The sequence below is a fragment of the Pituophis catenifer genome, unplaced genomic scaffold (assembly GCF_029215685.1).
Source record: "Pituophis catenifer annectens isolate HBS135680 unplaced genomic scaffold, rPitCat1.0.hap2 SCAF_8, whole genome shotgun sequence".
In the NCBI taxonomy this organism is placed as follows: Eukaryota; Metazoa; Chordata; class Lepidosauria; order Squamata; family Colubridae; genus Pituophis; species Pituophis catenifer.
Window position 1 is genome coordinate 5,152,045 of NW_027256888.1, and position 60,144 is coordinate 5,212,188.

Sequence of the window (60,144 nt, forward strand, 5' to 3'; positions counted from 1 at the left end):
AAAATAAATAATTAATTATTAATAAACAATAAACAATAAATAATAACAACGGAATAAGAGGTTAAAGTAACAGAGTGGGAAGGGACCCTGGAGGTCATCTAGTCCAACCCCCCTGCTCCCACAGGAGGCCTGTACTAGGGATTCGAACCGCCGACCTTTCTGATCGACAAGCTCAGTGTCTGGTTGCCTGGTTGCAAAAGCCAAATCCCATTTTTTTTCTTGCTTTTTTTTGGGGCGGCATCTGTTTGCAACATGTCCCCAGCCGAACCCTATTTTTTTCTTGCTTTTTTGGGGGGGGCGGGGGGCATCAGGTTGCAATCTGTCGCAGCCAAACCCCATTTTTTTCTTGCTTTTTTTGGGGGGGGCACCTGATTGCGACAGATCCTCAGCCAATTTTTTCTTGGTTTGGGGGAGGGGGGCATCTGGTAGCAACAGATCCCCAGCCGAACCCCATTTTTTTCTTGCTTTTTTGGGGGGGGGCGGGGGGCATCAGGTTGCAATCTATCGCAGCCAAACCCCATTTTTTTCTTGCTTTTTTGGGGGGGGCACCTGATTGCAACATGTCCTCAGCCAAACCCCATTTTTTCTTGCTTTTTTTGGAGGGGGCGCCTGATTGCAACATGTCCTCAGCCAAACCCCAATTTTTTCTTGTTTTTGGGGGGGCATCTGATTGCAACAGATTCCCCAGTCAAACCCCATTTTTTTCTTGCTTTTTGGGGGGCAGCATCTGTTTGCAACATGTCCCCAGACGAACCCCATTCTTTTCTTGGTTTTTTCTGGGGGGGGGGATGAATGTACGATGCTACACTACTGCTCAGTCCTTCTCCCTGCTTTGCTTTGCTGTGGACGATGGGTAGGGTTGTTTAAGACGGCCCAAAGACTCCTTCGTGGCTGCCCTAAAAGGAGATCGTAGGGGAGGGGGGGATCTTTAACAATAACAGAGTGGGAAGGGACCCTGGAGGTCATCTAGTCCAACCCCCTCCTCACGCAGGACACCTGTACTAGGGATTCGAACCACCAAACTGCTGACCTTTCTCATCGACAAGCTCAGTGTTTTAGCCACTGAGCCACCTAGTCAGGCTTTTTAATAAATAAATAAATAAATAAATAAATAAATAAATAAATAAATAAATAAATAAATAAATAAATAAACAAGCAAATAAATAAATAAAAGACTGACTAGCGGTTTCGATGGGGAGATCTCGACAATATCCTGACGCACAGATTTAGCCAACTGTCCTTTTTTTTTTTTACTACGGTAGTCCTCGACTTACAACAGCTCATTTAGTGACCGTTTGAAATTACAACGGCACTGAAAAAAGAGTGACTCTGGACTGATTTTCACACGCCCGTTGCCATTTATGACGGTTGCACTTTCCCAGGGTCTCGCAATCCCCTTTTGTGACCTCCCGACACGCAAAGTCCACGGAGAATCCAGATTCACTTAAGCAACCGTGTTAACTGACTTAACGACGGCAGTGATTCACTTAACAACTGTGGAAAGAAAGGTCATAAAAGCGGACCGAGCTCACTGAACAAATTTCTCACTTAGCAACATCAGTTCGGGGTTCAATTGTGGTCGTAAGTTGTTCTGACCCAGCTACGGACCCCAAAGAACGCAGCACCCACAAAGTCTGTATAAACCTTCGTTTACTAAATTAAATCAGTCTTTTTCAAACAAAGGCTGTTAATTAACTTTCTTAACACCCTACAAGAATCCAAAGAATAAATAATCGTAATTTTACTATGGTTGGCAGAAGCAATTTGCAGAGAACTAAGATCAAGACGCGAAGGAAAGTGAACGAAGTTGTTCCTGCAAATTGCTTCAGTCAGTGTTCCTCCTTAAATAGGCTAAGGGAGTGGCCAATTAGCCCCAAAGCCTTACTCTCGAGGAGACCTCCTCCTGAGGAGCCACTCCTGCCTTTTGGCAGCTCTGCGCGCCCGTGCATCGAGAAGAGGCTCCTCCTCTTCTTCCTCTTCACCCATGGAAGCTTCTGGAGGTTCTGAAGGCCCTGCTTCTGGCACCACATCTTCTCCAGCCTCCTCACTGTCCGACTCGAGTGCCAGCTGCACAGCCTGCTGGCGCAGCCCCACACCAGCCTCCTCGCCGTCGGAATCAGCTACTAGCTGCACAGGCCGCTGACGGGCCACAACGTAAGTTGAGGACTACCTGTCTTTTCACCGGCTTTCATTTTAGGAGGTAAATTTCAGTTAACGGAACCTTAGGTCTGCCCCCAAAACACAAGGACTTACCTATGGACTTCAACTCCCAGAATTCCCTAGCCAGCCAAGCATGGAGAATTCTGGGAGTTGAAGTCCACAGAATTCTCAAAGTTGCTATGGTTGGACACCTTTGCTCTAAGAGGCAGATCTCTTTTACTCGTGCAAACTGTTTATTTATTGGGTATGATGACCACACTGGCTAAAATCGCGAAATAACCTAAAGTTTATCTTACGTTAGGAAAGAGATGTATTAATTTCATCAGATATTAAATATATTGGTTGATATTCTTTTCCTAACGAAACGTCCCTATTACAAAGTCCATCTTTCTTGAGCCATAATTTCTGTAGGTCCCATGTGCCAGGTATAATATAGCCCATAATTAAACGTATATCTTGCAGCGAAGTTACCTTAATTATTACCTTGATTAATTGCCTTTCGAATAGATCACAGCATATTTTCCTAGTGGCTTCACTTCCTGAGGAATCAACAGCCTCTCTCCTTCCTTAATTTGATGCTTTTTAAACTATGGAAAAAAGAAAACAATAGCTGAGCCTAATAATAATAAACAGTAAGATGAAAAGCTAAATGAAAAAAGAGCCTGTAAGACCCTGTAGTACAGTGGACTAAAGCACTGTTATTAACATCTGCTGCTTGCAATTACTGCAAGTTCAAATCTCGCCAGGCTCAAGGTTGACTCAGCCTTCCATCTTTTCAAAGGTAGGTAAAATGAGGACCCAGTTTGTGGGGGCAATAAGCTGACTTTGTATAAATATATACAAAAGTATGAAGGCTATTGCTTAACGCATTGTAAGCCGCCCTGAGTCTCCGGAGAAGGGTGGCATATAAATTAAAGCAAACAAAAAAACAAAAAACCAGATAATCTCAAACGCCTCTTTGTATTCGTGTATTAGATATTTGCATAGTGCTTTCCATTATTGCAAAGTGGATTTAATACAAAACAATTAAAATATAACACAAACAATAAGTTTAACAGGCCGGTTGGAAAATAATATTTTCATTTTAAAGCGAAGCAAAGCCAAACAAGAATAGTCCATTCATAATAAATTATCTTGGTCATGTTATATTCAAAGCATTCATGATAACTCATAATGATATTCATAATAAGGAGGGTTTAGTCAAAGGAGACTAAAGAGGCATGGAAAAGACACTGAGGTGCATAGGTTGTGCGAACAACAGAAGGTTGTGTAACTATCACAAGGCTGGGGTGTTAAGAGGTACTCCTTGACTCTTCCAGATGCGCTTCCTTGTGCAAGATTTAGGAGGCTGTGCGAGCGTCCTACTTTTGAGTTGCACACTTGCAATTCCACATACCTTCACGGGCACACAACAGTATGACACAATACACAACTAGGCCATTGTGCTGTGCCTATTACACAGAAGATTAAGAGAGGACATTTAAAAAGATGCTGGAGACAAACAAGTGTGACGAAACAACATAGAAACTTTCCAAGTGGAACAACTTGCCTCCAGTCGTTGTAAATGCTCCAACAATGGAATTTTTTTAAAGAAGAGATCGGATAACCAATTGTCTGAAACAGTCTAGGGCCGTGATGGCGAATCTATGGCACGCGTGCCACAGGTGGCACACGGAGCCTTATCGGTGGGCACGCCAGTGTTGCTCTAGCTCAGCGCCGGCCAGCTGATTTTCAGGCCTTCCGGGCCCACCGGAAGTCAGGAAACAGGCTATTTCCGGCCTCCGGAGGGCTTCCAGGGGAGTGGGGAAGGCTGTTTTCGCCCTCCCCAGGTGCCTAGAAAGGCTCTGGAGCCTGGGGAGGGTGAAAAACGGGCCTTCCAGTCCAACCGGAAGTCGGCAAATGAGCAGTTTCTGGCCTCCACAGGGATGGGGAAGACTGTTTTTGCCCTCCTCAGGCTCCAAGAAAGCGTCTGGAGCCTGGGGAGGGTGAAAAACGGGCCTTCCAGCCCCACCGGAAATCGGGAAATGGGCCGTTTCTGGCCTCCACAGGGATGGGGAAGACTGTTTTTGCCCTCCTCAGGCTCCAAGAAAGCGTCTGGAGCCTGGGGAGGGCGAAAAACGGGCCTTCCAGTCCCATCGGAAGTCGGCAAATGGGCCGTTTCTGGCCTCCGGGGGGATAGGGAAGACTGTTTTTGCCCTCCCCAGGCTCCAAGAAAGCGTCTGGAGGGCGAAAAAACGGGTTTACTGGGTCCACCGTGCCATTGCGTGCCAAAAGCGGGGAAAGTGCCGGGGTGTCACGCGTGCATGCGTGGGGGGCGGGGTGCACTGAATTATGGGTGTGGGCATGCGACCCACCCCCCCGCGCTCTCCCCGCTTTTGGCACACGGCGGCAAAAAGGTTAGCCATCACTGGTCTAGGGTTTCCTTCCCTGAGCAGGGGGTTGGACTAGAAGACCTCCAAGGTCCCTTCCAACTCTGTTATTCCAGTAATTATCGTATTTATGTGATCATTGTGTCGCGATTTCTACGTATTAACTTTCAGGAGGAATGCAGGTGTATTAGGAGCGTCCCATGTTTCGAGCTACAACCACATGGAAGGTGATACAAAATAAGAGTGTTGGAAGGGACCTTGGAGGTCTTCTAGTCCAACCCCCTTCTCGAGCAGGAGCCGTTATACCACCCTAGGCAAGCGGCTGTCCAATCTCTTCTCCCACTGGATCGAGCGCTCACAACTTTTGGCAGCGAGTCGTTCCTCTGATTAATTGTTCTCCCTGTCAGGAAATTTCTCCTTCGTTCTAAGATCGTTTTTTTCCCCCCGTCTGTCACTTCTTGCTTATAGGGTTTCCTGCTTCAGCAGGAGGTCAGTCTAGAAGACCTCCCAGGTCCCTTTCAACTCTGTTATTCTGTTAGTCAACTCAGGCATTCTCAGTAATAGGTCATGGTGATGGTTGCTATTTTTTTTTCTTTTGATAATACCTGTCAGAGAGAGAGTGACAGAGACAGAGAGAGAGACAGAGAGAGGCAGAGAGATATGGAGGGACTCGGAGGGAAGGAGGGAGGGGGGAAGAGAGAGAGAGAAATATGGAGGGACTCAGAGGAAAGGAAGGAGGGAGGGAGGGAGAGAGAGGGAGGGGGGAGAGAAATATGGAGGGACTTGGGAGGGGGGAGAGAAAGAGGGAGGGGGAGAGGGAAATATGGAGGGACTCGGAGGGAAGGAGGGCGGGAGAGGGAAAGAAGAAGGGAGAGGGAGAGGGATAATGTAAATGAAGCGGGCTCTGATAGATGACCACTGGATAACTTTCTATTCACTCTATTCTAAAAAGCAATGCATCCGGTTGGAAAAAGTACAAACTCAGCCAAAACCCTTTTGGTACCTCTAGGAGGCCTCTAAGTTGTCAGAAGAAAGGAACATTCTAATGACATACAGCTTAAAGGTTGGTTAGGTCAAGGGGATCCACATGAGTTAAAAGTTGTCTATTGTCAGAAGATGATTTGAGTCTATGCTTCAGTAATCTACAAAAAGAATTATAACTGTTGGCAAAGAATAAAATGAAACAGTAATTAGGAAATGTCAATTAAAAATGACAAATGTATATGACCGTATGAATTGCTGAGTTAACAGAATCCTTTGTCTAGAAGGGTATAAAAACCATTGTACCTAATTTCTGTCTTTGTTCAACGCTTCATGTACAGAGCTTTGAACCTATTGCGCAATATACAAGTTGTCTCTGATTAACCCAAAAGTTGTGTTGGTCTTATTAAATCCACAACAGGGAGGGAAGAAAGAGAGAGCTGGAGGGACTCGGAGGGAAGGAGGGAGGGAGGGAAGGGGGAGAGAGAAATAATGGAGGGATTCGGAGGGAAGGAGGGCAGGAGAGGGAGGGAAGAAGGGAGAGGGAGGGGGAGAGAGAGGGAGGGGAGAGAGAGAGAGATGGAGGGACTCAGAGGGAAGGTGGGAGGGAGGGGAGAGAGAGAAATATGGAGGGACTCGGAGGGAAGGAGGGAGGGAGAGGGAGGGAGGGAAGGAGGGAGAGGGAGAGAGGGGGGAGAGAGATGGAGGGACTCGGAGGGAAGGAGGGAGGGAGGGGAGAGAGAGAAATATGGAGGGACTCGGAGGGAAGGAGGGAGGGAGAGGGAGGGAAGGAGGGAGGGAGAGGGAGGGAGGGGGAGAGAGAGATCTATATACTTAATCACTTTGGAACTGTGGGGTTAATTACATTTTTCAAGTCTTCAACTTTCTTTTTTTTCCTTTTTGCTACCAAAAACGTTTTCGTGGGGAAGAGTGCCCTCTGCTGGTGTGAAAATAACATTTCAGGCTCTGTGGATCCAGCTGCCATTATTTTCACACACCCTATCCTATTAATCTCAGCGCAACTTAAAACAATTTCCTAAATTACAAACTTAATTGGGTCCACTTATTTTTCCAAAGCACCGAAAGGCAAGACAAAAAAACAATGGATGGAAACTAACCAAGGAGAGAAGCAACCTGGAGTTCAGGAGAAACTTCCTAACAATGAGGACAATTAACCAGTGGAACAGCTTGCCACCAGAAGTTGTGGGAGCTCCAGCTGGAAAACTGGAGGTTTTTCAGAAGAGACTGGACAATCATTTGTCTGAAATGGTATAGGGCAGTGATGGCTAACCTTTTTGCCAACGCGTTCCAGGAGGGGGAGGGGGGGTCACATGCGCACGTGCCCACGCGCATGCGCATGCAACCCCACCCACCCCCGCTCCTGGCACATGATGGCCTGGTAGGCCCGTTTTTCTTTCTCACCTGGTTCCAGATCCTCTCTATGCATCTGGGAAGGGCGAAAACAGCCATTCCCACTCCCTTGGAGGCCCTACGGAGGCTGAAAGGGCCCGTTTCCCAACTCTCGGTGGGACAGGAAGTGACATTTTTTGCTGTCCCCAGCCTCCAGAACCTCTCTAGGAGTCTCTAGGAGCCTCTCTAGGAGTCTCTAGGAGCCTCTCTAGGAGTCTCTGGAGGCTGGGGACAGGAAAAAACATCACTTTCTGTCTCACCAGGAGTCGGGAAATGGGCCCTTTCAGCCTCCGTAGGGCCTCCAAGGGAGTGGGAAAGGCTGTTTTCGCCCTTCCCAGATTCATAGAGAGGATCTGGAGACAGGTAAGAAAGAAAAACAGGCCTTCCCCACCCCTCAAGGCCCTCCAGAGGCAGGAAACAGCCTGTTTCCCTACTTCTGGTAGGCCCAGAAGGCCCGAAAATCAGCTGGCCGACGGGCGCATGTGCCCCAGAGCTGAGCTTGAGTGCCCACTAATATGGCTCCACGTGCCACCTGTGGCACGCGTGCCATAGGTTCGCCATCACGGGTATAGGGTCTCCTGCTTGATCAGGGGGGTGGACTAGAAGACCTCCAAGGTCCCTTCCAACTTTATTCTGACTCCAAGTATTATTGGATCCCCATTGATGCCAGAGCTTATTGGAAGGAGAATATTACGAATTTTCCAATTCATTTGAATACGGCCTTGCTGTCAAAACCCATTAGCTCATCACCTGAAAAATTAACATTGGCGTAGAGGGACCAGCTGGCTTTTTTGGCATTTCAAAATAAATCACATCTCTTGTGCATAGCACAATATTAATCATTCAGGAAAATTGGCTGTTTGGTCACAGTTCTTGGAGAATGAAAACATTGGGCATTCCGATCAGTTTCACATATTTTTACCAGCGGTTCACCGTGCACCGAAAATATGTGTGTGCGCGCGCCTTCCACGCATGTGCTTTGCTCGTGCACGTGGCTTGCATGTATGCGCACAGCTTCGAAAATGTGGCTAAATAGGACGGCATAGCGCCGGGCAGGGGTGAAATGCTCCCGGTTCGGACCGGATCGCCCGATCCGGTAGCAATGGAGGCGGGTGGTTCGGAGAACTGGTAGCAAAAATCCCTGCTCCCCCTTCCCCATATTCCCAGCTGAGCCGCACAATCATCAGAGGCTTTTTTAAAATTATTTCTAAAAGCATTTTTTCTACCTCCTCTTCAGCCGAAAAAAATGCTTTTAAAAGTAAAAAAAAAAAAAAAGCCTCTGATGATCGCGCGGCTCAGCTGGGATCATCAAAGGCTTTTAAAAGCATTTTTTTCTAAATGCTTTTTCTAAATGCAACCTCTGAAGAGGTTGTTAAAAAAAATGCTTATAAAAGCCTCTGACGATCCAAGCTGAGTTGCCTGATCGGCAGAGGCTTTTCTTCTTTTAAATGCCTCTGACGATCCAAGCTGAGTTGCCTGATCGGCAGAGGCTTTTCTTCTTTTAAATGACTCTGACGATCCAAGCTGAGTTGCCTGATTGGCAGAGACTTTTTTTTCTTTTAAATGCCTCTGACGATCAGGCAACTCAGCTGGGATCATCAGAGCCTTTTGAAAGCATTTTTTTACAATTCTTTAGGATTTAGCAGAGGTATTGCTCTACAAGGCTTTTAACTGATTGCAGAGTTGTACCAGTCTACCCATTTATTTTTGCAGGCACTGGTCTACTCATTTGTTTTTGGAGGCACCGGTCTACCCATTTGTTTTTGGAGGCACAGGTCTACCCATTTGTTTTTGGAGGCACCGGTCTACTCATTTGTTTTTGCAGGCACTGGTCTACCCATTTGTTTTTGCAGGCACTGGTCTACCCATTTGTTTTTGCAGGCACTGGTCTACCCATTTGTTTTTGGAGGCACCGGTCTACTCATTTGTTTTTGGAGGCACTGGTCTACCCATTTGTTTTTGGAGGTACCGGTCTACCCATTTGTTTTTGGAGGCACCGGTCTACTCATTTGTTTTTGGAGGCACCGGTCTACTCATTTGTTTTTGCAGGCACCGGTCTACCCATTTGTTTTTGGAGGCACCGGTCTACCCATTTGTTTTTGGAGGTACCGGTCTACCCATTTGTTTTTGGAGGCACCGGTCTACTCATTTGTTTTTGGAGGCACCGGTCTACTCATTTGTTTTTGCAGGCACCGGTCTACCCATTTGTTTTTGGAGGCACCGGTCTACCCATTTGTTTTTTGAGCGCATTGGTCTACCACCACACTGCCTTTTAACATTGATCAGCTGTAGGGCGGCCCTTTGAAGCCCCGCGGCAAGAGTTTAAACAGTTTTTTCCTTCTAGCCGATCAGCTGGGACTCAGGAGGCAGCGAATAGATTGGGGGCGGGGCCAAATAAAAGGTAAGAATAACATTGGGTGGGGGGCGGGAGGGCCCAGCTCCCGAACAAAGAGAACCGGTTCGGTGACGTCATATCATCACCGCTATCGGTTCGGCCGAACCGGGCCGAACTGGGAGGAACTCACCACTGAACCAAATGTGAAAGAATTTATTTGTCCATCCCCCTTTTGCAATGGGGTGACACAGGAATTAAAAAAGAGGAACATCCCAATTCTGTGATTGGGATTTTAGCTCTGAAAAGCACTTGCTTGTTATAAATATGCATGCATTTATTCCGGATCAATATGCAGAAAAATGATTGCACGTAATTGCAAATAAGGAAAGAAGGAAGGAAGGAAGCTTTCTAGCCAGACTTTAGAGCTACGCTTTGAACAGCTGCTTGGTCTCCAAAAGTAGAGTGGGATGACATTTATGCAATGAAACCTCATCCTGTTTATTTCTGCAGTTCGTTGTGCTGTAAAGGCCAGGGTTGAGGTGCCTCACATCAGCCCGATCTACCTCACAGGATTGTTGTGGAGAAAAGAGCAGGAGGAACATTAAATGTCCCATTGCTGAAGGACATTTTTGGAAAAAACAGGCCGAAAAAAGCTTCAAAAAATGGACTGAAAAAAGCCTCAAGAATGACCCAAAAAAAGCCTAGAAAACTGGCCTTTAAAAAGCCCCCAAAACAGGCCAAAAAAAGCCTAGAAAATGGGCCAAAAAAAGCCTCGAAAACAGGCCGAAAAAAGCCTCAAAAACGGTCCAAAAAAGCCTCGAAAACGGGCCTTTAAGAAGCCCTCAAAACAGGCCGAAAAAAGCCTAAAAAAACGGGCTGAAAAAAGCCTCAAAAACACGCCAAAAAAGCCTCAAAAACGGTCCAAAAAAACCCCTCGAAAACGGGCCTTTAAAAAGTCCCCAAAACAGGCCGAAAAAAGCCTCAAAAAACGGGCCGAAAAAAGCCTCGAAAACAGGCCAAAAAAAGCCTCAAAAACGGTCCAAAAAAGAGCCTCGAAAACAGGCCTTTAAAAAGCCCCCAAAACAGGCCAAAAAAGCCTAGAAAATGGGCCAAAAAAGCCTCGAAAACAGGCCGAAAAAAGCCTCAAAAACGGTCCAAAAAAGCCTCGAAAACGGGCCTTTAAGAAGCCCTCAAAACAGGCCGAAAAAAGCCTAAAAAAACGGGCTGAAAAAAGCCTCAAAAACACGCCAAAAAAGCCTCAAAAACGGTCCAAAAAAACCCCTCGAAAACGGGCCTTTAAAAAGTCCCCAAAACAGGCCGAAAAAAGCCTCAAAAAACGGGCCGAAAAAAGCCTCGAAAACAGGCCAAAAAAAGCCTCAAAAACGGTCCAAAAAAGAGCCTCGAAAACAGGCCTTTAAAAAGCCCCCAAAACAGGCCAAAAAAGCCTAGAAAATGGGCCAAAAAAGCCTAGAAAATGGGAAGAAAAAAGGTGGAAAAGGCCCCCCAAAAGGGCTGAAAATATAGCCGAAAATGGGGCGCACAGAGGGCAACCCCCCCCCGCCTTGGTGCAGGAGGCCAACTAGGCCATGCCCACCATGGCCATGCCTACCTAGCAACTGGGCAGAGAACCCCTTGCTAAAATTTTTGAAGCCCACCCCTGCCTAAGAGCAAAATGAAACTGCTTCTCCCCTCTTATTTTGACCTCTCTGCTGTCTCCTGTCTCCTCCGGCCATTTCTGAATTCAGAGAAAAAACAAGTAAACAATGAAAATACGCTTCCTCTCCTCCTTTATCTTCCCAACCTCCAATTTAGAAGCCTTCTATAAACATCAAGTCGGTATCATAATTATAGGGACTCCCTTTGATAAATATTACTCCTGCAGCACAAGAAATCTTATTGCAAGGAAGAGAACCTTTTTAAAATCTAGATTTTTTGGGGGGGTGGATCATGTCATATGAGAGAGAAGACAGTCTAACAATTGTGGGTAGAGATATCCATCTGGTTCAGTTCCAAGCCAAGAGAAAGACACTGGAAACATGGAGGCTGATTGGAAAGATGGTTTAATGATGAACAGAACCATGGGTGGGATTCAGCTGGTTCGGACTGGTTTCCGGCGAACCGGATGCTAATTTTCTGGTTCGCCAAACCGGTAGCTGCAAGGACTGGCTGGGCCTGCCCACCCCACCCCTATCAGGAGTCTCCATGCGGCCAGTTTTGGATGCAAGGTAAGTGCAGAGCCCTGCACGGAGGCTCTGGGAGGGCAAAAAACAGGCCTCCTGGAAGTTCTGGAAAGGGGCCTGTTTCCAGCCTCCGGAGGGCCTCCGGAGCCCGGGGGAGGTCGTTTTCACTCTCCTGGAGGCTCAAAGAAACCTTCCAGAGCCTGGGGAGGGCGAAAAATGGGCCTACCAGAAGTACCGGAAGTCTAAAAATGGGCCTGTTTCCGGCCTCCGGAGGGTCTCCGGAGCCCAGGGGAGGCCATTTTCAGTCTCCCGGAGGCTGGAGTAAACCCTCTGGAGCATGGGGACAGTGAAAAATGGGCCTACCAGAAGTACCAGAAGTCCGAAAATGGGCCTGTTTCCAGCCTCTAGAGGGCCTCTGGAGCCCGGGGAAGACCATTTTTGCCCTCCCGGAGGCTCAAGGAAAACCTCCGGAGCCTGGGGAGGGTGAAAAACTGGCCTACCGGAAGTACCAGAAATCCAAAAATGGGCTCATTTCTTACCTCCGGAGCCCAGGGAAAGCCGTTTTTGCCCTCCCGGGGGCTCGAGGAAAACCTCTGGAACCTGGGCAGGGTGAAAAACGGGCCTACCGGAAGTACCAGAAGTCCGAAAATGGGGCCATTTCTGGGCTCCAGAGGACCTCCGGAGCTCGGGGAAGGCCGTTTTTGCCCTCCCGGAGGCTCGAGGAAAGCCTCCAGAGCCTGGGGAGGGTGAAAACGCCCCCCCCCACTGTGGTCCAAGAGGCTGAGGAGGCCATTAAAATTTTTCAATCCCACCCCTGAACAGAACCAACCAAACACATGGTTCTGGTGCAGCTGACCACATAGAATTGAGAGGGGGGAGTTATACCTTTTCTGAGCTTTGCGCTTGAGCTTCCTGTTCCTGTGCAAGAACATGTATTCTATTGCCTTTTGTAGGGGTTATGTAGGGGGTCATAGCTGGCTCTATAGGTTGTCTGAGCTCCCAGGATCGGTTGAAGTTTGAACTGCTGAGATGATGCCAAGAAGGGGCTTGTGTTCTGAAAGCAAGTTGGGCAATTCCTATTATGGCTTAATGGCTTTGTCCTGGTTTGGCTCTTGGGTGAGGGTATGTGTTTATGAATAGAGCTACCTAGATAATTGGCTTCTTTCAATAAGCTCTTTATCTCTTAAGTGCTGACATCTGCTGAGGGCTATTAAGAAAGATGGGATCTGCTTTCTGTCTGGAAAAATATGTTTCTCCTTTAGGGAAATAATAATATTCTGCTTTACTATTATTATTATTATTATTATTATTATTATTATTATTATTATTATTATTATTTCCCAAAATATTTCATTCTTCTAGGAGAGGGGTCGGTGCTCACTTTCTCCACAGGAACAGCGGTAATATTGAATATTTGCGGGTTTGAATATGCTGCCTAGGTCACCTGTGCAAAAATCAATCGCTTCGTAAATGTTATGGTGGATGTGCGAATGAAGAATATTTATTTATTTATTTATTTGTTTAAATTTCTATACCGCCCTTCTCCAATATAGGACTCAGGGCGGTGAACAGCCAAAGTAAAAACAAGACATACAAAATCTAAAAACTGTTTAAAATAATTAAATATTTTGGCCATAATTAAAACAATTCCAATTTAAAATCAGTTTAAAATTTGACTCAAGCCAGCCCAGCTAGTTGAAATAAATAGGTTTTCAGGGCCCGACGAAAAATCCGGAGGTCTGTTATTGTACGTATCTCTGGGGGGAGGTTGTTCCAGAGGGTGGGCGCCACCACAGAGAAGGCTCTCCCCCTGGGGGTCGCCAGCCGACATTGTCTGGCGGACGGCACCCTGAGGAGGCCCATTCTGTGGGACCATACTGGCCAGTGGGAGGCTATTGGCAGCAGAAGGCGGTCTCGTAAATACCCTGGCCCTGAGCCATGGAGCGCTTTAAAGGTGGTCACCAACACCTTGAAGCGCACCCGGAAGACCACCGGGAGCCAGTGCAGCTCGCGCAGGAGCGGTGTCACATGGGAGCGCCTCGTCGCCCCAATATGTCCAAATCCAGTTTACTTTCTCATACCATCATGGACAGCAAACCACAGTGGTTGCCAGGAAATCAATATCGACGTGTCCATGATGTTACAGGTACTCGACTTACAACAGTTCATTCAGTGACCGTTCGAAAGTCCCAAGGTCACTGAAAAAAGGGGTGGGTTTCACTCATGTTTACTACTGGTTCGCCGCGTGCGCGCATGTTCGCTTCACACATGCGCACCATTGGTGCATGCACCCGGCCTTCCACGCATGCGCTTGTTGTGGCCCATCAGCGGCCTCTGCATCTAGTAGCTGATTTCGACAGCGAGGAGGCTGGTGTGGTGATTCGCCACCAGCCTGTGCAGCTGGCACCCGAATCGGTGCCAGCTGCACAGAGGCGGGGATTCAGCCAGGGCCCTCAGAACCTCCAGAAGCTCCCATAAGTGAAGAGGATGAAGAGGAGGAGCCTCTTCTCGATGCATGGGCATCCAAAAGGCAGGAGTGGCTCCTCAGGAGGAGGTCTCCTCAAGAGTAAGGCTTGAGGCTAATTGGCCACTCCCTTAGCCTATTTAAGGAGGAATGCCGACTGAAGCAATTTGCAGGGAACAACTTCATTCACATACCTTCGTGTCTTGTCTTGCTTATCTTATCAGCGTCCTGAAAATTGCTTCTGGGCATTCTGCCAACCACAGTAAGCTTTCAGATTTATTCTTGGCGATTGTTAATGCAGTTAATTAACAGCCGTTGTCGTAAAAGACTGATTTATTTAGTAAAATAAGGTTTGAACGGACTTTGTGTGTGCTGCGTTCTTTGGGGTCTGTAGCTGGGGCAGAACAGTGCTTTGCTTGCTTGTGCACCTTCCGTGCATGCGCCCAGCCTTGAAAACATGCCTAAATAGGACAGCTTAGAGCTGGGGTGGGTAGGTGGGTGGGTGGGCAGGCCCGAACTAGTCCGAACCAGCTGAATACCACCTCCGCTTGTGTCTGTTTTTCACACTTACTATCGTTGCAGCAGCCACAGTCAGCAATTTAACTGCTGGTTCACCTGAAGCGGCTCAAACCGGCTGAATCCCACGACCTTTTTTTTTTTTTTGTAATTTTATTATAACATATATATGACTTTCACATAACATACAACATATACATATCTTATCTCTTTTAAGCATTGTTTCTTCGTGGTCTTCTTTCTGTTATTTTATCTTTCCTCCCATATGTCTTCATTTCTTCTTTCTTTCTTTCTTTCTTTCTTTCTTTCTTTCTTTCTTTCTTTCTTTCTTTCTTTCTTTCTTTCTTTCTTTCTTTCTCCCCATTGTCCCTTTTCCCCCCTCTTTGATTACAATATGTTTTTTAGCTTTAGCACACTTAACTTTATACATTTCTCTACAATTATTATATGCATATTTTAATTATATCCTTAATTTTATACAATTCTATATTCTTGTTATATAAAATTTTTCTTTTTTTTTTGTACTGCTTGTTTTTGTCCGTTTCTCTGCATTTTTATTCCGCCCCATACATTTCTTATGTATATACTTTATAGTTCTAATTTTTCCTCCTGGTAGTTATTCTTCTTTATTTCTCTCCTTAAGCCATTTATTCCATATTCTATAATAATCTGTCTCTTCTTTTTCTTTAATTTCTTTTGTTAATTTATCCATCTCAGCACATTGTAAAAATTTTTCTATCAATTCTTCCTCAGTTGGAGTTCTTTCCTGTTTCCCATTTTTTGCATATACTATTCGTGCTGCTGTTAATATGTGTACCATCAGATATTTCATTTCCTTGGAATATGGTCTTGTAAAAATTCCTAACAGGAATGTTTTGTGGTTTTCTTTCTATTGATTGATCTATGATTTGTTCTATCCACTTCTCAAGGCCTTTTATTCGTCCTCATTGCTCTTCTCTGCACTTTTTTTCCCTCCAAAGTCTCGACATCTTTTTTGGTAACGCGGCGACCAAAACTGAATGCAATCTTCTTCTGGTTCAAAACTATTGACAAAAATATTCTCTCCCCATGGAGAAGGCTTCTCTGCAGCTACAAATAGCCAGCTTCCCTTCAGCTGTTATTTATATAACCGAACCTTCCCTGCTGAAAAATTAAACTACGTCACATCTCTTCTTTCCATATGTTTGTTTTCCCAGGCCTGCAGCTGACAGTTTACATCACTCAGATCTGATAGAGTTTCCAGCCATGAAGGATTTTGGGGGTTTTTTTGGACAACTGTGGGGACCTCCTTGAAATCCATGCAGGGTGGAATGAATGGTGAAGCAGAAAGAGTGAGCGATAATATCTGACGATGCAAAGCTACAGCAGCAGACATATTGATTAGGGGTTGTGTCTCAAGCTGAGCTGTCCCTCGTGAGACTTCTGAATAAACAAAGCAGCAGAAGTTATGGAGATTCTCCGTCATTCACATCACGGTTGTCCCAAAGGTGCTTTTTCAAGAGGCAATTGGTTTTTCTTTGAAGACGTTTCGCTTCTCATCCGAGAAGCTTCTTCAGCTCTGACTTCAGCTCGGAGCTGAAGAAGCTTCTTGGATCAGAAGCGAAACGTCTTCAAAGAACAACCAAGAAAGCCTCTTGAAAAAGCACCTTTGGGAAAGCAGAAGAAGAAGAAGCAGAAGAGTTCAGAGAAGAGCAACGAAGATGAATAGAATAGAATAGAATAGAATAGAATAGAATAGAATAGAATAGAATAGAATAGAATAGAATAGAATAGAATAGAACTCTTTATTGGCCAAGTGTGATTGGACACACAAGGAATTTGTCTTTGGTGCATATGCTTCAGTATACATAAAAGAAAAGAGAAATTCGTCAAGAATCATAAGGTACAACACTTAATGATAGTCATAGGGAAACAGTCAATATAAATCGTAAGGATACCAGCAACAAGGTTACAGTCATACAGTCATAAGTGGAAGGAGATGGGTGGTGGGAATGATGAGAAGATTAATAGTATGCAGACTTAGTAAATAGTTTGACAGTGTTGAGGGAATTATTTGTTTAGCAGAGTGAGGGCGTTTGGGAAAAAACTGTCCTTATGTCTAGTTGTTCTGGTGTGCAGTGCTCTATAGCGTCATTTTGAGGGTAGGGGTTGAAACAGTTTATGTCCAGGATGTGAGGGGTCTGTAGATATTTTCCCAGCCCTCTTTTTGACTCTTGCAGTATACAGATGCTCAGTGGAAAGCAGGTTGGTAGCGATTGCTTTTTCTACCGTTCTAATTATCCTCTGACAGCTGAAAGAAGAAGGAGTCAAGCTCTTCTCCAAAGCCCCTGAAGGCAGGACAAGAAGCAATGGATGGAAACCCATCAAGGAGAGAAGCTACCTAGAACTAAGGAGAAATTTCCTGACGGTGAGAACAATTCATCAGTGGAACAACTTGCCTCCAGAAGTTGTGAATGCTCCAATACTGGAAGTTTTTAAGAAGATGTTTGGATAACCATTTGTCCGAAGGGATTGCTTTAGCTTCCGTGGTTTCGTTTTTTTCTTTGTCTTCCCTGGAGGCATGGAAATAAAGGTTTGTGTGTGTATGTGGGATGACTCTTCCTGCAGTGCTGTTTATACAAGTAAGGTGCTCAGTAGACAAGCTATGATTATACCTTCACTTATCTAGAACTTGTTCAGACAACAACCCCCATAATTCCTGATCTACATAAAAAAAACCTGGAATGCTGACATTCGCATCCAATGGGCATCAATCGTTGGGGAAGACGGGAGAACAGCCAGCAAACTACGAAATGTTTAAAGACGGTTTTAAATTGGTCTTCCGAAATCAAAAGAGGTTTATTTTGCTTTTTAAACGTCCTTCAATCTTAAGGTATTAATTTTCACTACCCCCTTCCACTTCGGATTAACGCATAAAGTAGAATATTTTGCACCACCCTCTCTCTCTCCGTTAGCTACATGAAGGACACCAAAATCGGGCTTGGTATATTGAAGAGAACAAAGAGAGGTAAAAACAAATTACTTTCCATTAGTGTACAGTAAGCAAAATTCTGCCTGAGGTCTTGAGGAACTCTGGGAGACTAGAAGGAACAGGAAAAAAAGGCCAATTATTGAATGATTCCATCATTTTCTAAAAGAGTTGGAATCCTTCGGGGTGTAACTGGAGAGGAAGATTTTAACAGGATATATTTTTCCCCGAAAAAAGAAGAAAGTCATAAAATCTGTGGGAAGCCACCGCCTCCCAGGAGAATGAAATATTTTGAGAAATATTTAAAAAAGGCAGAATATTATATTTCCCTAAAGGAGAAACATGTTTTTAAAGACAGAAAAGAGCCCCCAAGTCTTTCTTAATAGCCCCAGCAGGACTGGGCCAACATATCTAGAACCGAGACAGCGAACCTGTGGCACGGTGCCATATCTGTGGGCACACGAGCATTGCCCTACCTCAGTCCAGCACGCATGTACGTGCTGGCCAGGTGATTTTCAGGCCTTCCGGGCTTACCGGAAGTCAGGAAACGGGCTGTTTCCGGGCCTTCAGAGGGCCTCCGGGAAGGGGTGGGGAAGGCTGTTTTTGCCCTCCCCAGGCTCCTAGAAAGTCCCTGGAGCCTGGGGAGGGCAAAAAATGGGCCTACCAGGCCCACTGTGCCATCACGTGCCAAAAGCAGGGGGAGAGCAGGGGGTCACGCGTGCATCCATGGGGGGATGCGGCGCATTGAATTATGGGTGTGGGCACACGCGTGCGCAATCCCCCTACTCCGCCCGCTTTTGGCACGCGATGGCAAAAAGGTTAGCCACCACTGATCTAGAAGATAAAAGAGCTTCAGCTCCAGGATGATGGGATTAAGACATGGCCCTGCAGGACACAGTAGGACTATTTAGCAGAAGATACAGAGGTCCCTGCATTGCGCAATTTCCTAAGGACATTGCATCACCCGGCAAACTTCAACCAAACCTGGGAGCTCAGACAAACATGACCCCATAGGACTCTGACAACAGCCAATAGAATACACGTTCTTGCACAGGAACAGGAAGCTCAAGTTCAGAGCCCAAGAGAAGACATAAATACCCCTCACTCTCAACTCCATGTGTTGAGCTGCACCAGAGAACCATTAAACCATCTTTCCAATCACCCTCCATGTTTCCAGTTTCTTCCTCCCAGCTTGGAACTGAACCAGATGGGTATTTCTTCCAACAAAACAGATTGAAGAACAAAGCTAGCTGATGTTTAAAAATAGCACCGTTCTAATCTTTAAATCTTCATAACTTTCTACACAGTTAAATATGAATCTGCAGAGTTTTCCTTTTCTAGTAATATAAAGCCAGCCTCTTGTAAAAAACTCTCTTGACATTTTGCGGATTATGGGTTTGCGAGGCCACCAGAAACCCATAAAATTCTATTAAGAAAATGTACTGTTGGTTACATAAATCATATCCAGTTATTAGCTCAGTTAAACCAAAGTCCAGATATGTTCTATTTGGCAATAGTGCTTCTGTTACGACATGACCAAGACATCTTCGTTTGATTGACGTGAAGAATAATTTGTTAAATCTTCTTTTCAAGAATAGCAAGGCTCAGAATTCAGGCAGACCAAACCGAAGTCTGATCAACCAGATAGCTTTTCCAAAAATTCAAGGACTACCTATATCCGTGATGGTGAACCTAGGCATGTGTGCCACAGGTGGCATGTGGAGCCATATTGGTGGGCACTCGAGCGTTGTCCTAGCTGAGCTCCGGCGCGCATGTGCGCACTGACCAGCTGATTTTTGGGCCTTCCGAGCCCACTGGAAGTCAGAAAACAGGCTGTTTCTGGCCTCCAGAGGGCCTCCAGGAGGGTGGGGAAGGCCGTTTTTGCCCTTCCCAGGCTCCAAGAAAGCCTCTGGAGCATGGGAAGGGCGAAAAAACGGGCCTACCGGACCCACCATGCCATCACGTGCTAAAAGCAGGGGGAGTCACGCACGCATGCGTGGGGCGCATTGAATTATGGGTGTGGGCACGCACCCCCCCACCCCCACACACTTTTGGCATGCGATATATGGTCTTCACAATTTTCTGCAGGCAGGCAAGATTTGGGTAGTCCTCGACTCAGAACAGTCTATTTAGTGACCATTTGAAGTTACAACCGCATTGAAAAACACCTACATCCCCACAGTAGCATCCCCATTGTCCAGGTGATCAAAATTCAGATGCTTGGCAACTGACTCATATTTATGACGGTCTCAGTGTCCCAGGATCATGGGATCCCCTTTTGCAAACTTGGCTCTTTTATGACTCGGGGACATATTCAATTCCCAGAATTCCTGAGGCAGCATGGCTGGCTTAAGAATTCTGGGAGTTGAAGTCCACGAGTCATAAAAGGCCCACAGTTTCCCCACCCTTGCTCTACTGTCTAACAAGGCAAGGCAGTCAGGCTACTCTAATGAGCCAAAGAGTGCAAATATTTATTTTAAACAGCAAGCCAGGCCTGAGAACGCGAGATGACACATGCTTGTAAACGCGGCATTCAATATGTGTTCCCTGCTCTATTTTAAAGACATTTTGTTCGCTGGCATTCAGCCTGTTTAATTTTTATTATTATTTAAAGCTAGGAAGAAGACCCATATTGTATAGGCAAAAACTTGGTCTAACAGGTCACCTCAGGTGAAAATCCAGCTTCAGCATCTCGTTTCCTTTGCAAGAACTTCAGTTTTATGTTTCTGATACGAAAGGGGTCTGCCATGGGCTTGGCTCGAGCCAATTCATACAGAAGGATCGAGGGTTGTTGTCCCCCCCCCCATTTAATTAATCTTTTACTTTGTAGAAAGTTAGCACCCAGTCAGAGGTGAAATCCAGCAAGTTCTCACAGGTTCGGGAGAACTGGTAGCGGAAATTTTGAGTAGTTCCACCTCTGGCTGGCCCCAGAGTGGGGAGGGAATAAGAATTTTGCAGTATCATTTACCTGGAGTGGGGTGGGAATGGAGATTTTGCAGTATCCTTCCCGTGCCATGCCCACCAAGCCACGCCCACCAAACCCACCAAGCCACGCCCACAGAACCGGTAGTAAAAAAATTTGGATTTCACCACTGCACCCACTCCTCCTAGAAGAGTGAAATATTTTAGGAAATATTTAAAAGGCAGGATATTATATTTCCCCTAAAAGAGAAATAGAAATCTTAAGGGAGACAGAAACCCAGAGCCCCCAGCAGATACCGTATTTTTCGGAGTATAAGACGCTCCGGAGTATAAGATACACGTTAGTTTTGGGGGGAGGAAAACAAGAAAAAAAATAAATTCTGCCTCTGCCTACCAGCATCCATCAATATTCATCTGGCTAGCGTCCTTGTAGCAAACAGCCTGGTCAGCTTCAGCACATTACTACAGCCTGATTTTCCACAAACAGCTGACTGGCGGTTGGATCAGCCTCCTGGAAAACCGCCAATCAGCTGTTCCAGGCTGTGGGGATCGCCAGAGCCCATCGTTGCCTCCACACATCGCATTTTTGGCCTCATGGAACTGGCTGAAAATGCGATGCACGGAGGCCAAAAACGGGGCGTGTGGAGGCCGAAAATGTGACGCGCGGAAGCCGAAAATGGCTGAAGGGTGGGGGCCGGTGGGTGGGCAGGGCTTCGGCAACATTAGGTGTATAAGACGCACCACAATTTTCACCCATTTTTAGAGGGGGGAGTGTGTCTTATACTTTGAAATGTACGGCATTTGGTGCTCATTGAGAAGGACTGGGCCAGCTTATCTACAAAACAAAAGACCTTCACCTTCCAGGGTGATGGGATTAAGACATGACCCTCCAGAACATAATAGGATCATCTAGCAACAGGGCTCACTGCATTGCAAAATCATCTGGGGAAATTGCATCCCCCTCCGAGCTTCAACCAAACTTGATTCAGACAAACATGACCCCACGTGGCCCCATAGGAGTCTGACTAACAGCCAACAGAATACATGTCCTTGCCACAGGAACAGGAAGCTCAAGGGCAAGGCCCAAGAGAGGGTATAAATAACCCTCACTCTCCACTCCTACGTGGTCAGCTCAGCTCCCCAGAATCACATCTGCTTGCTGGTTCTGCTTCACCATTAAACCATCTTTCCAATCAGCCGCCATGTTTCCAGTGTCTTTCTCCCCACTTGGAACTGAACCAGACGGTTATCTCTTCCAACAACTTCTACCTGAATCTAAAATTCATGTATCAAAAACATGTGGCAGAACTTGAATTACAAGTTTCAAGTTTAATAAAGTCGAATAATTTTAATAAAGGGCGACTCCCCCTTCAAACGCAGGCTAGATCCGCAGATGGCATACAGATATTAACAAAGTTGGAAGGGACCTTGTAGGTCATCTAGTCCAGCCCCCTGCCTAAGCAGGAGACCCTACACCACTTCTGACAGATGGCACTCCAGTCTCTTCTTGAAAGCCTCCAGTGATGAAGCTCCCACAACTTCTGAAGGCAACTTCTGTTCCATTGGTTGATTGTTCTCACTGTCCGAAAATTTCTCCTTACTTCCAGGTTAAATCTCTCCTTGTTCAGTTTCCATCCATTATTCCTTGTCTGGCCTATAGGTGCTTTAGAAAATAGCTTGACCCCCTCCTCTCTGTGGCAGCCCCTCAAATATTGGAAGACTGCTCTCATGTCTCCCCTGGTCCTTCTCTTCACTAGACTAGCCATGTCCTGTTCCTGCAACCGTTCATCGTATGTTTTAGCCTCCAGTCCCCTAATCATCTTTATTGCTCTTCTCTGCACTTTTTCTAGAGTCTCAACATCTTTTTTACAGTGTGGTGACCAAAACTGGATGCAGTACTCTTGGTGTGGTCTTACTAAGGCTTTATAGAGTGATATTAGGACCTTCCTTGATCTTGATAGTATCCCTCTGTTCATGCAATTTAGGATTGCATTGGCTTTTTTGGCTGCTGCTGCGCACTGCTGGCTCATATTTAGCTGGTTATCCACGAAGACGCCAAGATCCCTCTCGCCGTTCCTGCTATTAAGCCTGGTTTCACCCAGTCTATATATGTACTTTGGGTTTTTCTTGCCTAAGTGTAAGACTTTACTTTTCTCTACATTGAATTTCATTTTGTTAGAGAAAAATAAACGCACCCAGATGGGCCTGCCTTTCAAAACCACTATATTATGTTTAGGAAAAATATCCAGAAGATGGAAGGAATGGGTAAACACACACAAAATAAACAAACCTCTTCTTGTTTAGGTTAGTGGCAATCGCTGTTGGAAAAGCCTACTTATTGTAGGGGCCATGTTTACTTTTGACCTCGTGAAACGTTGCTTCTTCTGAGAATTCTGGATCTTCACGCATGCATTCCGGACGCATTCAATCCAGTGGTGAAATCCAAATTTTTTTACCACCGGTTCTGTGGGTGTGGCTTGGTGGGCGTAGTGTGGCTTGGTAGGCGTGGCAGGGGAACGATACAACAAAATCTCCATTCTCACTCCACTCCGGGGAAGGATATTGCAAAATCTCCATTCCCACCCCACTTTGGGGCCAGCCAGAGGTGGTATTTGCCGGTTCTCCGCACTACTCAAAATTTCCGCTACCGGTTCTCCAGAACCTGTCAGAACCTGCTGGATTTCATCCCTGGTTCAATCCATGCCATCGAATTGCTGCTATTTTGAGGATTCCTTACAGGAAGCAAACTTTTGAAACATCACTGTTGGAAGATGCCAAGATCTGACCTATTTCTGATCAAACTGCCTAGCTCGTGTCCACGCAGTCGTAAACTTACCCGTTCTCCCGGCTGCGGCCTTCTTTATGCCTTTCAAAGGATTAATAAGTTAATAATTCACAAATATGTATACAACGATTTCCAAGCTCAGTCTGCTTATTGGATCAAAAGCTGAGAGTCACTGGTGGAATTATCTGAAGGGCACAGAAAAATGAACGTGATGAGTTCAGGGACAATGATCTGGGAGAGGAATGAATTGAATTTATTGGAAATCCGTGTGAATTTCCAAGTTCTCACAAAGCCTGATTTATTGGGATGAAGGAAAACACCTTCAAATATACCTCCAGCACTGATGACGTTACCTAGTTGGGCCGTAAAATGTCTGTAGGAAAACAACTATTTCAAGAGAGCACGAAAAATCCCATCGTTCAAGAATCTCTGTGGTTTAAGAAACAGAAATCCATTCTGAATTAACATGTTTCTCCGAAAATAAGACCTGTTTTATATTTTTTTTAACCCCGAATAGGTTGTAAAAAAAATGCTTTTAAAAGGAAAAAAAAAAAAAAGGCTCTAACAATCAGGCAGCTCAGCTGAGATCGTCCGAGCCTTTTTTTTTACCTTTTAAAAGCATTTTTTTAAATGAAGCAGGCATTGGCAGGGGACAGGGATTTTTGCTACCGGTTCTCTGAACCACCTGCTGCCATCGCTACCGGATCGGCCGATTCGGTCTGAACCGGGAGCATTTCACCTCTGGCTATGTTGCTTCCTGTGATATTTTACGGAAGTGATAACCGGACTCTGAAGAAATAAGATAGAAAAACACGTTGACGTTTTTAAACTTTGGAAGAAACTCTGAAAAATATATCATGGACAGCCAGGAAAACAAACAGACGGATCGCAGACCAATTCAATCCAATCTTCTCATTCGAGGCACAAACAAACAGATTCAAGTTGTCATATTCTGCACAAATTAAGCAAAGATTTAGTTCCCTTGAAAAAGTCTACAATGGTGAGAAGATGGAAGGAAAGAGAGAAGCCAATGATACTGTGGATGGACTCAACTGGCCAGATCTTTGGAAGATTTCCAAAGGACCAGATGGTCCTGGAAATAAATCCATTGATGTGGTTGCTAACAGTCAACATTGAACTGATGGCTCATAATCAATAAGAAAGCAATAAGGTTGTATCCAGTCTAGTACCCTAGCATGATTTTTCAGGATGCTCGTAATATAAGCCCTACCCCAAAAATAAGCCCCAGTTAAGATCGTCAGCGAGACAGATGCATTTAATACCACATTTTCCCGAAAATAGGACCTAGTGTGTCTTTTGGAGCAAAAATTAATATAAGACCTTGTCTTATTTTCAGAGAAACATGGTAACAATTTGTTTAGTGATCGTTCGACAGCACTGAAAAGTGACTTATGACCATTTTTCACACTTATGACGTGATCCAAATTCAGTTTGGCATCTGGCGTGTATTTATGATGGTTCCAGTGCCTCGGGGTCATGCAATCCCCTTTTGCGACCATCTGAAGAGCAAAGCCAATGGGGAAAGCCCCATTCTCGTAACAACTACGGTGGTTCGCTTAACAACAGTGGCAAGGAAGGCCATAAAATGGGGCAAAACTCACTTAACAACCATCTTACTTAGCAACGGAAATTCTCAAACACACACAAATATATATAGACTAGTATAGATCTATTTCAAGCTTTTTAGCTTTCATCAGCTAGCCATACCCTTACTTGGATTCGAACTTGGGCTGCCTGCATGTTAGGCAGTTGAGCCACAAGTTCTCCTCCCTTCATCAGCTTGATATATATATATATCCCCGCCCCGCGCGTCCTGTTTTTGCCAAAAACAGGCCCGTTTTCTGGAAAAATGGGAAATGCAGAGGGTTTGGGAGGCCTGCAGAGTGCTCCTGGGGGCTGGGGAGGGCAAAAATGTGACACGTGGCAGATTTGGGAGGTCAAAAATGGGCACTTTTTCACAAAAACGGGACGCGCAGAGGGTTTCGGAGGCCTGCAGACTGCTCCTGGAGGCTGGGGAGGGCAAAAACCGGACGTGCGGAGGCCAAAAACTATTTTTTTTTCCTTGTTTTCGTCTTCAAAATCTTGGTGCGTCTTATACTCCGGTGCGTCTTATAGTCCGAAAAATACGATATATACAAGATATAGGGGAAAAAAAAAATGAACTGCCTGGGTACGAGAGCATCTCCAAAGCCAATTTGAAATTGCTTTAAATGCATATATTGTGCCCGAGACTATCCAACTATTTCCTTATCAGGTAGACAGAGCTTAATTATATGGTCTCCCAGAACACATAATGGATGGTGTTACAGCACAAATAATCTTTTTCCTTCCTGTCCCCTTCAGCTATAATTTGTGGTTTCTAATTTTTTCAGAACAGCCTTCACTAGCAAATGCCGACTGCGTATCCCCACAAATAAAGGGATTGCTGAAGTGAGTTTAGGAATATATACACTTCAATGCAGATCAGAACTGGAGGCTGTTAAAATATATTGGCCAGATCCATTTCTAGTTCCAGAGCTCTGATATAGTAGCTTCTAGGATCCAGTAAGAAAAGAAAATTCCGGAAATCAGAGTTTAGAATAATTATCAGAATGAACCCAAGCAAGCTAGAACCCTCATAGGACTTCTACAGTAGTGGCTAAAATTGTGGAAACCTTTTGAGAAAAGTGTATTTTCTAAAACTAGCTAATAACACCACTTTTTTTTTTTTTTTTTTTTGGAGTAGTACCATAAAATTACATAACAATGGAAAGATCGTTTAATCAAGAATGTCATGCAATAACTTTTAGGAAGGATTTGCTGTTAGAATAGCAGTTACAGTATAAAGAAGAAAAGTGAAACACGTAGAAAAAACGAGATGTACAGAAATGATCACCCTAGAAAAAACGAGATATGCAAAAATGATCCCCGTGTCAGTTAATCCTTCGTTGGGTAACCATGAATGACGGCCTTATGACGTCTTCCCATGGAGTGAACCAAGTCTTTGAGTTCTGCAGCTGTTATCATGGGAAACCAAGATTGAATGATGGCTTCTATTAACTGGGGTTTATTGCTGGATTGTTTCTGACTAGCAAGTTTCTTTAGTCGGCTCCATAGATTTTCAATGGGGTTGAGATCTGGGCTAATTCCCAGGCCATTCCAGCAGTGGAGTAGGATTATCTTGAAACTCCAAATAAAAAAAAAAAGTGGTGTTATTAGCCATCAAACCTCAAAAATACACTTTTCCCAAAAGGTTTCCACAATTTTGGCCACCACTGTATGTAACCCATCATATTGTTTTTCTAGCTTTGAAGTTCCTTGATAATAAGTACCTCAGTAACTTTCAGAATCTTGTCTAGGGAACAGCCTTGACTTATCACGGTTCACTTAGTGACCATTTGAAGTTACAACGGTACTGAAAAAAGCGAGCTATGATGACCATTTTCACACGTCGTCCAAATTCAGCCGCTTGGCAACTGGCTCCTATTTATGACGGCTGCAGTGTCCCGGGTGATCAGGGGATCCATTTTTGCGACCTCCTGACAAGCCAAGTCAACAGGGAAGCCAGATTCACTTAACAACCGCTTGAACCCCTGCAGGGATTCACTTAGCGGTGGCCAGAAATGTCGTAAAATGGAGCAAAACTCCTTGGACCAATGTTTCACTTAGCAGCAGAAATTCTGGACTCACTTTGTGATCGTGAAATCAAGGACTACCTCTAACCAGGAAGAAGTCGGTTAATCAAGACCAGGAAGATATCTATCTATCTATCTATCTATCTATCTATCTATCTATCTATCTATCTATCTACCTACCTACCTACCTACCTACCTATCTATCTATCTATCTATCTACTCTCTCTCCCCCCCTCTCTCCCCCCCCTCTCTCTCCCGGTATCTATCTGTCTCTCTGTCTCTTTCTCCCTCTCTCTCTCTCCCTCTCTCTCTCTCTCTCCCGGTCTCTCTCCCGGTTTCTCTCTCCTGGTATCTCTCTCTCTCTCCCGGTATCTTATCTATCTATCTATCTATCTATCTATCTATCTATCTATCTATCTATCTATCTATCATCTATCTATTCTCTCTCCCCCTCTCTCCCCCCCCCTCCCGGTATCTATCTGTCTCTCTCTCTCTTTCTCCCTCTCTCTCTCTCCCTCTCTCTCTCTCCTGGTATCTCTCTCTCTCTCTCTCCCGGTATCTATCTGTCTGTCTGTCTGTCTGTCTACTCTCTCTCTCCCTCTCTATCCCCCCCCCCGTACCTATCTCTCTGTCTCTCTGTCTCTTTCTCCCCCCCTCTCTCTCCCTCTATCTATCTATCTATCTATCTATCTATCTATCTATCTATCTATCTATCTATCTATCTATCTATCTATCTATCTATCTATCTATCTATCATCTCCTCTCTCTTTCTCTCTCTCTCTCCTGGTATCTCTCTCTCTCTCTCTCTCTCTCCCCCAAGCCCCCCCAAAAGTGGCGTGAGAGAGCGCAGGGCTCCTCCACTCAAAACTTTCCCCCCCTCAAAGCCTCGCCCGTCAACCGGGCGCCCGCGGGCCTCCACCACCCTCCGTGGGCGGCGCGCCGAGCATGCTCAGTGGCGCTCAACCCGGGAAAAGGCTGGCCGGCTGGCGGGGCGGGGCGGGGCCGGTGGGAGGAGCCTGAGTGGGAGCCCGGGGATTGCAGCCCGAGGGGTCGAAAGGAGAGAAGGGATCCGGCTGCCGAGCGATGCCTCCCGCAGGGACGACCGCCGCGCCCGCTTACGACGCCGCTCGGCTGCTGACGACGCCCGTCCGGCCTCTCGGTGGGTGCTGGGGGGGGGCGTTGTTTTGGGTGAGGGGTCCGCAAAAAACGGGGGGGGCTTCCCCCCCAAAGCAGCCCCCAAATCCCTTTGCAAACTTTGCAAACTTTGCAAAATCGGTTCTTTGCAATGGACTCAAACAGGGGTGGGAGGTGGGGGGGGGATCAGGACCCCCCCAAATTTTATTCTCTCTCTCTCCTTCCACCGACCCGGAGGAGGGGGTCCACCCCCACCACCCCCAGTCTCCCCGAATTTTATTGCTCTCCCCCTTCCAAGCAGCCCAAAGGCGGCCCCAGCTCTTGGGAAGAGAAGGGGGGTGTAAGTTGGGGTGGGGGCACTCAGCCTTTTTTTTGGGGGGGGGGCGGTTTCTTGGACTTTTCTTGGCTAAAGGGGCCCGCCCGTTTTCTGATGGAGTCCTTTTTTTGGGGGGTGGGTGGGGGTTGATGCGTAATCGGGGCAGGATTAGTCTAAATGCCCTTGGAAATGTCCCGCGGTTCCTTTCCCTTTCCCTTCCTCTTTCTTTCTTTCTTTCCTTCCTTCCTTCCCTCCCTCCCTCCTCCTCCTCTCCTTCTCTCCCTTTTTCTTTATTCCTTCCCTTCCTCTTTTCTTTCTTTTCCCTTCCCTTCCTCTTTTCTTTCTTTTTTCCTTTCCCCTTCTCTTTCTCCTTCCTTCCCTTTTTCTTTTTTCCTTTCCTTTCCTCTCCTTTCTCCTTTCTCCTTTCCTTTCCTTCCCTTCCCTTCCTCTTTTCTTTCTTTCTTTCTTTCTTTCCTTCCTTCCTTCCTTCCTTCCTTCCTTCCTTCCTTCCTTCCTTCCTTCCTTCCTTCCTTCTTCCTTCCTTCCTTCCTCTTCTCATTCTCTCCCTTTTTCTTTATTCCTTCTCTTCCTCTTTTCTTTCTTTTCCCTTCCCTTCCTCTTTTCTTTCTTTCCTTTTTCCTTTTCTTTCTCCTTTTCCTTCTCTTTCCTTCCCTTTTTCTTTATTTATTTCTTTCCTTCTCTTCCCTTCCTCTTTTCTTTCTTTCTTTTTTCCTTTCCTTTCTCCTTCTCCTTCCATTCCTTTTTCTTTATTCCTTCCCTTCCCTTCCTCTTTTCTTTCTTTCTTCTTTCCTTTCCTTTCTCCTTCTCCTTCCTTCCCTTTATCTTTATTCCTTCCCTTCCCTTCCTCTTTTCTTTCTTTTTTCCTTTCTCCTTTTCCTTCTCCTTCCTTCCCTTTTTCTTTATTTCTTTCTTTCTCTTCTTCTTTTCTTTCTTTTTTCCTTCCCTTCCCTTCCCTTCCCTTCCCTTCCTCTTTTCTTTCTTTCTTTTTTCCTTTCCTTTCTCCTTCTCTTTCCTTCCCTTTTTCTTTATTTCTTTCCTTCCCTTCTTCTTTTCTTTCTTTTTTCCTTTCCTTCCCTTCCCTTCCCTTCCCTTCCCTTCCCTTCCCTTTCTTACTCTCCTCTCCTCCCCTCCGCTCTGCTTCTTTCCCCCCCTCTTTTCTTTTCTTTTCTTTTCTTTTCTTTTCTTTTCTTTTCTTTTCTTTTCTTTTCTTTTCTTTTCTTTTCTTTTCTTTTCTTTTCTTTTCTTTCCCCCCCCTTACATTAAGGGCAAAGCGAAAGTTTTGCAGCTGTTGGCCCTTCCCCACGATTAAGTAATAACTCTCTGGAGTTTATTTGAACATCCAGAGCTTGAGTTGTGAGATAGTCAAGCGTAGGATTGGCTGACTGCTTGGTACGCAGTCGTGTTAATGGCAAGAATTTTCAGCCGGGGCTCGCCCACTCCGCTACAGGCCTGCCTTTCAGTTAGGTGAAGTTGTGATTTCAAGACAGGTACAAATCTTTATCGGTCGGCTGCAAGTTGGTTTCATCCTGAAACGGGCCTTCTGGTTTCTGTTTTTCCAGTTCCAGTTCAAGAAAGAAAAAAAAAAACACACCATTTTTAACATGCCTTTACGATTTGTCCGATTCTACTGCCGATGTTTTGAGAGAGGGAGAAAAATACGGAATACAAAATGACAAAGTTGGAAGGGACCTTGGAGGTCTTCTAATCCAACCCCCTACTTAGGCAGGAGACCCTACACCCGTGACGGCAAACCTATGGCACGCGTGCCACGGAGCCATATCTGTGGGCACGCAAGCCATCGCCCTAGATCAGCTGCACCGTGCATGCGCGCGCCGGCCAGCTGATTTTCGGGCCTTCTGGTCTCATCGGAAGTCGGGAAATTGGCCATTTCTGGCCTCCGGAGAGCCTCAGGGTGGGTGGGGAAGGCCGTTTTCACCCTCCCCAGGCTCCTAGAAAGGCTCTGGAGCCTGGGGAGGGCGAAAAAACGGCCTTCCGGTCCCACCGGAAGTCAGGAAACGGGCTGTTTCCAGCCTCCAGAGAGCCTCCGGGGTGTATGTGTGGGGATTTCACCCTCCCCAGGCTCCTAGAAAGCCTCTGGAGCCTGGGGAGGGTGAAAAAACGGCCTTCTGGGCCCACCGGAAGTCGGGAAACAAGCTATTTCTGGCCTCCGGAGGGCCTCCAGGAGAGTGAGGAAGGCTGTTTTTTGCCCTCCCCAGGCTCCAAGAAAGCCTCTGGAGCCTGGGAAGGGTGAAAAATGGGCCTACTGGGCCTACCATACCATCTTGTGCCAAAAGCGGGGGGAGCCGGGGTGTTGCGCGAGCATGCGCGGGGGGGCAGGGTGCATTGAATTATGGGTGTGGGCACGTGTGTGCATGATCCCCTCCACCTCCCCCCGCTTTTGGCATGTGACGGCAAAAAGGTTAGCCATCACTGCCCTACACCATTTCAGACAAATGGTTATCCAATCTCTTCTTAAAAACCTCCAGTGTTGGAGCATTCACAACTTCTGGTGGCAAGTTGTTCCGCAGATTAATTGTTCTGTCAGGGAATTTCTCCTTAGTTCTAAGTTGCTTCTCTCCTTGATCAGTTTCCATCCGTTGCTTCTTGTCCTGCCCTCAGGTGCTTTGGAGAATAGCTTGACTCCCTCTTCTTTGGGGCAGCCCCTGAGATATTGGAAGACTATCATGTCAGCCCTAGTCCCTCTCTTTGTTAGACTGGATATACACATAGTCCTCGACTTACAACAGTCCATTTAGTTTGACCATTCAAAGTTACAATGGCGCTGAAAAAAGGGTGACTCGTGACCGTTTCTCATGCTTACGGACCGTTGCGGCGTCCCCAAGATCATGTGATCAAAATTGGCAACTGATTCACATTTATGACCATTGCCGTGTCCGGGGGTGGGGAGAGTCATGACATCCCCCTTGTGCCACCTTCAGTGAGGAAGGTCAGTGAAGAATCCAGATACACATCATCACCATGTTCCTAATGTCACAACTGCAGTGATTTTGCTGAACGAGTGTGGCGCTATACGAGGAAAGTCGTATAACGGAGCAAAACTCACTCGATTGTGGTCGTAAGTCGAGGACTATTTGCTCCCAATTCCTGCAACCGTTCGTCATATAATTTAGCCTCCGGACTTCTCATCATTTTTGTTACTCTTCTCTTCTGCGCTTGGATGAACATTTGTCCAATTTTCCCCTACTTTTTCGAGGGCATTTTGGTATCCGGATGGGGCATAGGCTACTACTGTGTTTCCCTGAAAATAAGACCCTGTCTTATATTTTTTTGAACCCCGAAATAAGCGCTTGGCCTTATTTTTGGGGAGGTCTTATTATTTTGGGGCGCATGGAAGAAACCTGAGGAAATGGCGGGGACCGGCTGTGCATGTGTTTAAATATTTTCGGGGAGGGCTTATTTTCAGGAGGGGCTTATTTTAGTGCATGCGCTCAAAAGCCCGATTGGGCTTATTATCAGGGGATGTCTTATTTTAGGGAAAACAGGGTACTTACAATGCTCTCCAGTTTATCCCTAGGAAGCTATAGTTTTAGTATAGGTAATGGGTATAGTGATAATAATAAATAGTAATAGCAATAGTATAGTAGTAATAATAATAAATAGTAATAGCAGTAGTAATAAACAGTAATAATATAGTATAGTTATAGTATAGTATATTAATAGCATAGTAATAGTAAATAGTAATAAATAGTAATAGTAATAGCAGTAGTAATAAACAGTAATAATATAGTATAGTTATAGTATAGTATATTAATAGTATAGTAATAGTAAATAGTAATAAATAGTAATAGTATAGCAATAGTATCGTATAGTAATAGTATAGTATAGTAGTATAAATAATAGGTATAGTAATAGTAATAGTAAATGGTACAGAAATAGTAATAAATAGTAATAGCATAGTATAGTAATAGTATAGTAATAATAATAGTAATAGTATAGTATATAGTATATTATAGTGATATAGGTATAGTATAGTTATATTAGTATAGTATAATATAATATATAATTAATATAATATATAATACTGTGTTTCCCCAAAAATAAGACCCTGTCTTATATTTTTTTGAACCCTGAAATAAGCGCTTGGCACGACAGTTTCCACAATTCCTGGAGAACGTCCTATCTAGATCCGTTCCAGTCGGGTTTCAGGCCTGGGCACAGCACGGAAACGGCATTGGTCGCGTTGGTTGATGATCTCTGGAGGGCTCGGGACAGGGGTTGCTCCTCTGTTCTGGTCCTATTAGATCTCTCAGCAGCTTTTGATACCATCGACCGTGGTATCATGCTGCACCGGCTGGAAGAGTTGGGGATGGGGGGCATCGTGTTACGGTGGTTCTCCTCCTTTCTCTCCGACTGGTCACAGTTTGTGTTGGCAGGGGGGCAGAGGTCGACCTCGAGGCCTCTCATCTGTGGAGTGCCGCAAGGGTCGGTCCTCTCGCCCCTTCTGTTCAACATTTATGTGAAGCCGCTGGGCGAGATCATCCGTGGCTTTGGGGTGAGATACCACCAGTACGCTGATGACACCCAGCTGTACATCTCCACCCCAGGCCACCCCAGCGATGCCCTTGAAGTGATGGCCCAGTGCCTGGAGGCTGTACGGATCTGGATGGGGAGGAACAGGCTCAAGCTCAACCCTTCCAAGACCAAGTGGCTGTGGTTCCTGGCATCCCGATATAGTCAGCTGACTCCATCGCTGACTATCGGGGGCGAGTCTTTGGCCCCTGTGGAGAGGGCGCGCAATCTGGGTGTCCTCCTGGATACACAGCTGTCCTTGGAGGAACATCTGACGGCTGTTGCCAGGGGGATCTTTTGTCAGGTTCACCTGATTCGCCAGTTGCGCCCCTTTCTTGATCGGGATTCCATGTGCACAGTCACTCATGCCCTTGTCACCTCTCGCCTGGACTACTGCAACGCTCTCTACATGGGGCTCCCCTTGAGGAGTACCCGGAGGCTCCAACTGGTCCAGAATGTGGCCGCGCGGGTAATTACGGGAGCTGCATGGCGCTCCCGCATAACACCGCTCCTGCGCGAGCTGCACTGGCTCCCAGTGGTCTTCCGGCTGTGCTTCAAGGTGTTGGTTACCACCTTTAAAGCGCTCCATGGCATAGGATCTAGTTATCTTCGAGACCACCTTCTGCCACCGACGACCTCCCATCGATCCATGCGCTCCCACAGAGAGGGCCTCTTCGGGGTGCCATCAGCCAAGCAATGCAGGCTGGTGACCCCCAGGGGGAGGGCCTTCTCTGTGGGGGCTCCCACCCTCTGGAATCAACTGCCCCCAGAGATAAGGATAATCCAAGACCTTCGTGCCTTCCGCCGTTCCCTTAAAACTTTCCTTTTTCAACAAGCCGGGCTGGCCTAACAAATCCTTTTAAATGATTTTAAATGATTTTAAATTCGTTTGTCTTTTTAAATTTTGGGCCAAATTGAGATATTTCCTTTTAATCTGTTCTTAATCTATGTATTATATATTTATGTGTTTTTACTTGGCTGTACACCGCCCTGAGTCCCTAGGGAGAAGGGTGGTATATAAATCTGAAGTAAAATAAAATAAATTAAAAAAAAATTGCCATGCGCTCAAAAGCCCAATTGGGCTTATTATCAGGGGATGTTTTATTTTGGGGAAAACAAGGTATATAATATATAATATATAATATATAATATATAATATATAATAAATATTAATTTGATTGCTTGAAATATACCCAGCAGAAATCTGCATGCACTGAAAACTCTTATTTGAATCTCATGGACAGTTAAACAGTTCCATCTCATGCAATAGCTTGTAACCACTGCTAATTAATCTACCTTTGTTTAGGAATTTTCTCCACCTAATTGCATCTCACGCGGTTGTTTGGGAGTTGCACAAAAGGAAGATTAAACGGTGGGTGGAAGGAATATGGTTTGTTGTTTTTAAATACAGCCTTGAAATGTTGGAAGTTATTTAAGCGAGTTCAGGGCGGTAGAAATAAGGTTGGAGATAGAAGGATTAACGAATTCTGCCAAAATTCCTCATTCTTCAAATTCTTCTACGTTGTGCATCACAATCTTGAATATAGTTTCATTACATTCATGGAAATATTTTTGGATCTCCCCATAAAGTGAGGTTCATAAAATGTCTATGACATTTGGGTATGCATTTGGAAGGATTGAAGGAAGGAAGTTTATTCTTTTGATTAATTTGGTTTAGAGAGATTTATTATTATTATTATTATTATTATTATTATTATTATTATTATTATTATTATTATTATTATTATTGGTTAATCTTTAGTGAGATTCACAGCCTTTGAGGCTGGTTAATAGCTCAGCAGCTCGAGTCCTAACCAAGGACCTAGGAACTGTTAAGGTATCGTCGGAGGATGTCAGCTGTTCCGAGTAAGGTGGTTTTTTGTAGAGTCAAAATGTTCAAGTCCGGCAAATTTAGAATTTCTAAATAGCGGGGTAGCCCTTTGGGTATTGCTCCAAGGGCTCCAATTACAATCGGGACAACACACAATTTCTTTTTCCACAGTCACTCAACTTCAATTTGCAAGTTCCGATACTACTACTACTACTACTACTACTACTACTACTACTACTACTACTACTACTACTTCTTCTTCTTCTTCTTCTTCTTCTTCTTCTTATTATTATTATTATTATTATTATTATTATTATTATTATTATTATTTCCCTTCCAACTCTGTTACTGTTAAAGTTGACTTCTGCATAGTTTGAGTTTTGTAGTTCGTTTAAAAAAATCCCTTTAGAGTTTTGTCACTTTTTAAAACAATCTTGGAAACGTCGTTTTGACGTACAAGAATTCATTTAATGACCGTTCAGAATCATAAGAGCGCTGGAAAAAGTGACTTACGACCATTTTTCAAACGACCGTTACAGGGGGTTGGACTAGATGACCTCCAAGGTCCCTTCCAGTACTATGATTCTATAATATTCTATGTCCGTGATGGCGAACTTATGGCACGGGTGCCACACGTGGCACATGGAGCCATATTGGTGGGCACGCGAGCTTAGCTCTGGCGCGCATGCACGCCCCGGCCAGCTGATTTTCAGGCCTTCTGGGCCCACCAGAAATAGGGAAACAGGCTGTTTCCTGCCTCTGGAGGAGTGGGGGTGGGGAAGGCCTGTTTTTTTGCTCTCCCCAAGCTCCAGAGCCTCTCCGGGGGGATCAGAAGTCAGCAAACGGGCCATTTTCGGCCTCCGTAGGGCCTCCGGGGTGGTGGGGAAGGCAGTTTTTCGCCCTCCCCAGAATCCTAGAGAGGCTCTGGAGCCTGGGGAGAGCAAAAAGCAGGCCTACCGGGTCCACCGTGCCATTAAGTGCCAAAAGTGGGGGGGACGTGGGGGGGGGTCACTCGCGCATGTGTGGAGGGTGGGGGGGCATATAATTATGCATGCATGCAACCCCCCCACTTCCCCTGCTTTTGGCCTAGGAAAAAATTACGACAATCCACCCACAAAAATGTTGCCAAGTAGTCAACACACACCCACATTCTCCAATATTGTTTTTTTTTTAAAAATGATATTGAGTCTGCATTTCCCCCCCTATTTACACAGGAAAGCAGGACAAAAATGATTAGTAAATCACATTTGCTAATATACACACAAAGTATAAAGAATATTACTGTCTTTTATTCAACTAGGGGGCATATGTATATGTGCTTGTTTTTTAAATGCATTTTTTAAAATTTTGTATTTATTATTTTTGTTGCTTGGTTCCTGTTACAATTTTTTGGGGAGTTTTGTGTTTTTAACTTTTTATTGAACAAAATATAAATTACACACAAAAGAAGAGAATATTACTGTATTTTATAACTTAAACCTTTGGTTTAAGGAAATTGACTAATGCTGGGTGGATGATGGATTCCGATGACACATTTTCTGATTCCCTTTGTAGGATATGGGTATTTGTTCATAACTCGCTTTTATTTTTTCCTACACAGGAAATAGTATACCATGTGACTCTTATTTAAAAGAGAACTTTTTTATTTACATGGTTTCATTTTCTTCCTCTTAATTTTGCTTCCTGGGTACGCTTTTCCCCAAAGAAAATTCACTTTGCATTTAAAAAGCATTTAAAAGAAAATATGTGTGTTACGAGGAGTTTTTGTGCTCTTCTGGAACTAAATAGTGGTATTAATGATGAAGTTGTGATTTTTTTATTTTGAAAAAAGTATAATCTGTTCTGTAGAATTTTGTTTGGATAATGTCTGGGAAATGAGACAAGGGGTAGCCAAGATTATTTATTCTTAAATTTTCAGACTAACATTAAATGCAATCTCTCATTATCCCAAAGGTGATTTTTCAAATGGCAACTGGACTTTTTTCCCCACTCTGAAGATGTTTCGCTTCTCATCCAAGAAGCTTCTTCACTTCTGAAGAAGAACTGAAGAAATTCTTCAGTCAGAACTGAAGAAGCTTCTTGGATGAGAAGCGAAATGTCTTCAAGGAAAAACAAAATCCCGTCGCCTTTTGAAAAACCACTTTTGGGACAACTATGACCTGGGTGACTGAGAATCTCCATGGACAATCTCACATTAGTTCAGATTTTTATTCTGAGTCAGATTCATGCATACATTCTGGAAATGCAGAAGACTATTTATAGCAGTCTGCCTTGTAAAAAGTTGGTGACTTTTATTTGTATTCGTGTATTGTTCTTTTTCCAAGCTAGGAAGAGGAATTTGAATTCAGCATGCCACACATAACTCTTGACAAAAGATGTGAGGAGGCATTCATTCTCTTTTAAAAATTACAATTCAGAACTTGACATAGACCAAACGAAGTTAAGATAACCAGGGAAACAATTTGCACTAATCGCCACTGAGCCACATTTTGCAGTTTAGGAAAAGTGAATTTTGGGAGTAATGTCCAGTTTCTTGGAAAAGAAAGAATGGCTAAGAATTGGACTAAATGGCCAAAACAATCACTTCAAGATGAAAAAGTGAATTACCCAAAGGAAGGATAAAGGGAAGGGGACAGAATTCAGATTCCGGAGGGTAGAAAACATGAATCTAAGACAGTCAGTTTGGTATAATGGTTAAGGAGCTGGCCTAGAAATAGGGAAACTGTGAGTTCTAGTCCTGCCTTAGGCATGAAAGTCAGCTGGGTGACTTTGGGCCAGTCACCAGGAGACTGTGAGTTCTAGTCCTCTCTTAGACATGAAAGTCAGTTGGGTGACTTTGAGCCAATCACCAGGAGACTGTGAGTTCTAGTCCTCTCTTAGACATGAAAGACAGCTGGGTGACCTTGGCCCAGTCACTAGGAGACTGTGAGTTCTAGTCCTGCCTTAGGTATGAAAACCGGGTGGGTGACTTTGGGCCAATCACCAGGAGACGATGAGTTCTAGTCCTGCCTTAGGCATGAAAGTCAGCTGGGTGACTTTGGGCCACTCACCAGGAGATTGTGAGTTCTAGTTCTACCTTAGGCATGAAAACCGGCTGGGTGACTTTGAGCCAATCACCAGGAGACTGTGAGTTCTAGTTCTACCTTAGACATGAAAACCGGCTGGGTGACTTTGAGCCAATCACCAGGAGACTGTGAGTTCTAGTCCTCTCTTAGACATGAAAGACAGCTGGGTGACCTTGGCCCAGTCACTAGGAGACTGTGAGTTCTAGTCCTGCCTTAGGCATGAAAGTTGGCTTGGTGACTTTGGGCCAATCACCAGGAGACTGTGAGTTCTTGTTCCTCCTTAGGCACTGGATGACTGGACCAGTCAACCCAAGTCATCCAACAAGGTTGTTGGGAGAATGAGGAAGCAGCATTAGTGTGCTCATCGCCTGGAGTTACTTATCAAGTAATAAAGATAGATAAAAATCAAATAAATAAGGGGTGGGAAGCTAGGGAGCGGTTTGAAGGAAGGGCCCTCGGAGTAGAGAAAAATGAACGCCTGTATTTTGGTAGCATTTAGGGGTGAGGTAGAAACGAATGGCTACAGCAGGTTTCTAAAGGGTGAAGGAGCTAGAAAAGGATAAAAAGATCCTTAAAAGATAAAACAAGATGAGAAATAACCACAGTTTTCCCTGAAAGCTATGAAAACAGGGAAATTTATGATTTAGTGACTAGTACAGCAAATGTAGACCCAGTACAGGTAGTCTTCAATTTACAACAGTTCATTTAGTGACCGTTTGAAGTTAGAAGGCCACTGGAAAAAGTGACTTACGACTGTTTTTCACACTTACTACCGTTGCAGCATTCCCTGTGGTCATGTGATCAAAATTCAGATGCTTGGTGTAACATCACCAAAATATCCATGTATATATACACCAATAATCAGAAAGTAAAAATAGAAACTATTTACAGATTCTTATATACAAATTTACATTTCCAATACTTATTGATTACCATAATTATACCATCATCTATAATTATAATCCAACATTATCCTTTGTCTCTCTCCCCTCGTTTCTGGATCCAATCATACCACATGTTCCAACTACTATAAAAATCTGAATCTCTTTTACCTTTGATCAGTTTTGTAAGTCTGTCAGACTCCGCACATTCCATGATTTTATAAATTATTTTTGAGTCCGTTGGTAAGTCCTCATTCTTCCATTCTTGTGCGAATGCCAATCTCCCTGCAGTGATTATGTGCAGAATCAGATACCATTTAGTCAATCCAATATTTACGGGTCTAACCCCCAACAAAAAGGTTTCAGGTTTCAGTTCCACTCTACAATGTGTAATTTCAAGCAACCATCGTCGTATTTTCATCCAATATTTAGCTGCCAGTGGACATGTCCACCATTGGTGGAAGTAGGTTCCATTGCTATGCCCACATTTCCAGCACTGTGGAAATGTGATAGAAAAACTATTATACATTTGTCTTTGTTTCTTTTTTTTTTGGAACTATAATAAAAAATATTTTAAATTGAACATACAATAATGGGGCAAGCCCAAGAGAAAATAAAGTTGGCTGTTCTTTAAAAAAAAAATAAAAAAATTCAGATGCTTGGCAACTGACTCCTACTTATGACGGTTACACCTGATCCCCTTTTGCGACCTCCTGACGAGCAAAGTCAACGGGGATAGCCAGATTCACTTAACAACCGTGTTGCTAATTTAATCACTGCAGTGATTCACTTAACAACGGTGGTAAAATGGGGGCAAAATCCACTTAACCAACGTTTCGCTCACCAACAGAAAAGTTGGGTTCAATGTTGGTCATAAGTCGAGGACTGCCTGTATGTAACTTCAGATCCAATCCGAAGAAAGGATGAGGTTGCATTTTGATTTTCAAGCTGAGCAGCGAATTGCATTGATCAATACTGTAAAGGAAGTAACTCTTTGATTTTTATTTTGTTTTTTTTTTAAATGGTTATCCTTTATCGTAATGACAAGGAAAAAGAAAATTCTTTGGCTGAATCTCCAAAAGAAACGGTCAGCTAACGGTCAGCTTAGGTTTCTATTGTACCATACAAGAAAGTCCTGTGGATTTCAAGAGGAAATCCATTTCCTGGATTTGTCCAGTTCTTGAATAGCAAATTCAGCAGAAACAGGAAGGCGAAAAATAATGCATTTTACTGTTCTGATGCAGGTTGAAAATTGATCTCATCTCTGGGAAGTCCAAAATCACAGCTTATTGGACATGATTGGAAAGACTCCCAACAAAATAGTTTTTGGGTTATTTTTGGCTTTGCAAGTTAGTCAGACGTCTTCCGGAGGAGAACTTGGTTTGAAATATTTTTCTTCCTTTCCTTTCCTTTCCTTTCCTTTCCTTTCCTTTCCTTTCCTTTCCTTTCCTTTCCTTTCCTTTCCTTTCCTTTCCTTTCCTTTCCTTTCCTTTCCTTTCCTAACCTATCCTATCCTATCCTATCCTATCCTATTTTTCCTTTCCATTCCTTTCCTTTCTTTTCCTATTTTCCCTTCCCTTCCTTTCCTTTTCTTTCCTATTTTCCCTTCCTTTCCTTTCCTTTCCTTTCCTATCCTATCCTTTCCTATCCTATCCTATTTTTCCTTTCCTTTCCTTTCCTTTCCTTTCCTTTCCTTTCCTTTCCCTTCCCTTCCCTTCCCTTCCCTTCCCTTCCTCTTTTCTTCCTTTCCTTTCCTTTCCTTTCCTTTCCTTCCCTTCCCTTCCCTTCCCTTCCCTTCCCTTCCCTTCCCTTCCCTTCCCTTCCCTTCCCTTCCCTTCCCTTCCTCTTTCCTTTCCTTTCCTTTCCTTTCCTTTCCTTCCCTTCCCTTCCCTTCCCTTCCCTTCCCTTCCCTTCCCTTCCCTTCCCTTTCCTTCCCTTCCCTTCCCTTTCCTTTCCTTTCCTTTCCTTTCCTTTCCTTTCCTTCCCTTCCCTTCCCTTCCCTTCCCTTCCCTTCCCTTCCCTTCCCTTCTCTTCCTCTTTTCTTCCTTCCCTTCACTTCCTATATTTCCTTTCCTATTTTTCCATTCCTTTCCTTCTCTTATCTTCCCTCCTCCTTCTCTCCTTCCTCTTCTCTCCCTCTTCCCTCCCCTTCTCTCTTCCCTCTCCTCTCCTGTTATGGAAGTGATCTGACATGTTTAATTACCTAAAGGAATCATTTGGGAGGAAATAAAGTGCAAAAGAACAATTTACTGGTGTCTGTAACGTCCCTAATTTAGTTCTTTCCTCTTGCTGGTTTATTTTTTTATTGGATTTTCAGTTTGTTGTTAGTAAAGATACTTTTTAAAACTTTTTTTGTTTGTTTTTTGTTTGTAAAAGCAATAGCAAACACCATTTGATACAGTGGTGGAACCTCTGTGGAAGATAGGCCTAAAATCTCCTGATTGTGTAGTGCCCCCTACTGGTCAGTAGCTAATAAAGTATCTATATTTTCATCTTATTTATTAGTGTATAGAGAGGAGGAAAAAAATCTTTTTTAAGGTCAGATCCTTGGTAAATCAAAGATATTCTTTCTACTCATTTAAAAGGTTTAAAATGATACCCCCCAAATACGGTGTAACAGCAAAAATGCAGTCTGATTTACTGACATAGAAATGGACTATAGAACAGACTTTAAATCTATAGAGATTGTTGCACCAGCACTCCTCGTCTTACAACAGTTCGTTTAGTGACCATTTGAAGTTACAGCAGCACTGAAAGAAGTGATTTACGACCGTTTTTCACACTTAATGACCATTGCGGCGTCCCCAGGGTCACATGATCGAAATTCAGAATCCGCTTGGCAACGGATTCATATTTATGACGGTTGCATTGTCTCGTGGGGTGAGTGTGTGTCCCATAATCCCCTTTGGCAAACTTCCAATGAGCCAAGTTCACAGGGAAGCTAGACTTAACGACTGCATTGCTAACCAAACAGCTGCTGCGATTCCCTTAACAACGGCAAGAAAGGTCGTAAAATTGGGGTGAAGCTCACTTAACAGGAATTCGGAGCTCTATTGCAGCTGTACGTCGAGGACTAGCTGTATTGGCCACCAAAGGATCTTTACAATGAAAGTATCTAAACACATAAGAACCTTGTCTGCAAAATGAAATTAATATGTGTGTGTGTGTATATTTGTATATTAATATGTGTGTATATATATATATTTTATATATATATTATTCTCTTTTCGTAGGTCTTTATGTGTATTTTTCTTTCAGCCAGGTTTTTCCTACATAAATCAAGATGTTTCTACAGCCATAGTTCAGTGGAATCTCATTCACTAGTTTCTAGGCTTTATCAGACATCAAAGCAGCATTTTGCTGTCTGTTGTGAGACTTAAGGGAGACTAAGATAGATCTATTTCTGACTAGTTTGTCTTCTTCAGTTAGCCACACCCTCATCTCATTCCTCCCTGTAACGGTCAAATATTTATTTTATTCACACACACACACGTGTATATATATGTGTGTGTGTGTGTGTGTATATATATATATATATATATATATATATATATATCTGTATATAAAATTTATATTTTGCTCGATAGAAAAACACTTCATATATATCGAGGCACTTGGTCTACCCCCAGCATGTGGGAGGGAGCATACTGCATCCCTTTCGCCTTTCAGCTCCAATCCAGGATCCCTCAGGCAGGCGCATTCACGACAAACCATTTTATACCAAATTTATATTTTGCTGATAAAGTAATAAAGGGAGACTAGTATAGATCTATTTCAAGCTATTTAGCTCTCATCAGCTAGCCATGCCCTTACTTGGATTCGAACTTGGGCTGTCTGCATGTTAGGCAGTTGAATTAACCTCTGAGCCACAAGTTCTCCTCCCTTCATCAGCTTGAGCCAGGGGAGAGATTAAGTGTTTTTCTCTCGAGACAACTGGTCTACCCCGGCATGTGGGAGGAACATACTGCATCCCTTTCGCCTTTCAGCTCCAATCCAGGATCCCTCAAGCGGTCGCATTCAGGACAAACCATTTTTATACCAAATTTATATTTCGCTGATATTTCTTTATCAGCAAAATATAAATTATACACACACACAAACACACACACACACACACACACACACACACACACACACACACACAGACACACACACAGTGGTGGGATTCAATTAATTTAACAAACGGTTCTCTGCCCTAATGACCAGCTCGGTGGGCGTGGCCATAGTGGGTGTGGCCATGGCCTGCAGCTTCCTGGGAGCCAAAACGGGCCTGGAGGGGGGGGCACGCCGCACCCTTTCACACCCGTTTTGGGCTTTGTAGGCCTCCCTGCACTTACCTGGGAACCAAAACGGGTTGCGTGGGGACTCAGGGGAGGGGTGGGGCCAGTCAGCAATTTAACAACCGTTTCGCCCAAACGGGCTGAATCCCACCACAAACATCAAGCCGCCTGGCTCTGAGAGGTAGGATGAGCCACCGTACATGCTCGTAGTTCTTTTATCAGAAAGGAAAGTTCTTGTTCTGTTCCCATCTCACACACGCACACAAACAGACCGACGGGGGTTAAATAAACTGGCAGACAACCAATTGTTCTGATAAGAGGCTTGGCAGCAACCCAGTAGCTGCTTACCAAGAACTTTACTCATAAACAAGATACACACAGTTCAAGAATTGTCCAGTCCGTAATTAAATCCAAGGCAGATAATGCTGTTTCCAAAGATGCAATGTGACTCGATAGTAGTTAGTTTTGTCCGTCACAGAGTCTGAATGGCCACCTCACCCCCTTTTATACCCTGTGGGGTGTGGTCCAGTGACTCAGCTTAATCTCTGGCACGCCTCTTCTTCTGTTGCGCGCGCTTATCTCTGCGACACTGCCGAGGATCCAGCCAAGACTCATCTCCCTCATTACTGTCCACCTGTGGCTGCGTGGACGTGCTTGGCCCCGGGCCTATCTCTTGCCCTTCGGTGGGCACCGAAGGCATTGCCAGAGAGGAGGGTCCTGGAGAGGGAGGCCTTGCCAACTCCTCTCCTTCACTCTCAGAGTCCTCTCCTGCCGATGACACGGGCTCAGGTAACGGAGCCACAACAGTTCTTTAGATGTTTGACCTGTTGCATTATCCAAGGGTAGATTTGACTGACGCGGTGGCCTCTTTCGCCTTCTGTTTCCCTAGGAGCCCCTGAAGCCTTGGCAAGCCCCAGTTTTGGAAGCGCAACCAATAAATCCGAAAACGGCTCTCCCAAAGATGGAGGAGGACACCTTGAATACATCGCTTATTTCCTGATTCCGGTATTCTTCCTCATGGGGCTGTTAGGGATTTTAATTTGCCACGTGCTAAAGAAAAAGGGCTATCGGTGTACGACCGAAGCAGAGGAAGAAGACGAACAGCTGGGGGAAAAGATAGGTAAGGAACAGCCGTTTTTTTTTTTTTAAAAGTTGTTTTTGTATTCATACAGGAACAGAGGAACGGTTTTGGGTTTTCCTGAGTTCTAGGTTGCTTCTGTCCTTGATTAGTTTCCATCCTTTGCTTCTTGTCCGGCCTTCTGGTGCTTTGGAGACTGGATTGACCCCCTCTTCTTTGTGGCAGCCCCTGAGATATTGGAACACATATTGTTTTCATGTCACTCCTAGTTCTTTCTTTCTTTCTTTCTTTCTTTCTTTCTTTCTTTCTTTCTTTCTTTCTTTCTTTCTTTCTTTCTTTCTCTCTCTCTCTCTCTCTCTCCCTCCCTCCCCCCCTCCCTCCCTTTCTTTCTTTCCTTCTGCCTGCCTGCCTGCTTGCTTTTCTTCTCCTTCCCTCCCTCCCTCTTTCTTTCTTTCCTTCCTTCCTTCCTTCCTTCCGCCTGCCTTCTCCCTCCCTTCCTCCCTTTCTTTCTTTCTCTCTCTCTCTCTCTCCCTCCCTCCCTTCCTTCTTCCTTCCTTCCTTTCTTTCTTTCCTTCTGCCTGCCTGCCTGCCTGCTTTTCTTCTCCTCCCCTCCCTCCCTCCCTCCCTCCCTCCCTTTCTTTCTTTCTTTCTTTCCTTCCTTCCTTCCTTCCTTCCTTCCGCCTGCCTTCTCCCTCCCCCCTTCCTCCCTCTTTCGTTCTTTTGTTCTTTCTTTCCTGCCTTCCTTCCTTCCTTCCTTCCTTCCTTCCTTCCTTCCTTCCTTCCTTCCTTCCTTCCTTCCTTCCTTCCCCCTGCCTGCCTGCCTGCCTTTCTTCTCCCTCCCTCCCTCCCTCCCTCTTTCTTTCTTTCTTTCTTTCTTTCTTCCATCCATCCATCCATCCATCCATCCATCCATCCATCCATTACCTACTTCCCTCAATCATTCATCTTATGGTGTAACCTCCAGCACCCTAATCATCTTTGATGCTCTTCTCTGCACTTTTTCCAAAGAACATAGAATTACAGAGTTGGAATCAACCCTGGAGGTCTTCTAATCCAAACTCCCTACTCAAGCAGGGAGACCCTAAACTATTTCATACAAATGGTTATCCAATATCTTCTTAAAAACTTCCAGTGTTGGAGCATTCACAACTTCTGGAGGCAAGTTGTTCCACTGATTAATTGTTCCAACTGTCAGGAAATTCCTCCTTAGTTCTAAGTTGCTTCTCTCCTTGATGAGTTTCCACCCGTTGCTTCTTGTCCTGCCTTCAGGGGCTTTGGAGAAGAGGTTGACCCCTCTTCTTTGGGGCAGCCCCTGAGATATTGGAAGACTGCTATCATGTCTCCCCTAGTCCTTCTTTTCATCAAACTAGACATACCTAGTTTCCCTCAGTCATTCATCTTACGGTTTAACTTCCGGACACTTATCATCTTTGTTGCTGTTTCTGTATTCTTTCAAAGAACATAGAACAGACAATAACAGAGTTGGAAGGGACCTTGGAAGTCTTCTAGTCCAACCCAGTGCTTAAGCAGGAAACCTTATACCATTTCAGACCGATGGTTATCCAATCTCTTCTTAAAAACTTCCAGTGTTGGAGCATCCACAATTTCTGGAGGCAAGTCATTCCATTGATTAATTGTTCTCACTGTCAGGAAATTTCTCCTTAGTTCTAAGTTGCTTCTCTCCTTGATTAGTTTCCACCCATTGCTTCTTGTCCTGCCCTCAGGGGCTTTGGAGAATAGGTTGAGCCTCTCTTCTTGATGGCAACCCCTTCAAATATTGGAAGACTGCTATCATGTCTCCTCTGGTCTTCCTCGTCCCTAGACTAGCCATGCCCAGTTCCTGCAACCATTCATCGTATGTTTTAGCCTCCAGTCCCCTAATCCTCCTGGTTGCTCTTCTCTGCACTCTTTCTAGAGTCTCAATATCTTTTTAATATCACGGTTGCCAAATAGGAGAAATAGGAAGAAATGATTCGTTTGCCTTTTATTTTTTTAGTTTTGCTTTTTTTTTTCAGCCATACCAATTTTCGATAACAATCAACCCCCCTCTCTCCCCTTCAAGCTGTTTTTCAGAGATAGCAATTTTAATCTTTGCTTCATATGCTATTTTGGAAAATGTAGTTTTATCGCTGCTTTCCAGGAACAAAAGTTACTTTTTGAGGTTTGTTTTTTGTTTTTGTTTTTTTTACTTTTAGAATTGAACGACAGCATCAATGAAAACAGCGACACGGTGGGACAGATAGTTGATTATATCATGAAAAACGAAGGTAAGGGACCTCCCCAAGTTTTTAGAAATGACTCTACAAATTTATTTGAGCTCTTTTAGTGTCTTGGGAAGGATTGTAGAGTGATTTATTTATTGGTTTGATTTATATGCCTTCTCCAGAGACTCAGGGAGGCTTACAATGCGTTAAGCAATAGCCTTCATCCTTTTGTATATACCTGCTTAGTAGGGCTTTCGGTGCCCCCCCCCCAAGCGGTGTTCTTTTTTATACAAAGTCAGCTTATTGCCCCCACAATCCGGGTCCTCATTTTACTTACCTCAAAAGGATGGAAGGCTAAGTCAATCTTGAGCCTGGTGAGATTCGAACTTGCAGTAATTGCAGGCAGCTGGTGTAACTTAACAGCACTTTAATCTGCTGCGCCACCAAGGCTCTGATGACATCCAGCATTTTCGTTCGCGACGTATAATTCATTATTGGGTTTTACAGACGAAGGAATGCCTGAATTTTGAAGCATTTGCTTCTGTACGGGTGCAAATTGCTTGTAACCAAAAGTACTTTTTGAAGAATCAAACCTTAATGGTGAACAGGTTTGTCATATTCCCCAACACATCATCCCTCGTGCGTGAGGGAAAGATTGGAAGATATTGGTCAGAATTCAGAATTTGTCAGAACCAAAGCGTCAGATGAAATCTACAGGAAACCATGACCCACGGACACACATCTTGGAAATAATTTCAACGTTTTCTGGGTGCAAGTACAGCATGGCTGGTCTTCAGCGACTCTTCTCTCAGCCCTCTGAAACTAAAAAAAAAGTCACTTAATTTGATGTCTCCCTGGCATCTTAAAACGGTTGAATTCAATAGAAGAATGTAGAACATAGAATAGCAGAGAGTATTTGTAGCTCAGGGTTGAACTGGGGAATTCTTGGTGCTCTCTGAGCTTGGTGGATTCTTGCAGGCGATTCGTGGCCCAACTCGGTAACATTATCAGTGCTAGAAGGGAGTTGGGTTTGCTTTCTGCGAGCAAGCCACTTGTATGTAAGCAGAGATCAAATCCCACCCCCTTCTCGCACTGATAATATTACCTAGTTGGGTCATGAAAGTTTGGAGATCCAGCAAAGGCCACCTCTGGCTGGCCCCAGAGTGGGGTGGGTGGGAATGGAGATGTTGTAATATCCTTCCCTCAGGAGTGGGGAGGGAATGGGGATTTTGCAGTATTTATTTATTTATTTATTGGTTCGATTTATTTGCCGCCCTTCTCCGGAAACTCAGGGCGGCTTACAATGCGTTAAGCAATAGCCTTCATACTTTTGTATATACCTGCTTAGTAGGGCTTTTGGGCCCCCCTAAGCAGTGTTCTTTTTTATACAAAGTCAGCTTATTTCCCCCACAATCTGGGTCCTCATTTTACCTACCTCGAAAGGATGGAAGGCTGAGTCAACCTTGAGCCTGGTGAGATTCGAACTTGCAGTAATTGCAGGCAGCTGGTGCTAGTTAACAGCACTTTAGTCTGCTGCGCCACCAAGGCTCTTATCCTTCCCTTGGAGTAGGGTGGGAATGGAGATTTTGCAGTATCCTTTCCCTGCCATGCCCACCAAGCCACACCACACCGCACCCACCAAGCCATGCCCACAGAACCAATAGTAAAAAAAATTTGAATTCCACCACTGGATCACATCCATTCCCGGAAGATTTTAAGCAATGCATGATTTTTCCAGTTATTAAAGCCTGCTTTAAAGAGAGTACACCTTTAAAATCTTCTGTTCTTAAAATACTATTTATTAAAAACTATTTGCAGGGCGTCCCGAGCCACTCCGCTTTCTCTTGAGTAGATGTGCAAAGCATCCTGAAAAACATATTTTCTACCAATTCTGTCTCATAAGTAAATGATTCAATTTAGCTCACAGTTTGTGGGTCTTCTCATTCACCCTTTTGCTCAACAGTGGAGTAAAGAATCCAGAACAAAAATATTAAATACGGTTTCTAACTTTTGCAGCCAACGCAGATGTGCTGAAAGCTATGGTGGCTGATAATCCTGTGTGTGATCCAGAAAGGTAAATCACCTCGTTACAAATGCTTTCTTTTTTCCTTAAACAGTCTCCAGTAAAGTGGAGCGAATAACTCCTGAATCTTTCCGCAAGGAAGGGACGATAGGAAAGCAAAAATAAAGGAACAGACTTTAAACATCAGGAAGAAAGTTATCCCTGTTAACTCAATCACCATTCAGTTCCTTGGAATTAATGAGTCTGATTGAAATGAGATGAGGGAGAAGGAGGAGAAGATAGGTAAGGATGAGGAAGGAAGAATTAGAAGGAGATAGATAAGGAGGATGAAGAAAGAGAAGGAGATAAATAAGGAGGAAGAAGGAAGAGAACTAGAAGAAGATACTGTATATAAGGATGAGGAAGGAAGAACTAGAAGATAGTTAAGGAGGACGAAGGAAGAACTAGAAGAAGATAGATAAGGAGGAGGAAGGAAGAGAACTAGAAGGAGATAGATAAGGAGGACGAAGGAAGAGACCTAGAAGAAGATAAGGACGAAGGAAGAGAACTAGAAGAAGATAGATAAAGATGAGGAAAGAAGAGAATTAAAAGAAGATAGATAAGGAGGACAAAGGAAGAGAACTAGAAGAGGATGGATAAGGAGGACGAAGGAGGAGAACTAGAAGATAGATAAGGATGAGGAAGGAAGAACTAGAAGAAGATAGATAAGGAGGACGAAAGAAAGATAAGGACGAAGGCAGCGAACTAGAAGAAGATAGATAAGGACGACAAAGAAAGACAACTAGAAGAGGATGGATAAGGAGGACGAAGGAGGAGAACTAGAAGATAGATAAGGATGAGGAAGGAAGAACTAGAAGAAGATAGATAAGGAGGACGAAAGAACGATAAGGACGAAGGAAGAGAACTAGAAGAAGATAGATAAGGAGGACAAAGAAAGACAACTAGAAGAGGATGGATAAGGCGGACGAAGGAGGAGAACTAGAAGATAGATAAGGATGAGGAAAGAAGAACTAGAAGATAGATAAGGAAGATGAAGGAAGAATTAGAAGGAAAGAGATAAGGAGAACGAAGGAAGAGAACTAGAAGGAGAGCGATGAGGACGAAGGAAGAGAACTAGAAGGTGAGAGATGGGGATGAAGAAAGAGAACTAGAAGAAGATAAGGATGAGGAAGGAAGAACTAGAAGAAGATAGGTAAGGAGGATGAAGGAAGAAATACGAAGGTAGATAAGGATGGGTATGGAGGAGGCGAAGAATAGAATCAGAAAGTTCACAGCAATTTCTTCTCAAAAGTAATGCTTGCACATTGGCTGTTAGTTTCACTTTGGGATCGAAGCATTCCAGATTAACATAAACTTTGTGGAACAAGGTCATTTAGGGGGAAAAAAGTGTGTTCGGAAATCATGTGACATCAATAGTGTGAGCTCAGGAGAAAAAAAAAAAGATAGTTGGAATTAATTCATCAACTGCCTGCCCTAAATGGCAATTTTTTTTTTCCTGCTCCAAAAATCAGCCCAACCACACCAGGCAGCCCAACGAGTCCAGGTTCTCCATCATCTCCTGGAGGTCCTTCGTCAAAACACACTTGCCGAGGACACCACTTGCACACCATTGGCGGGGTGGCCTCGACAGGCGCTTGTTCTCGTTGCAGCCATAAACGGTGGAATCTCTTCAGTCCAAATAAAAGGGGCAAAGAAGGCAAAAGACCCCGATTTGGACAGGTCACCGTACTCTCCGTGGGAAGGTAAGTTGGCTTTTTTTCATGAGAAGAAGGGGCCCAGTTGGCTTCCGTTTGCGAGCCGGGAATAGAGGAGAGGGGAGACAGTATGAGACTGTTGGGACTCAGACCGGATCAACTCAGGTAAAACACGGATGCATCAACTTACTTTGGTCTAGTGGTTAAGGCACCAGGCTGGAAACTGGGACATCCAAGTCATCCAACCACCTTTCAGGCCAATCACCAGGAGACTGTGAGTTCTAGTTCCACTTTAGGCATGAAAGCCAGCTGGGTGACTTTGGGCCAATCACCAGAAGATTGTGAGTTCTAGTTCTGCCTTTGGCATGAAAGCCAGCTGGGTGACTTTGGGCCAATCACCAGAAGATTGGGAGTTCTAGTTCCGCCTTAGGCATGAAATCCAGCTGGGTGACTTAAGGCCAGTCACTAGGAGACTGTGAGTTCTAGTTCCATCTTAGGCATGAAAGCCAGCTGGGTGACTTAAGGCCAATCACCAGGAGACTCTGAGTTCTAGTCCCAGTTTAACCACGAAAGGTGGCTAGGTGACCTTGGGTAGTCAGTCACTCTTTCTCAGACCAACTTATTTCATTTGTTGTGGAGAAAATAGGAGGCGGAAGGTATATTGAGTATGTTCACTGCCTTGAATTACTTCTTAAGCAACTTAGAACTAAGGAGGTATTTCCTGACAGTTAGAACAATTAATCAGTGGAACAACTTGCCGCCAGAAGTTGTGAATGCTCCAACACTGGAAGTTTTTAAGAAGATGTTGGACAACCATTTGTCTGAAATAATATAGGTGTCAGGTTTCGGTGTCATCTCAAATAAATTGCATTTCCAAACAAATAGTCTTTGATGAAATCTTTCATTTATTAAGCACGACAATCTGTCCCCGACTACGTCCTAGCCAACACTGACTTCCTGATCCCAAACCTTCCCTTTCTGTTCCCCAATTCTCTGCGTCTCATTGGCCATCTTCCAAATCACTCTCCCCATATCTACTACTTCAGCTCCCAGGAATGTCTCCCCTCCCATCCCATCTCCTAGGGGATATTATCTTCAGGGAAAATAAGTAGGTGAAAAGTCAAGCGTCCTCTTGCCAGCTGCCCCCTCTTCTCCTCCTCATGTCAGCACTGGAACGAATGTAGTTTGGAGTGTTGACAATAGGGCAGAGATGGCTAACCTTTTTGCCATTGCATGCCAAAAGCGGGGGTTGCGCGGGGGGGGTTGTGCGTGTGCATGCCCACACCCATAATTCTATGTGCCCCGCCCCCCTGTGCATGCGTGTGCGACCCCCGGGCACCCCCCCACTTTTGGCACTTGATGGCATGGTGGGCCTAGTAGGCCTGTTTTTTGCCCTCCCCAGGCTCCAGAGGCTTTCTAAGAGCCTGGGGAGGACGAAAACAGCCTTCCCCATCCCCCCCGGAGGCCGGAAATGTCCCATTTGCTGACTTACGGTAGGACAAGAAGGCCTGTTTTTTGCTCTCCCCAGGTTTCAGAGCCTTTCTAGGAGTCTGGGCAGGGCAAAAACGGCCTTTCCCCCACCCCAGAGTACCTCTGGAGGCCAGAAACAGCCTGACTTCCGGTGGGTCCAGAAGGCCTGAAAATCAGCTGGCCAGCGTGCGCATGCACGCCGGAGCTGAGCTCGCGGGCCCACCGATATGGTGGCATGCGTGCCACAGGTTTTCCATCACGGGTATAGGGCTTTGTGCCTGAGAAGGAGCTTGGATTAGAAGTCCCTTCCAACTCTGTTATTCTAAATTCTAAAGGTAATAATGGATGGATGGATGGATGGATGGATGGATGGATGGATGGATGGATGAATGGATGAAAAGAGAACAAGCCAAAATAGGCAAGGGGCAGGAATGATTGGATGATCTTTTCCAAGTTATCTTTCTGCTTTTGTATCGGTTGCCATTTTCCATAACATCAACCCTGCTAGATGGTCTCAACGTTCCTTTTAACGAATTGCCTTGTTCCAGATTTCGGGTTACCAAAGTGGAAGCTAAGACTCCTGCGAAGGACCGAAAACCCTTGGTGTCCATCGGTGACGTGCCTTCTACCCCACTGAAAGAAGGATCTAAAGAACAGTCAGCTTCCCTTCCTGTCACACCGGAATCGAAAGAGCCTCCGGAATCGACCCCGACCAAACAGGGAAAGGCCGTGAGATCGGATTCAGGATAGCAAATTTGGGGGCAGAAAATGATAGCAGGACATGTCAGGTCAGTAAGCTCCAGCCAAAACTGTCACAAGTTCTAGAAGCTCTTAAAGGTCAAAAAGATCTTGAGATTTTCTTCCCCCAAAGAAATATATTGCTCGTTAGCAATGAAATTCCGTAAAATAGCCCTTTATTTCGAGTTATTGCACAGGTAGTCCCGTACAAAACTAATGTTGTTAAGCGAGGCATTTCTTCAAATAACCTGGTTCCAAGCCATCAAGGGTTTGAAAGAGCATAACTAGCACCTTAATTTATCTCTGGAATACTTGGAATATGGCATCTAGTTTTGGTCGCCACGATGTAAAAAAGATGTTGAGACACTAGAAAGAGTGCAGAGAAGAGCAACAAAGATGATGAGGGGACTGGAGGGTAAAACATATGAAGAACGGTTGCTGGAATTGGGTGTGTCTAGTCTAATGAAAAGAAGGATTAGGGGTGACATGATAGCAGTCTTCCAATATCTCAGGGGCTGCCCCAAAGAAGAGGGAGTCAAGCTCTTCTCCAAAGTACCTGAGGGCAGGACAAGAAACAACGGATGGAAACTCATCAAGGAGAGAAGCAACTTAGAACTAAGGAGAAATTTCTTGACAGTTGGAAAAATTAACCAGTGGAACAACTTTCCTCCAGAAGTTGTGAATGCTCCAACACTGGAAGTTTTTAAGAAGATGTTGGATAACCATTTGTCTGAAGTGGTGTAGGGTTTCCTGCCTAAGTAGGGGGTTGGACTAGAAGACCTCCAAGGTCCCTTCCAACTCTGTTATTCTATTCTATTCTATTCTATTCTATTCTATTCTATTCTATTCTATTCTATTCTATTCTATTCTATTCTATTCTATTCTATTCTATTCTATTCTATATCTGGGATTGATCTATCTATCCTAACTATCTATCATCTATCTATATCATATTTATATATCTATCTCTCTATATTATCTATCTGTCTATTATCTATCATTTATCTATAACATATCATATCTATATCTATCATATCTAATATATCTATATCTATCTATCATCTATCATCTATAACATATCTATATCATCTATCTCTAATACCATATCTATATCTATCTATCTATCTGTCTATCATCTATCTCTATAACATTTCATATCTATATCTATCTATCCATCTATCATCTATCTATCTATATATCTATCATCTATCTGTAATATATCTATATCTATCATCTATCTATCATCTATCTCTATAACATATATCTATATCTATCATCTATATCTATATCATCTATCATCTATCTTTCTCTAATATATCTATATCTATCTATCTCTATATCATATCATGTCTGTCTGTCCGTCCGTCCGTCCGTCCACCCACCCACCCATCCACCCACCCACCCACCCACCCACCCACCCACCCACCCATCCATCCATCCATCCATCCATCCATCCATCCATCCATCCATCCATCCATCCATCCATCCATCCATCCATCCATCTATCTATCTATCTATCTATCTATCTATCTATCTATCTATCTATCCTCGCATAGAACTATTTTGTAGGATGACCAGAGATTGCCATCTTGACGCTTCTAACAATCGTATTTTTCTCCTTGTCTACAACAGGGTTAGAGAAAGCAAGAAAGTCCATTGGAAGGGAGCCCAAAAAAACCCTACTTCTCGAGGAGGTATTTGTGAATAGCCACACCGTGGGCAGCTTTCGCTAACGGAATCTCTGCACCGTTCGGCCCCCAGATATTTAACATATTGTTAATAACGGAATATCGAATGGCATTTAGTCATCTAAAGGCTGCCGGAATGTACTGCCTGCAGTTTTACATATCTATGTTTAAAAAATGCCTTTTTATTTTTTTCCCCCCTTTCCTGAACAAAGCAAGAACTTAATGAAAACTCTCTCTTGGAACCTGGGGAGGGGGGGGAATCCAAAAACTCTTCCCCACCCCCCCCAAGTGTCTCGTGTGTGTGTTGCACGGCATGAGGTTGAAGCAAATTGACCAAAGCAAATGAAAATCCGTGTAATCCCATCCCGCTCGTTTCTTGAGAATAGGGGAAGGGAAACGGTGAGCCGTGTTTTCGCCTTAATTTATTGCGGATGTCCCAATGGCTGCTAAATAACATCATCATCATCTTCATTTAAAGACCCCATAATCCCTTGCGGGGTGGAGTCTGGGCAACTGAATGGAGTTGAGTGTTTACTGGCCGGATGCCCTTCCTGTTTCCAATGAGGAGTTTTGTTCAGCAGATATATTCTCGACATACACAGAGGGAGAAATATCTGCCTCTACCTAGGATCGAATTCACAACCTCTTGATTGTGAAGCGAGAGTTCCACCTCTAGGCCACCGCACCACTCCAACAGCTGCTAAATAACGCACTGCCTTAATTACATTTATTCTGCGACTTTACTGTCATTGGTGGTTTGGTTCTCGAAGCCGAATTTAGCGTATTTCTCCAAGCTCGGTTTGAGTGTGCTTGATTGAATTTTTGTGGATGTGTCCGAGAAGTAGTTGGAGGCCAGGCGTGCAAATGTATTCTTAACTTTATGACTATGGCAATAAAACTGTGACAATAAAACTACAGGCAGTCCTCGACTTACGACGGCAATCGATCCCCATATTTCTGTTGCTGAGTGAGCAACAGTTCTTAAAACGAGTTTTGTTCCCCTCTACGACCTTTCTTGCCACGGTTGTTAAGCGAATCACTTCAGTTGTTAAATCAGTGGCACGGTTGTTAAGTGAATCTGGCTTGTCAGAAGGGCGCAAAAAGGGACCGTGTGACACACACACCCCCGACGCAACCGTCATAAGTGTGAGTTGGCTCCCTAGCGTCTGAATTTTTGATCATGTGACCATGAGGATACTGCCAGGGTCCTGATGTGAAGTCCCTTTTTTTTTCAATGCCGTCGTATCTTCAAACGGTTGCTAAATGAACTCTTGTAAGTCGAGGGCTACCTAATTCTGCTGAGTCAGCCATGCTCTTTTTCACGCTATCCTTGTCGCTCGCCCTTCTACTTGTTGGTGCCAATACATCTATGGCATTTGCTTAGGGGAAAGCATCTTCTGTTGATACTATTCTCTTCTGATATAAGTTATTTTTGCTACATAAGATCCGATCCCAAAATTTGGAAATGAAGGGTGGGATGGATGATCTCAAGTGAGTCTTTGCTCTAAATCAGAGGTGAGGAATTGTGGCCCCTTTATGACTGGTGGACTTCAACTCCCAGAATTCTTTAACCAGCATGGCTGGCTCAGGAATTCTGGGAGTTGAAGTCCACCAGTCATAAATAAGGGCCATGTTCCCATGTTGGCTCAGGAATTCTGGGAGTTGAAGTCCACCAGTCATAAATAAGGGCCATGTTCTCATGCCGGCTCAGGAATTCTGGGAGTTGAAGTCCACCAGTCATAAATAAGGTCCATGTTCCCATGCCGGCTCAGGAATTCTGGGAGTTGAAGTCCACCAGTCATAAATAAGGGCCATGTTCCCATGCCGGCTCAGGAATTCTGGGAGTTGAAGTCCACCAGTCATAAATAAGGGCCCTGTTCCCATGATGGCTCAGGAATTCTGGGAGTTGAAGTCCACCAGTCATAAATAAGGGCCATGTTCCCATGCCGGCTCAGGAATTCTGGGAGTTGAAGTCCACCAGTCATAAATAAGGCCCATGTTCCCATGTTGGCTCAGGAATTCTGGGAGTTGAAGTCCACCAGTCATAAATAAGGTCCATGTTCCCATGCTGGCTCAGGAATTCTGGGAGTTGTCCATAAGTCATAAAAGAGCCATAGTTCACCATCCCTGCTCTAAATCTTAGTCTCGTTAACCTGATGCTCAGTGGATTATTATTTAACTACGAATCCGTTCTTGAGGAAATAATCTGATTGCAAGTATCCTTCAGGTTTACAACGAGTTGTACTTAAAACCAGTTGCATTATCCTGGCTAAAAAACCTTTAAATCAATATTCACGTCTTCAGCGGTTGACCAAAACCTACTGGATTTGCACAAAAGCATCGATGCGCTTGAATAAGTTTTTTTCTCAGTTTGCAAAACACAATGCTGCCATTTTATCGATTTATCAGCTACCGAAGCGGAGAGGGACTCGCTTTTCACAGGAAATTGTAATTTAACTGTGAATTATATGTCTGTTAACTGTTTGGTTTGGCTGTGAGCATTTTGTACAATAAACTTGATTGTTCATTTTGAACAATAAAAGCAACAAAGCCCTTTTTAAAACAGCTGTGTGACGTCGTTTTCTTTCAACCTATCCTACCCTTTGCGTGTGCTACGTCATATTTTATTGTTTGTGAGGGAAAGTGCTTTCCAAGGGTAGTTGGTGTACCTTGTTTCCAAAGAATTAGATCTTTCCGTGCCTTTTAAATCGAACAATTAAAGGGAACAAAAAAATAGCATGGAAAGTCAGTTCTGTATGGAAGTACCGTGTTTCCCTGAAAATAAGACCCTGTCTTATATTTTTTTGAACCCTGGAATAAATGCTTGGCCTTATTTTCAGGGAGGTCTTATTATTTTGGGGCACGTGGAGCAAGATGGGGCTCCTCTTGCCATCTTACTTGATTTCCAGCTCTGCATTTAAATATTTTCCGGGAGGGCTTATTTTTTTGGGGGGGAGAGAGGCTTACTTTAGTGCATGCTCTCAAAAGCCCGATTGGGATTATTATCAGGGGATGTCTTATTTTCGGGGAAACAGGGTACGTAGTTCAGCCAATATGTTAAATGGAATTCCAGATGGCGGACTGGAAATGAGCATAGATTTTATTCTTGATTCAATAAATCTATACATATATATATCTGTGTGTGCGTGTATGTATGTATGTTCCAGCATAACTCTGGAACGCCTCGAGCAATTTCAACCAATCTTGGTACACAGATGATTTACTCTCTGGAAAGAAATACTGTGGGGGTAAGACACCCCTAACACACTTCTGTTGTTGTGTATGTGTTCTGTTAAGATATAGACTGTTGTGCCTTAAAATGGCTTCTACTGGACTGCCTTAAAATGGCTTCTACTGTACAACACAGTGGAGTTGCCATGGTAATGGCTTCACAGTACTCCACAAGGGGGCTCCCTCTGGTAAGGGGGAAAATACAACATTAGAAATTACGTTTGGTCTGGACATTTTCAACAAGGCTGTGATTATTCTTCAGGACAAATGGCCTACCTACACCACTACGAGACCGACATGACGTACTTCACGCAGATAACATACGAGGAAAGAACTACAACGTTGAACGGCCTAGTACATATATCGCGGACGAGAAGCCACTTCTAAATCAAGATCAGATCCACTAATTTAATTCTTGCCAAAATCAGGGCTCAGGGTGAAGTTGCTCTTCCTGTCTAATACAGGATTGAGATAAATAAATACCCGAGCAGTAATATATAATGATAGAGAATATTTGTAGCTCAGATTGAACTGTGGGGAATGTCTTGCTTGGTTTTGTGGCAAACGTTTCACTGCCAGACTACATAACATCATCAGTGCTAGAAGGGAGTGTATATCTGTTTATATATTAATATATAAATACTGGTATGTTAAACTATATTTAGTATATAATATGAGAGCAAACCCTACTCCCTTCTGGCACTGATGATGTTACCTGGTTGGGTAATGAAACATCTGTAAGAAAAATACCAAACTTGAGACCAACAAGGACCCCACAGTATATACAAAGCAAGGCATTCACTGGGGGAAAACCTTACTATGACCATAAATACGCAACACACTTAATACATCTTTCTCAAAAGATAGAATACGAGATCCAATAGAACTGGTTTTGAAATCAGCAAGGTTCAAAACGCATCCATTACTGGGGTAGTTCCATGGATACAGAAAAATATGGCATTGTCATTATTGTATCCAGTCAGTTAGCTCATCCATATCCATACATATATAAAACTTCTTTCTAATCTTGCTTGCTTCCTTCCGTCCCTCCCTCCGATCATTCATCTTCCCTCCCTCCTTTTTCCTTCCTTCCTTCCCTCTCCCACTGTTCACCTTCCTTCCTTCCTTCCTTCCTTCCTTCCTTCCTTCCTTCCTTCCTTCCTTCCTTCCTTCCCCCTCCTACTGTTCATCTTCCTTCCTTACCTTCCTTCCTTCCGCTCTCCTATCGTTCATCTTCCTTCCTTCCTTCCTTCCTTCCTTCCTTCCTTCCTTCCTTCCTTCCTTCCTTCCTTCCTTCCTTCCTTCCTTCCTCCCTCCCTCCCTCCCTCCCTCCCTCCCTCCCTCCCTCCCATTGTTCCTCTTCCTTCCTCCCTCCCTCCCTCCCTCTCTCCCCTCAAATATTTAGGGAAAATTCCAGCTATCCCAAAAAGTAGACTCCATTAGTCACCACACACAATTGCTAGGAACCAAAAGTATGGCCAGAACAGAGAATCAGTGCGGAGGGCTTGCCTGCTTGACAAACTAGAATTCTGGTTAAGAATGATTCATATTATTGCAGCTCCCATTTAAAAATATCAGGTGTAAAAAAAACCCCACACCCTAAAACAGTTGTTTCATAATCCGTTGTGTGCAGACTCTTGTGTTGAAGAGATACAAAGAAAGAAATCCCAGCCAGGAAAAGAGAGGGGTTCAGAAAATGAACAGGTAAAAGAAACCATGATAGTATGGGCAAAAAACTTCGGATATACTATAGATTTAGACAAATGGCAAAAGCTTTGGGAAAGAAATTGTAAATTGACAATGGCAACTAAAGGTAAAGGTTCCGCTCGCACATATGTGCTAGTCGTTCCCGACTCTAGGGGGCAGTGCTCGTCTCTGTTTCAAAGCCGAAGAGCCAGCGCTGTCCGAAGATGTCCGTCATCATGTGGCCGGCCTGACTAAATGCCAAAGGCGCACGGAACGCTGTTACCATCCCACCAAAGGTGGTCCCTATTTTTCTACTTGCATTTTTTACATGCTTTCGAACTGCTAAGTTGGCAGAAGCTGGGACAAGTCACAGGAGATCACCCCATTACACGGTGCTAGGGATTCGAACCGCTGAACTGCCGACCTTTTGATCGATGAGCTCAGCATTTTACCCACTGAGCCACCGCATCCCTAATGGCAACTACATAAGTAAAATTTATATAAAATGTTTTATAGGTGGCATCTACCACTGGCAAGATTAGCAAAGATGTTTAAAAGTATGTCCGCCAAATCTTGGAAATGTAAGGAGACAGCGGGGACATATTATCATATGTGGTGGACATGTGTAAAAGCAAAGAAATATTGGACAAAAATCCATACATGGTTGGAGAAAATGTTAAAACAACATCTAGATTATAAACCAGAAATATTTTTTGCTAGGCATAATACCTGAAAAATACAATAAAGGGAACTTATACTTAATATTACATGTCTTGACAGCATCAAGAATCGTATTTGCGCAGTAAATGATATAATTAAAGAATGATATAATTAAAAAAGAGAATGATATAATTAAAAAAAAATTAGATTGCGCAGAAATGGACAGATTGACATTAAAAATAAAAGAAAAAGAAAATATAGAGTATTTTCGAATATGGGGCTTGTTTTATAAATGGATATTAGAGGTAGAAATTAGGAGCGGGAAAAGTATTTGATAAGCAAAATGATTCAGACAATATGCTCTTCACGAAGCACTTATGCATGTAATGTGAAAATATATAAATAGTTTAAAAAAAAGAAAATAGTGTTTTAACATATAATTGCTTACTGCCTTATTCTCGGAAATTATCCTAAATCCTTCGTTCCAGCTACATTTCATTTCTCATTACAGCCGGCTGCCTATCTTTAGTCCTGCAGGTGGCACTCTGTTATATCAAGAAGGAGGAAGGCCAGAAGCTGATTCCAACTTTGCTTTACGTTCATTAATCATACCTCGGTTCTAGGATAGAATAGAATAACAGAGTTGGAAGGGACCTCGGAGGTCTTCTAGTCCAACCCCCTGCCCAGGCAGGAAACCCTACACCACTTCAGACAAATGGTTATCCAACATCTTCTTAAAAATTTCCAGTGTTGGAGCATTCAGAACTTCTGGAGGCAAGTTCAACTGATGAATTGTTCTCACTGTCAGGAAATTTCTCTTTAGTTCTAGGTTGCTTCTCTCCTTGATGAGTTTCCACCCATTGCTTCTTGTCCTGCCTTCAGGTGCTTT

At 44.2% G+C, this 60,144-nt stretch overlaps 1 protein-coding gene across 1 annotated transcript; it reads left to right on the forward strand.

Annotated features, from left to right (window-relative positions):
* Positions 1-27,787: 27,787 nt before the first annotated feature.
* On the forward strand, positions 27,788-56,241 carry RELL1 (RELT like 1). Its single transcript, XM_070948693.1, has 7 exons — positions 27,788-27,884; positions 43,673-43,903; positions 46,057-46,128; positions 48,082-48,139; positions 49,600-49,830; positions 51,801-52,040; positions 53,623-56,241. The coding sequence occupies exons 1-6, from the start codon at positions 27,809-27,811 to the stop codon at positions 52,000-52,002; spliced, it is 870 nt and encodes a 289-aa protein (XP_070804794.1). The 5' UTR covers positions 27,788-27,808; the 3' UTR covers positions 52,003-52,040; positions 53,623-56,241.
* The last annotated feature ends 3,903 nt before the right edge of the window (positions 56,242-60,144 follow it).

Bases quoted from the DNA above. Each gene is read 5' to 3' on its own strand.
- RELL1 (XM_070948693.1), top strand. From the start codon at position 27,809: ATGCCTCCCGCAGGGACGACCGCCGCGCCCGCTTACGACGCCGCTCGG. The intron at 43,904-46,056 runs GTAAGGAACAGC...TTTTACTTTTAG, and splicing joins ACAGCTGGGGGAAAAGATAG to AATTGAACGACAGCATCAAT. The intron at 46,129-48,081 runs GTAAGGGACCTC...TAACTTTTGCAG, and splicing joins TTATATCATGAAAAACGAAG to CCAACGCAGATGTGCTGAAA.